Source organism: Haliotis rubra, unplaced genomic scaffold (assembly GCF_003918875.1).
Source record: "Haliotis rubra isolate DU_JTF1 unplaced genomic scaffold, ASM391887v1 Scf1178, whole genome shotgun sequence".
In the NCBI taxonomy this organism is placed as follows: domain Eukaryota; kingdom Metazoa; phylum Mollusca; class Gastropoda; order Lepetellida; family Haliotidae; genus Haliotis; species Haliotis rubra.
Window position 1 is genome coordinate 10503 of NW_025765090.1, and position 60948 is coordinate 71450.

Here is a 60948-nt window from a genome sequence, read left to right on the forward strand (position 1 = left end):
TGGTTATACAGCCATTTATTCCTTCACAAGCAGTTGCTGAACCGTCAAATTTCTTCCCCGTCCGTGAGCGTTTATACAGATGCCCGGAGCAATAGAGTTAGTTTGTTCGTTGTTTAATGCCACACTGATCAATATTCCAGCTATATGGCGGCGGTCTGTAAATAATCGAATCTGGACCCGACATTCCAGTGATCAACATCATGAACATCAATCTACGCAATTAGGATACTAAGACATGTAAGTCAGCGAGCCTGACCACCCATTCCCATTAGTCGCCTCTTACGACAAGCACGGGTTGCTGAAGACCAAATCTCACCCGGACCATAACGGGTCGTCAGTTGATGTGAGAGATTATAAACATTCGTTATATATCCCTCTACATAATTGGGTCTGGCGCAGGGTCGCCTTTGCAGGTTAACAGACATTAGAACTGTGCTGATCACTGATGTTCTGTTCAAAAGCCGTGATTAATTATCTGAATTCATTGTTAAACCAGAATGTACCCATCTCGGTGACGACAGAACTCATCTTTACCTTTAAAATTTAGAAGCCTTTGTCGTCGGCGGGATTCGAACCTGCGAAGTCCGCAGAAAGAAAGCTAGTCTGTCATACAGACCCTGAAGCAAATATATCCAAGAAAGCCCACGCAAGTCTAGAAAATGTGGCAAGTCTAGATTTCCTCAGCTTCTGAAAATGAAGAAAGTCTCAGCAGGCTCCTATTCAGTACATTTTTTTTTTTTACTATAAACTTTTTTCAGTAAAATATGTTCATTTCAGAGATTAGTTGTTAGTCTAAAAGAAAGCCTAAAGTTGCCACTGTCAGGAAACACGTACATCTCACGTACATCACACAGGGCCAACTCTAACAGTATCCCCACTATTCAGCACAGGGTTATTGAATATCCCTTAAATTATGGTCTTTTGAATAAATTATGATATTTTAAGTTCTGTTTCTTAGTTATGATGTAAATAAGGCAAGACCCCACTGCTTCCCAGAAGGGTGCTTAACGCCCCCGAAATAAGTATTAGATATACCCACACTTTCCGAGGTGTGTCGCTCAATGCCCCTACTGTTTGAGTCGTGTGGCCTCCGAGGCGCTAGCCGAGGAGACCACACGACTCAAACAGTAGGGGTATTGAGCGACACACCGAGGAGGTGTGGGTACATCTGACTTATACCTCACTTCTGGTCGAGTTACGAGTTTACTATAACACTTTATATTCTAAGAATGACAAAAAAATGTATTTCTTTTCCATCTGTTTCATTTATTTTTAGCCCACTGGTTAAGACCCTCAAATGTCCAACGTCTATAGTCTGTTTGCAGTGCAGTTATTGGTTTGTATTACAATTTTAAGGGGGTAAGCGCAGTAGTTGGAACAGTGAAACAAATGCCCGTGCGGTACGTAATGAGCGTTAACTTCGACCAAACCTACATGTTCTCGGTGTTTCATTTAATGCGCATACCCCTTGTAATACAAACCAATAACAGCGCTTTGAAACTATGATCATTGATACACCTACACTTTTGACAGGTGTACCGGTCAATACACCTACACTTTTAGCAAAGGAAACAATGGCAACGAGACCGGAAATGGGGTATAATGCTGGAAACGGCGTCAACTCATACTAAGAATACAGCCACTTTGTGCTATTGGCAAATATAATACCCAGTCTTGACTATCCTCAAACATAGATTCCATTTCCTGATGTAGTCATCATTCTGATTCAAAATGGAGCTCCTGCATATCATATCATTTTGTAATAACGGTCCGATACACAATATATAACCGACGTCATTTTGTATTTGTATCATAACCATATATTAATCTAAATATATTTAGTTTATGTATTGAAAGAAAAACCTAATCTGAGTTTGATAATAAATGTCAATAACAGTCATATTTATATCAGCGTATTCATTTTTGAAAGGCCTTCCTGGGTGAACCGTCCACCGTATAGATTAACGGTTTCATTGTATCGCTATTTATGAGGCACTTGAACTGTGTCACCTTGACTACGTTACAATGCGATCTGTTTTTACATAACCACTTGACGGATGATATATCGTTCGTGAATTGCATACAAAGACGATGATATTATGATTTATTGGTTAATACATACATCTATATTTACATGTATGCATCGCGAACAAATTTAATCAGCTTTAAACAACATATAATGTGAAACTTATGGAATATTTTGCTATATATTTGAAAAGAAACCTGCTCGTTTAACGTAATATGAATATTATATCAAGATACCTTAACATTCGTTCTCCTGCCCTTGTGCAAAAGCGTGATCTTAGGTATTGTACTCTTGGCCATGTGGTTTCTGATACCGAATATACGTCTTGTTCTTGTTCTTGTTCTTGTGGTTTGGACTGGTTAATATGGTAATGTTATTTCATAATTATACAAGTTGAAATATCATATATACTCATGCCAATAATGGTTTTAACCCCCCTTCCCACCCCAACCCAACACACACCTCACACCCACACCCACACCCCCACACCCCTCTCCAATTAAAAAATTGGAGGGGTGACAACCATTATTGGCATGAGTATAAAAATATTTTCAAAATTGAAAATTATATATGGTATGTATTTATGGCATGATACGAGTACGGCGACACTACATAATTACAGTTACCTTGATGAACGCAGACATACATATCATTTTCAAATTAAATTCTGGGATTTGGGGGAATAATTACAGTGTTTGAGGATATGCGGTGACAGGAACTGAAATATATCTCTGAGACGTCATCAGTAATTATTTATTCATCTCTACCGTTTCAAAATCATCACATACAATACTCAAAATACTTTCCAATGCAGAAAATATTTGTTTATCAAATTCCGTGACGGGCTGACTGCATAAAATACCTGAGAGAAGTGTGTTAATCTAGGAATGTTATTGCCTACGTGAATGATTGAAAGGTCGGTCCAGGAATCCTGCACGAGATTGATAGATCAGGGAGTCATATCTGATAGGTAGGTCTAGAGTCCATGCAGTAAAGATCAGGACAAAAAAATTGGGTTTAGTAGGGGAATTATGCATAAATTATGCTTTGTTGTTCATATTTTGAGACTTTGTCATGTTTAATAGTGTTAAACAAGTTGATTTATTATTAGCGGTCGTTGTTTTCTGTTGTATAGATAGGAGTTGTCCTACGCTTTATCATACACGGAGATTTGGGGGTATATTTTGCATGATCGAGTACGTGAGTTTAGTATTACGCCGCTTTTAGCAATGTTCCACAATATCACGGGGACACCAGAAATGGGCTTCACACGTTGTACCCATGTGGAGTATCGAACCCGGGTCTTCGGCGTGACACTTTAACCACTAGACCACCCCACCTCCCCATGTATGATCGAGGAGGCGAAACATTTGGTACTTTTTGTATATCTTGGTTCTCATTTGTATCTGGGAAAAGAAGTTCGATTATCTAAAGGCTCAAATTTTGGTCATCCGTAACATAGGTGATGTTATTATATTTTATATTCGCGCCGACAGCAGATAATTTATATTTTATCAACGTATCATCAGCATATTGCTTGTGCGTATCTCAATATATCTGTGCGTGTGATCTTGTCATAGTGCATGTACCTGTCATCAGAGTGTAATCTATTCAGTAATGAGCATGGGACGTCATCAATGAATTAAGGTGTCTTATCGTAACTGCCATACAGAATGTGTCTACAAAGCGTCTTACCTTAGGTGACCGTAACCATACCTTATCCTAGAATTAAGGTAGTCTTACCGCTAAGGTGACCGTAACTGCCATACCTTATCCTAGAATTAAGGTAGTCTTACCGCTAAGGTGACCGTAACTGCCATACCTTATCCTAGAATTAAGGTAGTCTTACCGCTAAGGTGACCGTAACTGCCATACCTTATCCTAGAATTAAGGTAGTCTTACCGCTAAGGTGACCGTAACTGCCATACCTTATCCTAGGAACTAAAGGTAGTCTTACCGAATTAAAGGTAGGTGACCGTAACTGCCATACCTTATCCTAGAATTAAGGTAGTCTTACTGCCAAGGTGACCGTAACTGCCATACCTTATCCTAGAATTAAGGTAGTCTTACCGCTAAGGTGACCGTAACTGCCATACCTTATCCTTGAATTAAGGTAGTCTTACCGCTAAGGTGACCGTAACTGCCATACTAGAATTAAGGTAGTCTTACGCTTCAAGGTTTATCCTAGAATTAAGGTAGTCTTACCGCTAAGGTGACCGTAACTGCCATACCTTATCCTAGAATTAAGGTAGTCTTACCGCTAAGGTGACCGTAACTGCCATACCTTATCCTAGAATTAAGGTAGTCTTACCGCTAAGGTGACCGTAACTGCCATACCTTATCCTAGAATTAAGGTAGTCTTACCGCCAAGGTTGTTTTGACAACAGCGCCCTGCTTGCTTAGCATAAAATCCTGTCATTACAGTGATCGTTTAATCATAGCTTTCTTCAAATATGTAGACGGCATCTTAAGAGTCGATGTTAATATCTAAACTTTAGCATAACAATTTAACCATGTTTAACACATTTTGACATACAGATAACCAGATATACAATGAAAGCTGATGGCACACACTGGTTGGACGAATGTACTTTTTAATAGCTTTTCTCGGAGATGAATAATTCCTGTAACGGCTTGTATTCCCCAATCCACAAGGAGCGTTTTCCTAGAGTGCAATGTCTAATTGGTCTGCGTAGTGGGTGTCATAGTGTTTCCCATTCTAGGAACAGTTACTGCACAATTGACGGAAGTTCATAACACTGTGTCCCAGCTTTAACAGGGCATTGTACAGCACTGAATCTTCAGATCTCGATTAACCATCCTATTGACAATGTTGATTCACATCCGGTGACAGGAACATCTCTCTGACTAATCCAGACATGCCACGTCACTACTTGCCACTCGCGGTTAATAATACTTTGGACGGTATTCCCAGTTTCTATTTCCCGAGATTTTCGTTTTACCATTATGATTGTTATTTATTGTGTTTTTCCGTGTTATCTTGATAGTATTCTCATATTAATAAATAAGTAATTGTTTGAGCTATTGTCATCACCACTATCATGAAAATATAATTGTATATATTGTTTTAATGAAACACAAAGTGTCAACATTCTTACAAACCCAGCTGCTCAAACATATTACATGCCAGTAGATTATAACAACAGCTTTTGTATTGTGTCTGCTGAAGGCTCTATAATGTGTTTATGCATTTCGGAATGACTTTACAACACTATGTTATAACTATGAAAAATTATTTATTATTTCGCTCGAGTATAGAAACACTTGAAGTACTTACAGTCTGCCTCGATGACACCATGGTGTCCAGTGTAACACCACTGATGTCGCTTAGAAAATACAAGCATATACATATTTTCTGAAATATGTTTGCATGTTTGGCCCAAAAGGTTACAGTTTAAGATCGTTCGACGCGATAAACATTAAATTTGATAAGAAAAGACAAAATGCACCCTCTGTGTATATGTAATACAGGTGATGCAAAAAATATATGGTATAAATGTCAGTAGTGGAATGTGTCGGTGTCGGTGTTAATGTATACGTAGGTGTCATTGTATGTGTCAATGTAGTTGCAAGTGTAGGTGTCATGTTAGGTGTCAGTGTCAGTATTCAAGTCAGTATCCTGTTTAAAAAGTATTTGCAACATTTATCTACAAACCAAATATCTAGTCAGACCAATGATTGATAGTAAGAGCACTGATCTGGTCAGTGAACCAAGTTACAGGCTAGGAACAGCCGATATCCATTAGCTGGCCCTGACAAAGTGAGATGTATCCTACTCCAGCAGTATCAGTATCAAGGGAACTATCAGTATCAACGGCAATACCAATAACATTTTGGATGCTGAAGCTATATATAAGTCGCACCTCATAAATTATATATAATTATATAATTATACATGTAGATATCAACATCAATTAATCATCGTTACCGGTAGTTCGTTCCAGTAAATATCCTTTTCATTACCAGCAATATGAATATATCATATGTTGTCAACAAACGACGAAACACAATAAGACACAATCTGTAATAATTATTCAAATCGACGATCATACGTAAACAGAGACGCCTAAGCCACGGCTGTACACAGAGTATTGCGGACATAGACCGCGGCCATAGGTGATGAAGAGTAGGGAAGGTCTGGTGATGCATATACATTTCACAACCAGATCCGATTTTAACAAGCTCCTTTATAATAGTATGGAAAAATGTAATACTAATGCGAAGTATTCGGTAGAGGCCAACAGATGCGTTACTTCCCGAATCCGATCTGGCGTACTTGAATCCGATCTGACATACTTGAAAAATTTCCCATCAGTATAGAATACAATTTCGAAATTCGAATTCCAGTCTAAGTTAATTATAGCTGACATGTTTTAGAACAATTACCTGTTCTGGAGACCTGAGCATGTACTCATGTTTGATGGTCACTTTTGATTTATGCAACACGCGAGGCTCCCAACAATGGGTGAATATTGCTACATGTTTGCTAAAACACCACCTACTCTACATCACTCCTCAATGGGGACATCTGGCCAAGTTGTCTTAAGCGCAAAAACGTTGCCTGCAGAGTATTATTGTGTCAGCATTCGCGGATCGTTGTTTCGAATCCCAAACTCGATTATGAAACTCGTTCCTAGTCATGCTTGAATTTAAGGCCACAGGAAATGTATTTTCCTAAAATACTAGTCATCCTTTAAAGATTTGAAATTTAAACAAACCCAAAGAACTACATGTTTTTGTGTTTTTTCTGCGCATGAACAAACATAACAGGACAATTTGATAAATGAGGCTAACCAATTATTTCTGATGATTGATCAGTTGTAATGAATCAATCATCAATTATGAGATTGTAACCAAGTCCCAACAGTAGTTCCCAGTTATCACCAAACAGACCTGCATCATTTTGATTACAACAAAGAAAAAATACACACACGCACGCGCGCACGCACGAACACAGAAATGCTGTTCATTGTACCTTTTAGTGACGTAACGAGTAAGCTCGTTAACCGTTGGGCTACCTCTCCAACGCGGCAACCCCAGTTAGAATTACCCTGATGCTATTCGTAACGGACCAAGTTCAATGGGGTGATCTGCTAATGTACCCAGATTGCGAGGACCGTTGCTTGAGTTTTCTACCACGAGTTTGCCTGGTCAGTTCAGAGTTTAATAATCAATATTTCAAATTCTAGTTCTGCCCAGCAAATTTCGGAGTTTTTATCAACTATATCATAACGTGTCTGTTTATTTTTATTTCTCATTACAAAAGATTGAAGGGAGAAGACAATTTAAGGCGAGACTGATTACATATAACCATGACATCCTAATTGATATGTATGTATGTTTCAGGTATCAATAGATTCATACAATCACTGTTACTTTTATCTTTCAGTAGATCTGTATGAAACAGCCTACATCGCATAGGATATAAATCAGTTATCATACATGACATTGATCCTATACTTTCCTTAAAGAAATGTATCATGTTAATTAGTCTTGCACTGTATATCAATATATCTTTCGCACTGTATTACTTGCAAGAAGTATGCATCAGAGCTGTTCCAGTCAAAGGATCTTTTAAGAGTGTACTATATACGTAGTTACTACGTTGTTTGAAAGATCATGACAAACTGTTATGCGCGAAGTGTAATGCCTGATCTGTTGAAGATGAATTTCATTTCTGTTATGTCCTTATTATAAGACATGTAGAGAACTGTCTGTACACCATATTATAAAAATCCATCCCATGCCGAATTTGCCTCATCAACGTCAATAACATATTCTGTAAGGATAGAGTATATAATTGTTCCTCAAAAGAAATGTTTTATGTTAAGTGGTCTTGCATTGTATATCGTTGTATCCTGGGCACTGTATGATGAGTGTTGTATCTTAGCACTATGGGCCATGAGGCCTCTAATGCAAATAAAACTTGTCACTTGTCACTTGTCACATTGATCTTTTACCTGTGTTTTCAGGGGCCATCTGCACAAGCACAGGATTGCGACAGTACCAGAACACAGACATGTTGTTCAACGTACACTCAATGTCCAGCCGGGTACTACAAGGTACCACAATGTGACACATTCTCAACGTCGGTCCCCAGTACAGAAATACCCGATGACGACGACAGCTTTAATTCCACAGACTCAAGTAATGACACTTCTACAGATGCCACAACAGAGATGACCTTCAACACCAGTGACAGCGAAGGAACGTCAACTTCGTCCACTTCGACCCCAACAGTTTACTGCAGGAGGTGCACAGACAGCTGCTACAACTGCAGTGCCGCTGGATGTTTTACCTGTATGAAGTCGTTCTCGCTGAAGAATGGCCAGTGCGTTTCATCCAACGCTTCCGAACCATTCCCTGTGGCGGCCGTGGTGGGCGGCGCTGTTGGCGGCGTGGTGCTGATTGTGGTCGTTGTTGTTGTCATCGTTTGTGTGTGTCGAAGAAAACCTGCAGACCCTGTACAGAGCGCGCTGGAAAGGAATGCCGATGACATGTCAAATGTGAGTAAACATGATGGATGTGACATAACGAAGGGAAGATTGTTGTTATGGCGGGAGTGTGCACACGATTGATCCCACTGCAGAGAGTAAACATGACTGGTGCGACATATATGAGTAAACATGACTGATGCGACATATATGAGTAAACATGACTGATGCGACATATATTTGTAAACATGACTGATACGACAGATATGAGTAAACATGACTGATGCGACATATATGAGTAAACATGACTGATATGAGTACACATGACTGATACGACGGAAGAGAGTACATGCTTGATACGACGGGAGTGAGTAAACATGACTGATACGACAGTAAAAAGAGAGTAAACATGACTGATACGACGGAAGAGAGTACAAGCTTGATACGACGGAAGTGAGTAAACATGACTGATACTACATCAGAGAGTAAACATGACTGATACGACAGAAGAGAGTAAACATGACTGATACGACGGAAGAGAGTACAAGCTTGATACGACGGAAGTGAGTAAACATGACTGATAACATCAGAGAGTGACTGAAACATGACTGATAGCTTGATACAACATGACTGAGTGAAGTAAACATGACTGATAATCAGAGTAGTAAACATGACTGATACGACATACGACGGAAGTAGTAACATGACTGATACTACATCAGAGAGTAAACATGACTGATACGACAGAAAGAGAGTAAACATGACTGATGACAGATACATGCTTGACGGAAGTGAGTAAACATGATGATATGAGTAAACATGACTGATACAGACAGAAGAGAGTAAACATGACTGATACGACGGAAGAGAGTACAAGCTTGATACGACGGAAGTGAGTAAACATGACTGATACTACATCAGAGAGTAAACATGTCTGATACGACGGAAGAGAGTACATGCTTGATACGACGGAAGTGAGTAAACATGACAGATAATACATCAGAGAGTAAACATGACTGATACGACAGAAATGAGTACACATGACTGATACGAATTGAGTAACACGCAGTTTGGATTTGTATTACATTATGAATAGGGTATAGCCCCACTTTGAATCTATTCCTGTTATATCAGCTTACGGATGGAGACATGTCCAGATCGTTGCAGGTCTTAGTGAAGCCCACAAACACATGATTGGTGCAGATTAATCAGGGCGATTAGGGATTGGGTATGTTCAGCAAACAACCACTTTCATCCCAGGCCGCCCAGCAAGACTAGCGAATAATGTCCTTGTTTTTGTAAGACCTGAGGCAAAATTGTTTGGGATATGCCATTTATATCCTTACATCCATCCAGGATCGTCCTCTCAAATAATGATATACTATGTGGTGTGTGCTATATTATGTCATACAAATAAACGAAAGGACATTTTAAAGGACTGAGATATAACAGAAGTCCAAACATGCCCAAATGAGTGTGATTTCCGAAAATTGGTGAAACTGGCACCACTCATCATGCATCCTATATGTTGAAACGCCATATAGCCATATAACCCACAACAGAAAAACAGGCCACAGCCTAAAGCCCACAGCTACAAGACCACATCAACAAACTATCGCACACAGCACTCACCCCACACCCCACAGCACACAACACACTCCGCCTCAACTACTCTCACACAACACAGAACATCAAATACCCGGTCTTGTGTACAAAAATAAGTTGGTTTTGAACGGACTTCAATGTTAAGTCCGAATTTAACTTGTATTTTCGACGTTGTGTTTATTAAACATTACTAAAGGAAACGTAAATAGCGCTACCCTAAATTGTAAGTCTCTTCCTTTGTCTTCTTTAACCAGGTCCATTCAAGTCACAAGGTAATCGTTCTACATTAGTTTGCCAGAGTATTTTCTACGACAACGCTATATTTTGCAGACACAAGACTCGTCTTCAGACGCAGAATCGGGGATGTCGGAAAGAGAAGACAAGAATCCTGATTACGAGAACTTGGGGACAAAATGAAGGACATGTCCACCAAGATCCAGCAAGGACAGGACAAGGTGTTGCGGTATACCAGAGATCCAACTATACAAAATAAGGTAAGTGTGTCGATAAACTTGTGAATGCTCAGCAATATTCCTGCTGTATCCAGGCAACCTTTATTTGTGTTTGCACACACTTATCATGGGCAATAATTCATAAGATACACCCAAACCAATAACAACACTAACACCCACATCCACACCCACACCCACACCCACACCCACACCCACACACACACCCACACATCCACATCAACATCCACATCCACATCCAGACTCACATCCACATCCAGACTCACATCCACATCCAGACTCACATCCACATCCATACATCCACACTCACATCCACATCCAGACTCCACATCACTCCACATCCACATCCATACCACATCCATACACATCAACATCAGACACATCCATACCCACACCACACATACCCACACCCACATACCCACACCCACACCACATCCACACCACATACCCACATCCAGACACACATCCACCTCTACATCCACATCCACATCCACATCCAGACCCACATCCACATCCATACCCACACCCACATCCACACCCACATCCAGACCCACATCCACCTCTACATCCACATCCACATCTAGACCCACATCCAGACCCACATCCACATCCATACCCACACCATCATCCCACACCCATACCCACATCCACATCCAGACCCACATCCACCTCTACATCCACATCCACATCTAGACCCACATCCAGACCCACATCCACATTCATACCCACATCCACCTCTACATCCTTATCCAGATCCAGACCCACATCCACATCCACACACACACACATCCACACCCACATCCAGACCCACATCCGCATCCACATCCACATTCGCATCCACATCCACATCAAACAACTGCACTCTTCCCCCTCCTCCCAAACATTTCCTCTGCACCACTCCTCAACTACACCCACAGCATTTCCTCACCAACTACACCAACAACTACACCCACAGCACAACCACCACACTGCACCAACTACTACAACACACCACACTGCACCAAACATCCATCCACACCAACTCACTGACTGATATCCTTTGACTCAGGTGGCTGTGCCAATAGAGATGGAAAGCACATACTCCAACCTAGCTACAATCAACCTGAACCGGATGAACCAGGAGGCCAGAGAGATCCAACAGCTACCAGCAGCTCCAGCGGTTCCTAAAGGTGCCCAGGCGTCAAACAAGCAGAAGAAGAAGAAGAGTCGGAAAGCAAAAGTCGAAGAAGTCGCACAGGACGAGCCAACACCAGAAGCGGAACCCGAGGACATCTATGTCAACACAAAAGCGGTTGTTGGCGGAAGCTGGGAACAAGAAGATGAACAAGTTTATGAAAATGAAGCATCATCACCTTATGTGAACTTAGGCTTCCAGAATTAGATGTCAGGATAGTCCGGTGCGTTTACTATGACATTTGGTTTGATGAACAGACACGTACAAGACAATAACTACCTAGTGTCAGTACGACATTGGTAACAAGCGGGAGATTAAATGTGATATTTGAAGGACCAAGGGTCCAAGAAACCAGGGAGGCAACGTTTTACCACATAGCCTGACGGTGAATGTATTTATGTATATTTGAGTCTGTAATGAAAAAAGTACTAATATATAACCCAGACGTTGATGTTCCAGAAAATTTATGTGACATATTGTAGAAAGGGTTCCAACTTTGGGTGATCACCGATGGGTGCAATGCATCACAAGAACACAAACATGAAACAACGAACTTCACTACGGTACTATATATAAATTATATTTGTCGTTGTTTATTAGTCAACATAAATGTTCAGCTATAGTTTGTACTTCTGTAGCTGATGTTAAGAATGTGCCAAAGAGTTATATGTTGTAGATAAACCTATACCTTTTTATTTAAACGTGGTCAATACCACAGTTAGGGTACACATTTTGTCGTCCAAACATATCCTATGTTGAATCCGTTTTCTCTCAACTGGTTGTAATCTAAGTTCAAATTTAATTCATAAATATGTTTGTCAAAATGTAAGGAACATTTATAATTCATTTGTGATTTGCATTCTGACATTAAAACACTTTTCGTACATTCCGATGCTGCGTGCATGTTAGTGACAGTAAAACAGCGATGCAATGAGGACAGTTTGGGGAGTGTATTAGAAGCAATATTTCATAGAGTGCTAATTTGGATAAAGGCATTTCAGTTTCGAGAACAGACAACATAAGTTTCTATTGACGAGGCGAAAATTCTTTGCTCGGCATTATCACTGTGGGCGTACAGTAAGGAAAATAAATTTTAACAAATTGTAAATATCCTCAGGGTGTCATTAAAATCAGACTAAATATTATTGTAACATTTGCAAGAAAATGTGTTCCAGTGTAGATATTTAAGCAGCTATTCAAGTGTATGGTAGGTTTGTATTTGAACGATGCTTTCATCTGTAAGAAATGTTTGGGGGTTTCCCGAACCATGGTGAACAAATTCATTTTAATGTTTTATGAATGTATGCAAATACGGAGATGAAATGAGTGCTTTAATTTGTATAGTTCTGAGTTGGCCAGGTGATATAGGGCCTTATATTTTCCTACTTTATGTGTTTATACTTTGCATACAACTTGTACCAGTGAATGTGCTCCTGTCGCTGAAATGTTTGGTGCAACATTGCATATCAATCATTTGTTTAGTATTTATTCGTGCACATATCCCGCCCTTAACACATATGGTAAAACACACAGATGTTTTAACATAATTCAACTGCATTGATGATCTACGATTATATCTCAGTTATTTGATAATCATGTTGAACTCGACGGTCAAAAGATATCTACTTATTAATAAATAATCGGAGAATATACGATGTGCTGTATATGTAACTTTCTACATTTTACTTAATCAGACGCATTGTTATCGGTTTGAAATACGTCGTTCCCACAAGCATAGTTTTCTGATGGCAGCGTTTTAAAAACATGCAGTTAACATTAAAACATATCTCAACGAATGTCGCCTCAAATAAAAATGTTTTACAGTTGAAATATATTAAACCTGACATTGAAACGTGGTAAAAACAAACGAGTCCACAAAGACTAAAAACTGAACCAACAATGTATGAAATGCAATGAAGGCTAGTATCCTACAGCTTTCAATGAATCGGGCTTTAGAAGTTTTGAAGATTTTCAGTGGTATTGAAAAACCAATAACGATGTATCGATGCTGAATATAATTCAAGCTGCATGAGTCGTTAAAAGGGGGCGGTGGGATAGTCTAGTGGTTAAAGCGTCCGCTCGTCACGCCGAAGACCCGGGTTCGATTCCCCACATGGGTACAATGTGTGAAACCCATTTCTGGCGTCCCCCGCCGTGATATTGCTGGAATTTTGCTTATAGCCACGTAAAACCATACTCACTCACTCAAGCTGCATGGTATTAGTTACGAAGAATGCAACCCTTGGTGAAAATTACAGCCAGTTTTGTGTTCATTGTAGATATGTAAATGAAATCTGTCTATCTGTCTGTATTGTTGGGGCCACGTGTCTCTGTCGTTGTAATTGTCATTGATAATCGGAATGTCAACCGATTGTAGACTGATCGTTTGAAATACACATCATGTTCATATGTACTTATACTCGCTTTATCATCCCCTGGTCATCATCATCATCATTGTGAGATATTGTCATTACTTCACAAGTCATATCATTTCATTGTAAATTTATTCAACGCATTTCATGTATGTGATTCTATGTATGTATATATGAGTTGACAAGCTCAATAAACTCAAAGTCATGTTATCATCCACATCAGGTTATTCGGTCTTGTTTATCCTTGGTTTTGACGTCATCAATGGAGTTAGTTTGGCGATGTTAGCTGTATTCAATATGAATCGACTCGCTAATGGAAACTAGTGGTTGACTGCATGAGCAACAAGGCACACCGCTGGTACGCTGGTACACACCTCCTCAGTAGCCTACTGGACAAAGCATGTGCCCGGAGAGAGGAATCCAGATGACTGGATCACTGCCTGCGTCAAACCAAAATGCGTTAAAACATGACACTTATTGTTACCCTGCCTGGTGCTAGGCATGTTAGGGGTCGGACAAAGACTGAGTGAGTGAGTTTAGTTTTACGCCGCACTCAGCAATATTCAAGCTATATGGCGGCGGTCTGTAAATAATCGAGTCTGGACCAGACAACCCACTGATCAACAGCATGAGCATCGATCTGCGCAATTGGGAACCGATGACATGTGTCAACCAAGCCAGCGAGCCTGACCAATTCGATCCCGTTAGTCGCCTCTTACGACAAGCATAGTCGCCTTTTGTGGCAAGCATGGGTTGCTGAAGACCTATTCTACCCGGGAACTTCACGGGTCGGATCGGACAAAGACTGACAGGGGTCAGTATATTGTGTCGGAGTGGAATATCTGTGTTAAATTGCAGCATGACACCTCAGTGGGTTAGCGTTGTTATGGCGTTAGACCGACCTACATGCAGATACACGTACGCTCGCACGCACGCACCTGCATGCATATATGAATATAATAATCCCGAAGATGACATTAATCCCGTTTCTTTTCACCTCGCCTTGTGGCATGTGATAACGGAAAACCATTCAGGTCACATTTGTTAACGTCTCGAACCTCCTCTGTCTACCTTTTTCGTAGCACTTGGTTCCTAATTTACCTCGGTAACGCCTGAATGTTTCAATTATGGTTTGAAGTGGACTGCAGGTATCTCCAGAGATTGGACTGTCCTGTTCTGGACGAAAAGTGCCCTGCTCGCCGTTAACGTTTAGTAGTCGTTTAGAAATCAGAAAGAGTTATGCAATATTCTGCTTATGCTTCCAGATGGTACTTCACAAAACAAAACAAAACATGGATAGAATCTATCGGGCAAAATTAATTAATAAGTATTCACTTAAACACTGGATCTGACCCCAAAATTGCAAACGTCATTAAAACGTTACCAGACTTTAACACCTGCCAATAACACTGCAACTATCATACCAGTATCCAACATCCACCACGGTTTAATTCTTGCTTCGTTTGTTTCAATTTTTGCCAAACAAACATTGGTATATGCTTTCCTTTCATTAGCAGTTTAAAACATCTACCATGCTGATGTTGTATAACAGGAAGCTGAATTGTACCCAGGACAACTTAAAAACTCTCAAGTGCTCTTTTCCGCAAGATATTGTTTGGTTGATGTGAATCATTTGTATCATGTCGCGCTCTCAATCACTTTAAGTGTAATTCACATTTGTGATGAACGTTGATCGCCACACTGGCTACACCAAAACGGGTAAATTCAAAAATGAATAATTACTCAGTAAATTCGAAATCGTGACCTATTTGTGCATGCAAAAAAGGTTCAGGACAAGTTAGTTTTGGTCGATGTTGTAGTATGTTTTCCTTAATAAATGTTAAATTTGGTATGAAACATACGCGGACTTGGCGTATTAACAGACCGTCAATACGTTTATCTAGCAATAATTACAAGACACGTGATCAAATAGTGATCTATCCTTGAAAAAGAACTTCAGCTGTGACGGTGTGTGACAAAATTTGCTGCTTTTGCTGCGAGCTCTATCACATCATTACACGCGTGAAGTTTAACAGCATCCATTAGAATGTAATCTTCCCATTATTAAGCAGCCATTGGCTGGCCATTATATGGCTATTAAAGTGTAATAGCCATCTGTCACGTTTCACATATGCTCACGGCGAGTTGACACGCACCCTACATTACGCGACACCTCTACCTTCTTTGAGAGTATTTCGAATAGGAGTGTAAATCTTGCCTGGAGTTACAGTCGGAGCTGCTCCAAGGATGTTCAGAGTTCGACAGTTCAGCGGTTTTGATGTGTTGCATTATGTTTGCATAAGATATGCAATCCACATCAATAGTGTTGTGTGATTTACTATTCGTTCACAGCAGTATCCGGCAATTAAGAATCCAATATCCTATTATGTAATTTGAAAAACGCGGAAACTCGGCGTGTGTATTCCCCGTTAAGATAGACTCTGAGCTATTGACTGGACCGTATATAATCAGTTAGTGTAGGTGCCGTGTTCTTGAGTGTTAATTCTTTGCCATCACACCCCGACAGTGCAGTCGTAGCTCCGGCTGTCACCCATCGGTTTTCTAGATCATTCAGGGTGGAATATAGCACGAGTATAGCAAATAGCGTGAAAGGTGCAAGTTACTACGTTTTCTGAGAACCGATAGCAAATACCTATAATTTTACCTCGCCATTTCAAAATTTAAATCTCAGATTTTTATTCAACTTAGGATAAAAGTTGTTTAACAAACGATCATAGTTTCAAATTTGATATTATTGGTTTGTATTACAAGGGGGTATGCACATTAAATGAAACGCCGAGAACAAGGAGGGTTGGTCTAAGTTAACGCTCATCACGTACCGCACGTGCATTTGTTTCACTGTTCCAACTACTGCGCTTACCCCCTTGTAATACAAACAAATATAAGCAGTTTGAAACAATGATTGTTTGTTAAACAACTTTTTTCCTAAGTTGAATAAAAATCTAAGATTTAATTTTTAAATTGGCAAGGTAGAATTATGAGGATTCGCAATCTTAATTCACTGTATTCGATTTACATTTTTGTTTAAAGTGAAATTCACCGGTAGGTTTTCACTGCAGACAGACTACAATGCTTGTATCCTGTGTGGAGTTTAGGGTAGAATAGAGGCAGATACCTCATATATTCTAAAACTGATGTACTAAAGAAAGTACACACCTGGTGTTTTGGGATTATTTGAAAATGTGTTGTGATTTTGACTGGCAACTTCGCAATTGGGCAGGGTATCTGTGGTGTTTTGGCAACATATTAGGGAAGTCTGTGACTTATATATCACTGTAAAAACTATTTCCAAAACATTTACGTCGCTTTTTGGAAAGTAATCCAAAAGCACCAGCTGTGTACTTTCCTCTGTACGTCAGTTTATGTGGATTCTAGGGTACAATGTATGGATACCTGTTTGTATCCTTGTGAATTTCAGGGTAGTATAAAAGCAGGTACCTCTTTGTATCCTTGTGAATTTCAGGGTAGTATAAAGGCAGGTACCTCTTTGTATCTTTGTAGGTTTTCACTGCAGACAGACTACAATGCTTGTATCCTGTGTGGAGTTTAGGGTAGAATAGAGGCAGATACCTCATATATTCTAAAACTGATGTACTAAAGAAAGTACACACCGGTAGGTTTTCACTGCAGACAGACTACAATGCTTGTATCCTGTGTGGAGTTTAGGGTAGAATAGAGGCAGATACCTCATATATTCTAAAACTGATGTACTAAAGAAAGTACACACCTGGTGTTTTGGGATTATTTGAAAATGTGTTGTGATTTTGACTGGCAACTTCGCAATTGGGCAGGGTATCTGTGGTGTTTTGGCAACATATTAGGGAAGTCTGTGACTTATATATCACTGTAAAAACTATTTCCAAAACATTTACGTCGCTTTTTGGAAAGTAATCCAAAAGCACCAGCTGTGTACTTTCCTTTGTACGTCAGTTTATGTGGATTCTAGGGTACAATGTATGGATACCTGTTTGTATCCTTGTGAATTTCAGGGTAGTATAAAAGCAGGTACCTCTTTGTATCCTTGTGAATTTCAGGGTAGTATAAAGGCAGGTACCTCTTTGTATCCTTGTGAATGTCAGGGTAGTATAAAGGCAGGTACCTCTTTGTATCCTTGTGAATTTCAGGGTAGTATAAAGGCAGGTACCTGTTTGGATCTGTGTGGATATTAGGGTAGTATAAAGACAGGTACCTCTTTGTATCCTTGTGAGTTTCAGGGTAGTATAAAGGCAGGTACCTCTTTGTATCCTTGTGAATTTCAGGGTAGTATAAAGGCAGGTACCTGTTTGGATCCTGTGTGGATATTAGGGTAGTATAAAGACAGGTACCTCTTTGTATCCTTGTGTGAATTTCAGGGTAGTATAAAGGCAGGTACCTGTTTGTATCCTTGTGAATTTCAGGGTAGTATAAAGGCAGGTACCTGTTTGTATCCTGTGTGGATTTCAGGGTAGTATAAAGGCAGGTACCCTGTTTGTATCCTGTGTGGATTTTAGGGTAGTATAAAGGCAGGTACCTGTTTGGATCCTGTGTGGATATTTTAGGGTAGTATAAAGACAGGTACCTGTTTGGATCCTGTGTGGATTTTAGGGTAGTATAAAGACAGGTACCTGTTTGTCGTTTAGTACCTGTTTTGTAGTATAAAAGACAGGTGTTTGGATCCTGTGTGGATATTAGGGTAGTATAAAGGCAGGTACCTGTTTGTATCCAGTGTGGATATTAGGGGTAGTATAAAGGCAGGTACCCTGTTTCTATCCAGTGTGGATATTAGGGTAGTATAAAGACAGGTAATTTTGTATCCTGTGTGGATATTAGGGTAGTATAAAGACAGGTACCTGTTTGGATCCAGTGTGGTAGTATGGATATTAGGGTAGTTTGTATATAAGGACAGGTACCTGTTTGGATCCTGTGTGGATATTTTAGGGTAGTATAAAGACAGGTACCTGTTTGGATCCTGTGTGGATATTAGGGTAGTATAAAGGCAGGTACCTGTTTGTATCCTGTGTGGATATTAGGGTAGTATAAAGGCAGGTACCTGTTTCTATCCAGTGTGGATATTAGGGTAGTATAAAGACAGGTACCTGTTTGTATCCTGTGTGGATATTAGGGTAGTATAAAGACAGGTACCTGTTTGGATCTGTGTGGATTTTAGGGTAGTATAAAGGCAGGTACCTGTTTGTATCCTGTGTGGATATTAGGGTAGTATAAAGACAGGTACCTGTTTGTATCCTGTGTGGATATTAGGGTAGTATAAAGACAGGTACCTGTTTGTATCCTGTGTGGATATTTTAGGGTAGTATAAAGGCAGGTACCTGTTTGGATCCTGTGTGGATATTTTAGGGTAGTATAAAGGCAGGTACCTGTTTGGATCCAGTGTGGATATTAGGGTAGTATAAAGGCAGGTACCTGTTTGGATCCTGTGTGGATATTGGGGTTAGAGATTTTAGGGGTAGTATAAAGACAGGTACCTGTTTGGATCTCCTGTGTGGATATTAGGGTAGTATAAAAAGGCAGGTACCTGTTTGTATCCAGTGTGGATATTAGAGGTAGTATAAAGGCAGGTACCTGTTTGTATCCAGTGTGGATATTAGGGTAGTATAAAGAGACAGGTACCTGTTTGGATCCAGTGTGGATATTAGGGTAGTATAAAGACAGGTACCTGTTTGGATCTGTGTGGATATTTTAGGGTGATATAAAGGCAGGTACCTGTTTGGATCCTGTGTGGATATTTTAGGGTAGTATAAAGACAGGTACCTGTTTGTATCCAGTGTGGATATTAGGGTAGTATAAAGGCAGGTACCTGTTTGTATCCAGTGTGGATATTAGGGTAGTATAAAGGCAGGTACCTGTTTGGATCCAGTGTGGATATTAGGGTAGTATAAAGGCAGGTACCTGTTTGTATCCAGTGTGGATATTAGGGTAGTATAAAGGCAGGTACCTGTTTCTATCGTGTGTGGATATTAGTATAAAGGCAGGTACCTGTTTGTATCCAGTGTGGATATTAGAGGTAGTATAAAGGCAGGTACCTGTTTGGATCTGTGTGGATATTAGGGTAGTATAAAGACAGGTACCTGTTTGTATCCTGTCCTGGATATTAGAAGGTAGTATAAAGACAGGTACCTGTTTGTATCCTGTGTGGATATTAGGGTGAGTATAAAGGCAGGTACCTGTTTGTATCCAGTGTGGATATTAGGTAGAGTACCTGTTTATAAAGGCAGGTACCTGTTTGTATCCTGTGTGGATATTAGGGTGAGTATAAAGGCAGGTACCTGTTTGTATCCTGTGTGGATATTAGGGTGAGTATAAAGACAGGTACCTGTTTGGATCCTGTCATGTGGATATTAGGGTAGTATAAAGCAGGCTGCAGTTTTACCTGTTTGGATCCAGTGTGGATATTTGGGTAGTATAAAGACAGGTACCTGTTTGGATCCTGTGTGATATTAGGGATATTAGGGTAGTATGAAGACAGGTACCTGTTTGGATCCTGTGTGGATATTTTAGGGTAGTATAAAGACAGGTACCTGTTTGGATCCTGTGTGGATATTAGGGTAGTATAAAGACAGGTACCTGTTTGGATCCTGTGTGGATATTTAGGGTAGTATAAAAGACTGGTACCTGTTTGGATCTGTGTGGATTTTAGGATAGTATAAAGAGCAGGTACCTGTTTGGATCCAGTGTGGATATTAGGGTAGTATAAAGACAGGTACCTGTTTGTATCCTCTGTGGATATAAGGGGTAGTATAAAGACAGGTACCTGTTTGTATCCTGTGTGGATATTTTAGGGCAGTATAAAGGCAGGTACCTGTTTGGATCCTGTGTGGATATTTTAGGGTAATATAAAGACAGGTTCCTGTTTGGATCCAGTGTGGATATTAGGGTAGTGTAAAGACAGGTACCTGTTTGGATCCTGTGTGGATATTTTAGGGTAGTATAAAGACAGGTACCTGTTTGGATCTGTGTGGATATTAGGGTAGTATAAAGGCAGGTACCTGTTTGGATCCAGTGTGGATATTAGGGTAGTATAAAGACAGGTACCTGTTTGTATCCTGTGGATATTTTAGGGTAGTATAAAGGCAGGTACCTGTTTGTATCCAGTGTGGATATTTTAGGGTAGTATAAAGACAGGTACCTGTTTGGATCCAGTGTGGATATTAGGGTAGTATAAAGGCAGGTACCTGTTTGGATCCAGTGTGGATATTAGGGTAGTATAAAGACAGGTACCTGTTTGTATCCTGTGGATATTTTAGGGTAGTATAAAGGCAGGTACCTGTTTGTATCCAGTGTGGATATTAGGGTAGTATAAAGGCAGGTACCTGTTTGGATCCTGTGTGGATATTAGGGTAGTATAAAGACAGGTACCTGTTTGGATCCAGTGTGGATATTAGGGTAGTATAAAGACAGGTACCTGTTTGGATCCAGTGTGGATATTAGGGGTAGTATAAAGGCAGGTACCTGTTTGGATCCAGTGTGGATATTAGGGTAGTATAAAGACAGGTACCTGTTTGTATCCTGTGTGGATATTTTAGGGTGATATAAAGGCAGGTACCTGTTTGGATCCTGTGTGGATATTTTAGGGTAGTATAAAGACAGGTACCTGTTTGTATCCAGTGTGGATATTAGGGTAGTATAAAGGCAGGTACCTGTTTGTATCCAGTGTGGATATTAGGGTAGTATAAAGGCAGGTACCTGTTTGGATCCAGTGTGGATATTAGGGTAGTATAAAGGCAGGTACCTGTTTGTATCCAGTGTGGATATTAGGGTAGTATAAAGGCAGGTACCTGTTTCTATCGTGTGTGGATATTAGGGTAGTATAAAGGCAGGTACCTGTTTGTATCCAGTGTGGATATTAGGGTAGTATAAAGGCAGGTACCTGTTTGGATCTGTGTGGATATTAGGGTAGTATAAAGACAGGTACCTGTTTGTATCCTGTCTGGATATTAGGGTAGTATAAAGACAGGTACCTGTTTGTATCCTGTGTGGATATTAGGGTAGTATAAAGGCAGGTACCTGTTTGTATCCAGTGTGGATATTAGGGTAGTATAAAGGCAGGTACCTGTTTGTATCCTGTGTGGATATTAGGGTAGTATAAAGGCAGGTACCTGTTTGTATCCTGTGTGGATATTAGGGTAGTATAAAGACAGGTACCTGTTTGGATCCTGTGTGGATATTAGGGTAGTATAAACGCAGGTACCTGTTTGGATCCAGTGTGGATATTTGGGTAGTATAAAGACAGGTAACTGTTTGGATCCTGTGTGGATATTAGGGTAGTATGAAGACAGGTACCTGTTTGGATCCTGTGTGGATATTTTAGGGTAGTATAAAGACAGGTACCTGTTTGGATCCAGTGTGGATATTAGGGTAGTATAAAGACAGGTACCTGTTTGGATCCTGTGTGGATATTTTAGGGGTAGTATAAAGACTGGTACCTGTTTGGATCTGTGTGGATTTTAGAGAGGATAGTATAAAGACAGGTACCTGTTTGGATCCAGTGTGGATATTAGGGTAGTATAAAGACAGGTAACCTGTTTGTATCCTGTGTGGATATAAAAGGGTAGTATAAAGACAGGTACCTGTTTGTATCCTGTGTGGATATTTTTAGGGCAGTATAAAGGCAGGTACCTGTTTGGATCCTGTGTGGATATTTTAGGGTAATATAAAGACAGGTTCCTGTTTGGATCCAATGTGGATATTAGGGTAGTGTAAAGACAGGTACCTGTTTGGATCCTGTGTGGATATTTTTAGGGTAGTATAAAGACAGGTACCTGTTTGGATCTGTGTGGATATTAAGGGTGAGTATAAAGGCAGGTACCTGTTTGGATCCAGTGTGGATATTAGAGTAGTATAAAGACAGGTACCTGTTTGTATCCTGTGTGAATAATTTTAGGGTAGTATAAAAGGCAGGTACCTGTTTTGGATCCTGTGTGGATATTTTAGGGTAGTATAAAGACAGGTACCTGTTTGGATCCAGTGTGGATATTAGGGTAGTATATAAAGGCAGGTACCTGTTTGGATCCAGTGTGGATATTAGGGTAGTATAAAGACAGGTACCTGTTTGTATCCTGTGGATATTTTAGGGTAGTATAAAGGCAGGTACCTGTTTGTATCCAGTGTGGATATTAGGGTAGTATAAAGGCAGGTACCTGTTTGGATCCTGTGTGTGGATATTAGGGTAGTATAAGACAGGTACCTGTTTGGATCCAGTGTGGATATTAGGGTAGTATAAAGACAGGTACCTGTTTGGATCCAGTGTGGATATTAGGGTAGTATAAAGGCAGGTACCTGTTTGTATCGTGTGTGGATATTAGGGTAGTATAAAGACAGGTACCTGTTTGTATCCAGTGTGGATATTAGGGTAGTATAAAGGCAGGTACCTGTTTGGATCTGTGTGGATATTAGGGTAGTATAAAGACAGGTACCTGTTTGTATCCTGTGTGGAAATTAGGGTAGTATAAAGGCAGGTACCTGTTTGGATCGTGTGTGGATATTAAGGTAGTATAAAGACAGGTACCTGTTTGGATCCAGTGTGGATATTAGGGTAGTATAAAGACAGGTACCTGTTTGGATCCAGTGTGGATATTAGGGTAGTATAAAGGCAGGTACCTGTTTGGATCCAGTGTGGATATTAGGGTAGTATAAAGGCAGGTACCTGTTTCTATCCAGTGTGGATATTAGGGTAGTATAAAGGCAGGTACCTGTTTCTATCGTGTGTGGATATTAGGGTAGTATAAAGGCAGGTACCTGTTTGGATCCAGTGTGGATATTAGGGTAGTATAAAGGCAGGTACCTGTTTGGATCTGTGTGGATATTAGGGTAGTATAAAGACAGGTACCTGTTTGTATCCTGTCTGGATATTAGGGTAGTATAAAGGCAGGTACCTGTTTGTATCCTGTGTGGATATTAGGGTAGTATAAAGGCAGGTACCTGTTTGTATCCAGTGTGGATATTAGGGTAGTATAAAGGCAGGTACCTGTTTGTATCCTGTGTGGATATTAGGGCAGTATAAAGGCAGGTACCTGTTTGTATCCTGTGTGGATATTAGGGTAGTATAAAGACAGGTACCTGTTTGGATCCTGTGTGGATATTAGGGTAGTATAAACGCAGGTACCTGTTTGGATCCAGTGTGGATATTAGGGTAGTATAAAGACAGGTAACTGTTTGGATCCTGTGTGGATATTAGGTTAGTATAAAGACAGGTACCTGTTTGGATCGTGTGTGGATATTTTAGGGTAGTATAAAGACAGGTACCTGTTTGGATCCAATGTGGATATTAGGGTAGTATAAAGACAGGTACCTGTTTGGATCCTGTGTGGATATTTTAGGGTAGTATAAAGACTGGTACCTGTTTGGATCTGTGTGGATTTTAGGGTAGTATAAAGACAGGTACCTGTTTGGATCCAGTGTGGATATTAGGGTAGTATAAAGACAGGTACCTGTTTGTATCCTGTGTGGATATAAGGGTAGTATAAAGACAGGTACCTGTTTGTATCCTGTGTGGATATTTTAGGGTAGTATAAAGGCAGGTACCTGTTTGGATCCTGTGTGGATATTTTAGGGTAATATAAAGACAGGTTCCTGTTTGGATCCAGTGTGGATATTAGGGTAGTATAAAGACAGGTACCTGTTTGGATCCTGTGTGGATATTTTAGGGTAGTATAAAGACAGGTACCTGTTTGGATCTGTGTGGATATTAGGGTAGTATAAAGGCAGGTACCTGTTTGGATCCAGTGTGGATATTAGAGTAGTATAAAGACAGGTACCTGTTTGTATCCTGTGTGAATAATTGAGGGTAGTATAAAGGCAGGTACCTGTTTGGATCCTGTGTGGATATTTTAGGGTAGTATAAAGACAGGTACCTGTTTGGATCCAGTGTGGATATTAGGGTAGTATAAAGGCAGGTACCTGTTTGGATCCAGTGTGGATATTAGGGTAGTATAAAGACAGGTACCTGTTTGTATCCTGTGGATATTTTAGGGTAGTATAAAGGCAGGTACCTGTTTGGATCCTGTGTGGATATTAGGGTAGTATAAAGACAGGTACCTGTTTGGATCCTGTGTGGATATTAGGGTAGTATAAAGGCAGGTACCTGTTTGGATCCAGTGTGGATATTAGGGTAGTATAAAGACAGGTACCTGTTTGTATCCAGTGTGGATATTAGGGTAGTATAAAGGCAGGTACCTGTTTGGATCTGTGTGGATATTAGGGTAGTATAAAGACAGGTACCTTTTTGTATCCTGTGTGGAAATTAGGGTAGTATAAAGGCAGGTACCTGTTTGGATCGTGTGTGGATATTAAGGTAGTATAAAGACAGGTACCTGTTTGGATCCAGTGTGGATATTAGGGTAGTATAAAGACAGGTACCTGTTTGGATCCAGTGTGGATATTAGGGTAGTATAAAGGCAGGTACCTGTTTGGATCCAGTGTGGATATTAGGGTAGTATAAAGGCAGGTACCTGTTTGTATCCTGTGTGGATATTAGGGTAGTATAAAGGCAGGTACCTGTTTGGATCCTGTGTGGATATTAGGGTAGTATAAAGGCAGGTACCTGTTTGGATCCAGTGTGGATATTAGGGTAGTATAAAGACAGGTACCTGTTTGGATCCAGTGTGGATATTAGGGTAGTATAAAGACAGGTACCTGTTTGGATCCAGTGTGGATATTAGGGTAGTATAAAGACAGGTACCTGTTTGTATCCTGTGTGGATGTTAGGGTAGTATAAAGACAGGTACCTGTTTGTATCCTGTGTGGATATTAGGGTAGTATAAAGGCAGGTACCTGTTTGGATCCAGTGTGGATTGCATGAATGCAATGGCGGGTGCCTCGTGCCTGTGCTGTTCTAAACAAACGAATTGTGATAGTTGTGGTTATGCCCGTTTCCAGCTTAAATGGGCATACTTGGTACATTTGTGCAACTTTTAGAAGGTACCGAAACACATTTTATTTTACTTCCAGCTTAAATGGACATACTTGGTACATTTGTGCAACTTTTAGAAGGTACCGGAACACATTTTATTTTACTTCCAGCTTAAATGGGCATACTTGGTACATTTGTGCAACTTTTAGAAGGTACCGAAACACATTTTATTGTACTTACAAGTTTTTGGTGTCTGGTGTAAACTTAGCTTATCACCGGTGCACTGGTTTCGATATCTTTAGCTATATGATATAGGAACTATTCCTGCGTTTCTGGAATATGACTAGTGAAAATACCACTTGATATCCTGTACAAGACAACATATAAATAACAACAACACATCAATTCATTATAATTATAATTGCCACATCATATCCACATCAAGTCGTGTGACTCACGTTCAGAAACAGAAAGTAAACAGAATCCCATGCTTTAGAGAGAAATACGTCCTCTACATACAATGTGAACTTTGTTTATGCAAATCATTTGTGAATATATAATCATTGTGGACACACAATCTACGCCTACAAGAATACAATCCGACAGACAAATTCATCCAATCATTCATTCATTCATTCATTAGTGCATTCATTCGTGCATTCATTTATTCATTCATTCTCCTGTATAAGGAGGATGTGTATTACCATGGTGACAGAATTTTTGTATATGTGAATCAGGACGTATGAGCGAACCACTGTGTGCGAACCAGTTTCCTGATATGCCCTTGCCTCTCAGGTGAAGGATTTATGAGCTCATTATGATCTCGTGTAGGATTATGTGAATCGTTTGTAAAGGCAGATAACGAATCTGTCAGTTTTCCTGCGTTCAGTAGTATGGGAACAAAGACTGAACAGCCTGGCTGTCGCAGCGGCTATAAGACTGTTCTCACCAGAGAAAACTAGTTGAACGAATATATCAATACATTTGATGACTATTTCGAGAATTCAGTTGTCCGGCTGTCTAGACGTCTTTTGATTGACTCTGTTTTGAGTTTTACTTATGCCTCTCCTAAAAGTTCATACATTCTCATATGAACAGATGTAATATGACCTTAATACTATTCTAAGTCTTCTACAATATCTTTATGATTGATGGCTACCCCTCTAATCATGTCCTACCAAAATGTAACCTTGTCCTATGGGTGTCCACATTGACTTATGGCAAGTAGCCTAATGAACTGTTGAACATTTGGTGATCGTGTAACGTAGGTGGACAGTCTGTCGGTGAGCAGGGTCAGTTGGCAGGTGTGACCACACTGGACAAGTCTCGTTGATCTGCATTGCCTTCGCCCTTCCCATATGACTCTGGCATCACATATGATGGGCCTAAGTACGTTTCCATTACATTGGTTGTTTAACGTAACGTTTCCTTTTACAACAGTCTGCACACACTCATCCGCTGAAAACCGATTTGGGTGAGTTTGCGTGTAAATCCGATCTATACACAGCGTCACTGAATCAACATATTACATTAACAGGAAGTTTCTAGCAATGTTGATACACATAATAATAATAACAGAATCCACAGTGTATAACACAGTTGTGTCCATTTTTCACAGCGTTGATCAAATAGTATAACACTTGAAAAAGACAAATTTGATCAGAGCACAACAACCTGCTGCCTCACCGGCGCACAGCATCACATCCAACATGCTAACAATAAATCTAAAGGACATGATGGCATATCTGATTTCGTGATGTGGGCGTGGTGGGCGAGCTGTCTGAGGCATCAGGCGAGTGCTCCAGTGTTGTTACAATCCCTAGTGTACAGTACACAAGGAATACGTTAGTAAATGACCAGATAATGGCCTCAAGAATACGTAAAAACACCTATAACGAGCAGTAAACGTGGACAAAGTACAATGACTGTGTGTCCCAGTCCACCCAGCTGTGAATGGGTACCTGGTAAGGATGGGAAAGCCATATTAACTCGGTGCGCTTAGTGGCTGGTCCCGAGGGTGTTGAGATTGATAATACGATGTACCGTTTGAGATTGACATCCAATGATCGAGGGAAAAACAAAGCGCCTTTGAGCAGGATATTGACGCTATACAAATATTAGCATAATAATTTCCTTTAAAGCACCAAAGTGTTTCATACTTTCTCTTTCACATTGATACTTAATACAATATTTCAAGACGGAATATTTTCTGTTATCTGGGGATAATATCTGTAGGTATAATGTGAAGGATGACCCCACTAATAGAGGGATATCGTATACTCTGTGCAAGATATTTACTTCCATGTTAAATGTCGGATACGAAATTGATGTGATCAAAATACTTTCATTCCTGTGACATAATCTGGATTCAAATTAACCAAGGCTGAGTCATATATTTTCACTCCAAGCAATGGTTCAGAATATGCCTGTGAAAAGAATAGGGGATACTGCCGTTCATTATTTTTATTAGTAATAATATGTTACCATTAACCATAGCAAAGGAACTTATCCAAACCTCAACTTATCGAACTGCACTCTTCAAAAAAAGAAACGCATAGGCGTTTTCTGCAGTTCATTTCAATATACATATGTATATTTTGACAGCAATTCCTGTTTGAATCCCGTTAATTATGTCGTGGTTGTTGTGTATTGCTCGCAAACGCATCCCAAAATGTTTGTAAACGTTTGTCATAAAACATTAAAACATACATGAAAACTGCATGCAGAAAAAAGTGTCCACGTAATGCACGCGCAATGTTTCGGACACATGAGTAGAGACCAAACCATCAGAAATCGTCTAATACATTTCCTTATTTTTGGCATGTGCTTTTCTTTGTTTTAAGAGTGTATCTGGATAAACTGACTAGACATTTACATCATGCATGATGCATGATTAAAGGGCAATTCAAAAAGGACGAAAGCTATAGTTTGTTCACAGAAGCAAACATGACAAAAAGGTGACTCATTTGAAATGCTGATAACTCTGGGCTTATGATGTTTTCAAGCTTCTGGTATACTGACTGACTGACTGACTGAGTTTGGTTTTACGCCGCTTTTAGCAATATTCCAGCAACATCACGGCGGAGGACACCAGAAATGGGCTTCACACATTGTGCCCATGTGGGGATTCGAACCCGGGTCTTCGGCGTGACGAGCCAACGCTTTAACCACTAGGCTATCCCACCGCCCCGCTTCTGGTATACAGTCCTTAAGAAATCACTTAAGTATCAATAACCGAGCACAATGTCAATATCTGGTGTAGCCTCCGCCAAATGGAATAGCATCCCTGGCCCTCCTCCTCTTTGACTGTATCAAACCTTTAACTTGACGTTGAGGTATTGCGTTCATTTCTTGATGGAGAGCTTGTTCTAATACTTCAGCATTTGGTGGTGGATGATTTCTCTGCGACCCATAATGTCCCAAATATTCTCTAGGGGATTAAAACCTTGACTCCTGGTGGGCAAAGTTAGAAAGTACTGCCTCTTGATGTAACAAGTCACCAATGGAACGTGCACGATGTGGTCTTGTGTTCAGAAGATGGTCATGGAAATGAGCTACAACGGTTGTGTCTAGTATGTCCGTGATGTACCGTTGTCCATACAGATTTTGTCTGATCGTCACAAGGTCACGTGAGAGGCACCTCCCACCCATGCCAAACGGTACTTGCTCCAAGATTTCCGTTGTGCATAAGCAGTGTTTCTGCAGCGCCGGCTCGGTCATCAATCATGAACAAGTATATCCTTCCCCATTACGTCAAATTCCAGTGACGCAGAGCCACGCTTCTAGTGCTACTTTGGGCATTTAGGAAAACCTCTGACGCCTGATAGCTGGTCTGGCTCTATACGTGGCCGATTTTAGGCAATTCTGGACCGCTCTGTTGGAGAAACGCCGATATGGAAGTCATTCTGTTCTGAACAGATGAATTCTGGTATTCTGAGAAGGGTTGTATCCTGCCTGAAGGGTTGTATCAAGTTTCTGCCTGTCATGGATGACCAGAAACTTGATACATTGCTTAATTAAAGACGGGTACGCACATCGCACATGACGTTCGCCCTTGTTTAAGCACGAGCATACCTAAAATCATGGGGCGACGAGGGGTCAAAAGAATTATACAAGCAAACGTACGTGGACATGGGGCGGTGGTGTAGCCTAGTGGTTAGAGCGTTCGCTACGTCACGCCGAAAACTCGGGTTCGAGTCCCCACATGGGTACAATGTGTGAAGCCCATTTCTGGTGTCCTCCGCTGTCATATTGCTGGAATATTGCGGCGTAAAACTAAATTCACTCACTCTTCGGATATGGTGGTAAATCAAAGGAACCATCCATCCAAGGTAGCTGGGTCTGCTTCTAAACTTTCATGAGCGTTTCTTATTAAGAGTTAGAGCCTTGCGTATACCTTTTTCATACCCAGGTCATCCCTCAGGCTGTTCTCAGCTCACCAATGAAATCAATATCCCCTATAACCGGCTATGTCACTTGTAGTGAGTCGGTCGTCGATATAGCCTTCTTGATCAACATTTTCCTCGGTGATGGCAGCTAAAGGTCTTACTGATCTTCTCCTATTAAACTGTATGAATGCCAGCCTGCACGAATGCCCCGTGTAGGCATAACCAGTTGTTTGTAATTGCGTCCGTTTAGTTGGAGGTACTTGGAGCAAGCGCGGCAACCAATCTTGTCCATTTACAGAGAATTCCTAGTCACGTTGACGTCTGCAAATATATGCTGTTTCGTTGTGTATTTTCTTTAAAATAAAGCACTTAAGTACGGAAAATGTTGTAATTATTACATACAAACTGTGTTATGGGTGTACTATACATTCTTCAAAGATAATGAAATGCTCTAACCTGTAAGCAGGTGGGTAAATTAAAATATTTGTTGTCGTAAATGTTATCAGTTAGTTTTCACCTGAGTATCGATCACAGTCGCCAAAGGTTTTCCTTCCCATTTGTTTGATGGTTTTATCACCTTTCAGCTACCCAGCGGAAGTAAACTGAAGTACACGTCTACCAATCACCGGCATCCCCGAGTCTACCTCTGGTGCTTAGATTCCATGGATGTGTGATTCGTACCCCCAATCGTTGTATCCTTATCCGCCTAGAGGACTGTAAATCCAGTTTTTAAAAAACGTTACAAGCAAACCTGTAACGAATAGCCTCCGAACCAGAAAATCGCTATGTACACACAAAAAAATGAAGCGTCAAACAGAACAGGCAGCAACACAGTTACGGTAATGCCTATGTGTTGCCACAGCTCGTGTATCCATCCAATACTCGTACAGTGCATATCACTTGAGGTCAGTTCTGTCTTTATGAGCTGGCGCTGACGACACACATGGTTCTGAGATTTCGTGAGGGAACCGTAACCAAAGGATGGCAGATTCGATGGACGAATAATCCTTCCTTTCAGAATCAAATTCATCGAAATTCAAATTCAAAACGTGCACAAACGTGGAGAAATGTGATTTATTCAAGCTGTTTATATACATATTGTGGGAAAATGACTGCTCAAGGGTAGGCAGGGGATAAACTAGAAGATGCACGGTACAGCGTTAGATACTGATAGTGTGGACTGTAGGCTATAGAAACACTTCGAGTCATAGGACACCTCGTACTTGCAGAAGGCGTTAGATACTGATAGTGTGGACTGTAGGCTATAGAAACACTTCGAGTCATAGGACACCTCGTACTTGCAGAAGGCGTTAGATACCAAGGGGGTTGACTGCAGGTTATAAATACACTTCGAGTCATAGGACACCTCGTACTTGCAGAAGGCGTTAGATACCAAGAGGGTTGACTGCAGGTTATAAATACACTTCGAGTCATAGGACACCTCGTACTTGCAGAAGGCGTTAGATACCAAGGGGGTTGATTGCAGGGTATAAATACACTTCGAGTCATAGGACACCTCGTACTTGCAGAAGGCGTTAGATACCAAGGGGGTTGACTGCAGGTTATAAATACACTTCGAGTCATAGGACACCTCGTACTTGCAGAAGGCTTTAGATACCAAGGGGGTTGACTGCAGGTTATAAATACACTTCGAGTCATAGGACACCTCGTACTTGTAGAAGGCGTTAGATACCAAGGGGGTTGACTGCAGGGTATAAATACACTTCGAGTCATAGGACACCTCGTACTTGCAGAAGGCGTTAGATACCAAGGGGGTTGACTGCAGGTTATAAATACACTTTGAGTCATAGGACACCTCGTACTTGCAGAAGGCGTTAGATACCAAGGGGGTTGACTGCAGGTTATAAATACACTTCGAGTCATAGGACACCTCGTACTTGCAGAAGGCTTTAGATACCAAGGGGGTTGACTGCAGGTTATAAATACACTTCGAGTCATAGGACACCTCGTACTTGTAGAAGGCGTTAGATACCAAGGGGGTTGACTGCAGGGTATAAATACACTTCGAGTCATAGGACACCTCGTACTTGCAGAAGGCGTTAGATACCAAGGGGGTTGACTGCAGGTTATAAATACACTTTGAGTCATAGGACACCTCGTACTTGCAGAAGGCGTTAGATACCAAGGGGGTTGACTGCAGGTTATAAATACACTTTGAGTCATAGGACACCTCGTACTTGCAGAAGGCGTTAGATACCAAGGGGGTTGACTGCAGGTTATAAATACACTTTGAGTCATAGGACACCTCGTACTTGCAGAAGGCGTTAGATACCAAAGGGGTTGACTGCAGGGTATAAATACACTTCAAGTTATAGGATAGGACACCTCGTACCTACGCATGGTGACAAATACCAAACAATAGGCCGAGAAATCAAGAATTACAGGTAGAGAGGTACATTTCATTGGGGAGCTAACCAAAGCAATGGAGCAACTAAATCAACTACATTGAGAGATTAAAAGTAACAAGTTTGTAAGACATACAAAAGTGGATAGAAAATCACCGGGTATGGACAATCAGTATAGTGTTACGTAACTAGTCACATGAAGGTTGCAGCTTTCCGATGCGTAAGGTACCATTTGATGACAACCAACTGCATACACTGATACTGCTATCATTTATGCAAAACAGAGTTAGTTTCATACGTCCGAACAAGAGTTTAACCCGTGTCAGACGGAGTTTGTAAAGTAAGCTCAAGAATTAGGCAAACTCAACTGAGCGATTTAACAGCAGACACCCATCCAGCCATTTGCTCTGCAGCAATTCACACGAGCTGACGTTGAATCTGTACAGCAGACGACACGACCCTGTGAAGAGCTAATCTGAGGTTGAGGTTGTGAAGCTCCGCAACAAGAAGGGGTCGAACTTACGTAGGTAGCGGATGAGCAGCACGCGGCGCGGGCAGGCTGGCCCCTGAGCAACAGGTTGTAACCTGGACCTGGGGCTGGGGCTGGGCTGCAGAAGAACAACAAGCTGGTCTCTGTGCCTCGGGGACTCGAAGGGGTTGGGCGGATGAACCACAGCTACTGCAAACCCTTCGTGCGATGAGAGCAAGGCGGTCGGCTTCATGCTGAGCGGCCATAGCAGCTTGCTGTTGGACTTGGAGTTCGGCAGCTTGTTCGGCCTTCAAACAGAATCAATATAGGTCAAAATAGCCAGTCTGTTATATATTCCTAGTTCTAATTATGTGCTTCGATGATAGTTTTTAAAGTATTATACAACTGTAAACTTGATCAAGTCACAATTCGGTTGAATACTGCCAACGTGACTTAAACTAAACTCACTCACTCACTCAAATCGCGGACGCACGCACAGTACTTCATAAATTGGAAAATTAAAAGTTGGTTCAACTAATAACTTGAAAACTATCGGCTGAAAAACAGCTTCTTTGTCTAGAGGAGAAGCGCAGTGCAATTTAGATTATGATATTTTTTTTAAGAATTACAGGAATTTAAACGTTTGAATTTAGAAAGAATTGTTCAACCAATAACTTGAAAAGTATTGGTCAAATAGTTTTCATTTGGAAAACATCTTTGTATCAAGAAGAGGTGCAGCGCAACGTTCATAAACGTTGTTTTAAGTTTTGTTCAAGCAATAACTTGAACACATTTGAATGGATTGTTTTCAAATTTGGGGATCACAAAGTGCAGTGAACAGTTATATTTTTTTTTATGTTTTATTTTGTCGAGTATTATCATAATTAGATCTTTTGAAATCGGGGGAAGACATCTTCACCACTTTTTTTCAACCAATAACTTTACAATCATTCAATGCTTTCAGATTTGGGTAATGACTTCTTTGTTTATAGGAAAGGTGCAGTGCTAAGTTTGATAGAGATCTTGTATTTTTGTCAAGAATAATCATTAATTGTTGTACAGCTGACGTTGGGAGTTAGGGTCAGGGGCCTGTTGATATTTGTTTCTATATATCTACCTGAAGCCTTGCAAGGTTGTCCCGCTCCGCCTGGGCTCTGGCCTCTGCACCTCGAGCTGCCTCCTGTTGGAGCTGAAGCTCAGCAAGACGAGCTGCCTCAGTTTCTGCGGCAACCTGAGCCAAGCGAAGAGCTTCGTGCTGAGCAGCAAGCTCTGCCTCTCTCTGAACTCTGAGAGCAGCCAATCGAGCCTCTGTCGCCCTCATTTCTCGTTCTCGGGCAACTTCAAGAGCGGCAAGACGAGCAGCTTCCCGAGCTTCAGCCTGACGCGCCGCAACCTCCCTCAGAACGGCAATTCTTTCGGCCTCACGTTGTTCAGCCACCCTTTGGGCCCGAATAGCGGCGAGTCGAGCAGCGTCCATGGCAGCTTGCCGAGCCTCAGCTTCTCGCACTGCAGCCTCTCTCAGAGCAGCGATCCTTAGGGCCTCGCGGTGTTCAGCCTCTCTTCGTATCTGAAGAGCGGCCGCTTGCTCAGCCCTCACACGAGCAATACGCTGAGCCTCCATCTGAACAAGGATTTGCTCAGAGGAGGGTATGACTGCACAGCAAGGGGGCCTGGGTGCACCCATGCAGCACAACATACGAACACTTTGGACCTGCTGGCAGCAGGCTTGGGTTTCAGATTGAAAATACTGCTCGTTACGACGACGTCGAATTTGGGGTCTCGGACGAGGAGGTTCTTGGACAGAACACGTCGCTGGACTCTGGAGGCGTTTGCAACAAGAGGAGCACACGCGCTCAGGATGGGTTTGACATTGTTTGTCAGATCTGTAGAAATGCGAACACACAAAACAAAATATGTACGTAAATCTCTAAATATACAACGACAATATTACATAAACAGTCCAGATTACGGATCTTGACATGTAACGAGCTTAAAAATTTATGCGATGACAATGCTTTTTTCAGGTTTGGTTGATTGCATGTTATGTTTAGTATTGTTTACCCAAGTAAAATGATGAACAGGAAAGAGCGATGAGATATTAGAAGTTAAAATTCCCTTTCTAGCATTATAGATGGCACGTAGGTGTTGACATTCAACAAATATGAAATGCATGAAATGCAAATCAAAGACTTGTGATTTACAACCGACAATATAGACCATCGTGATCCAGCAAGGCACTCAGCTAATGCCCCTACCCTGAGTTGTTGGCCTTCCTGACACACACTCCGTTGGACATCTCCAGACACAACTGGTTGGAACACCTGTTCTCTGTCGGTCTGAAATTTGAAACATTGTGACATGAAGGGGACCGCCATGAAAGTGAACATATGACATATGTGACACATAAAATAAGCATCATCCTAGATGTGTGCGGCGACTACATCCAACATTACTGGGTTTAAGACACATAAGGTAAAAACACAATAACAAATATATCTGACATTTTTACGCAAGTTCTGTATATCAGTCCTTCCGTACACAAAGGGCTGAACACATAAAGACTCATTCTGACATTCTGACATCGAGATAGTGTTCTCTAAAACATTTCGTCTACCTTTCAATTCCTTACATTATGAGTTGTTCACTGGTCACGAGGCCCCGAGGGACCAGTGAACAAAGTATTTATCTTACCGAACACCTTAATGTTAATTTTGAATTGTTTGAAGCACGGGTACAAATCTTGTAGCCATCGCTAGATTTTGCTGACAAGAAAAACAGATTTAGTGTTATCTCCCTTCCATCGATTTGCATTCGCAAAACATCGGTAATTTCCGTACATCATACGTGATTCAATGTTATTCGAGATAAAGAATTACTACCATGAAGTACCAAATGAGTTGCCATTGACAACGGGGTACATTGAAATGTTACTCGCTTGTAAGAGGGGTACATTGAAAATAATAGAAGAGCGCTCGGCCAATCAGAAAGCGACATTTATGTGTGAGGTAAGATAAAAAGTAATAAATACCATGATATATCTTCAATAGTTAACACTTGGTCCAACCGTACACGAAGGACTGAACTCATTCTGACACCCAATCGAGATAGTGTTCTATAAAACATTTCGTGTACCTTTCATTCCTTAAATAAAGTAAAAAATGCAATGATATATCTTCAATTAGTTAACTCTTAGTCCAGACGTGATAGCCTAACAAACAGGACGTACATTTATGATTGGGGCATATATGAAAGCTTATTCATAATGGCATGACTGGAACGTACCTATTGGTCCACCTGCAGCAGTAGCACAGCGAGGATGAGGAACAGGGTCCAGAATGTGTGTCCACACCTGTGGGGGCTTGAGTTGGGGCCTGTGTTACAGATACAACCGCGGCGTCAGTTTGGATAGGGATGGGGGGCAGACTGGACACAGGTAAGGAAGGCAGATATTGTTTATTGGTATTCGAAGGTTGGGTTTCTGCACGGAAAGGGCGAAGGACTGGTTGTTTTAATCCTGGGCGAAGGTGGGTGGGGAGGTTATCCTGTAAAGGTGGAAAGGTGGGGTGTCGGCTACCTACTGGCGAATAGGGGTAGTTGGAAGGTGAGTACGGTGGCAAATGAGGGAAGATTGGGCGCTTAAAGTAAGTTCGGAAAGGAGGACGAGTGGTGCGGTTTGGATTGTACTGAAAAGGAGGAAGTGTTCCAGAAGGAAAAGGAGGAAGGGTGGGTTGTTTTCTGCTTACTCGGGGACGGCGGGTTGGGGCTGCTACGTCAGTTCGGAAAGGAGGACGAGTGGTGCGGTTTGGATTGTACTGAAAAGGAGGAAGTGTTCCAGAAGGAAAAGGAGGAAGGGTGGGTTGTTTTCTGCTTACTCGGGGACGGCGGGTTGGGGCTGCTACGTCAGTTCGGAAAGGAGGACGAGTGGTGCGGTTTGGATTGTACTGAAAAGGAGGAAGTGTTCCAGAAGGAAAAGGAGGAAGGGTGGGTTGTTTTCTGCTTACTCGGGGACGGCGGGTTGGGGCTGCTACGTCAGTTCGGAAAGGAGAGCGAGTTGAGAGGTTTGGATTGTACTGAAAAGGAGGAAGTGTTCCAGAAGGAAAAGGAGGAAGGGTGGGTTGTTTTCTGCTTACTCGGGGACGGCGGGTTGGGGCTGCTACGTCAGTTCGGAAAGGAGAGCGAGTTGAGAGGTTTGGATTGTACTGAAAAGGAGGAAGTGTTCCAGAAGGAAAAGGAGGAAGGGTGGGTTGTTTTCTGCTTACTCGGGGACGGCGGGTTGGGGCTGCCACGTCAGTTCGGAAAGGAGGACGAGTGGTGCGGTTTGGATTGTACTGAAAAGGAGGAAGTGTTCCAGAAGGAAAAGGAGGAAGGGTGGGTTGTTTTCTGCTTACTCGGGGACGGCGGGTTTGGGCTGCTACGTCAGTTCGGAAAGGAGGGCGAGTTGAGAGGTTTGGATTGTACTGAAAAGGAGGAAGTGTTCCAGAAGGAAAAGGAGGAAGGGTGGGTTGTTTTCTGCTTACTCGGGGACGGCGGGTTGGGGCTGCTACGTCAGTTCGGAAAAAGGAGGACGAGTTGAGAGGTTTGGATTGTACTGAAAAGGAGGAAGTGTTCCAGAAGGAAAAGGAGGAAGGGTGGGTTGTTTTTCTGCTTACTCGGGGACGGCGGGTTGGGGCTGCTACGTCAGTTCGGAAAGGAGGGCGAGTTGAGAGGTTTGGATTGTACTGAAAAGGAGGAAGTGTTCCAGAAGGAAAAGGAGGAAGGGTGGGTTGTTTTCTGCTTACTCGGGGACGGCGGGTTGGGGCTGCTACGTCAGTTCGGAAAGGAGGACGAGTTGAGAGGTTTGGATTGTACTGAAAAGGAGGAAGTGTTCCAGAAGGAAAAGGAGGAAGGGTGGGTTGTTTTCTGCTTACTCGGGGACGGCGGGTTGGGGCTGCTACGTCAGTTCGGAAAGGAGGGCGAGTTGAGAGGTTTGGATTGTACTGAAAAGGAGGAAGTGTTCCAGAAGGAAAAGGAGGAAGGGTGGGTTGTTTTCTGCTTACTCGGGGACGGCGGGTTGGGGCTGCTACGTCAGTTCGGAAAGGAGGACGAGTGGTGCGGTTTGGATTGTACTGAAAAGGAGGACGAGTGGTGCGGTTTGGATTGTACTGAAAAGGAGGAAGTGTTCCAGAAGGAAAAGGAGGAAGGGTGGGTTGTTTTCTGCTTACTCGGGGACGGCGGGTTGGGGCTGCTACGTCAGTTCGGAAAGGAGGGCGAGTTGAGAGGTTTGGATTGTACTGAAAAGGAGGAAGTGTTCCAGAAGGAAAAGGAGGAAGGGTGGGTTGTTTTCTGCTTACTCGGGGACGGCGGGTTGGGGCTGCTACTTCAGTTCGGAAAGGAGGGCGAGTTGAGAGGTTTGGATTGTACTGAAAAGGAGGAAGTGTTCCAGAAGGAAAAGGAGGAAGTGGGCGTTGGTTCATCTCCATTGCCACGGGAAATGGAGTCGTGTTGTCGGCCGCATATGAACGGTCTGCTTGCGACTGGGTTCGCCTCCTCGGTGAAGGACGACGGGAAGGAACAGGCACATCCATCCGGAAGGGAGGTCTGGTTGGACGGTTTTTGTCATATCGGAAAGGAGGGAGTGTTCTTGAAGGAAGGGGTGAGCGTTTAGGAGCAGCCTCCTCAGGCTGAAAGAAGGAATCACAGTCACGGTGGTAGAAAATGCTCAGACATCAAACGCGTTAATAAGACAGGAGAGTGTTATTGGGATCATGGGTCGATCTTGCATGCAAGTGAAGGTCAAAGCAGAACAACATGCAAGATATATTTTATTCACAGATGCCAAAACAAACCTTAATATGACTGTCCCATAAGTACAAAGTTATGGTGGACAAATATAATTGTGTTGATGATAGAAATGACTGTACAGGTCTATTGTATCTGTTGATGTCAAACTGATGAATCTTACTGAAATGGGCGATCTTATTAAAGGAAACGGGTGACAACTCTCATTTTGCATTGTTGTAAGGGACGGTCCAAGTCGTCGTCTCGAGAGTGCGTTGGTTGCCATAAATCTCTTTTCACGACTACAATCCATTTATTTCGAACAGATTTCTCGAATGGGAAAATAAATCCCCCTCTGTCTGAACACATCGGAACACAACAACATGATCCAGGCATAGTGAATATCGGTGATAAATCTGTGGTGACGATTGACAGTTGCTATGTATTTCCAATGTAAACCGGAAGTGGCGGGGCGGACCGTCCGGCACAGTGCCACCTAGCGGATTAGTTTGGGGAGGTATCTCCATAAAGATCGCCCATTATATCACCCTCCGTTGTTTTTTGTTGTTGTTTTTTTTTAAATATTTTATTCAGTGTTGAAATGGATTGGGCACAAGTTATGTAACTTATTCCCGCCCGCTTCCATGCTTTCATTCACCCGCTACGCCAGAAGTGGTGTTTTTATGTTGAGTAAAGGTTACGAAAAATCTGACAATAACGACGGCAGATAAGAAAAATGATCTCTAACAGTTTAATAGTAAAATTAGGCAATATCATGTTTCTTTTTAATTTCTGCTTATTCTTGTTCCGTCACTCCGTGAACCGGAAGCCGGCAGGCGTAATGGAGGCGAAGAACGATTTGACATGCCCCGAGGCTTAAAATGTTGAATTAAATATATTGTAAGAGAGTAATTATTAAATATGAGGTTGGAAATCTGAGAGCACAACCCTGTGAGGAAATGGGTGTCTACCTTTCATGGTGGCGGTATTTTATTTTTATATCAAACATATTTTTCATATTTTATTTGGCCAAACCAATGCATTGGTAGCTAAAACGGTATGTTCGATTCTGCCAAAGGCCATGCAAGAGTTCTGGCACGATTTTCGTATGATGTGTACAAGGTGAAACTAACCCATTTGTATGTTTAAAATGCAGGTATCATGGGCGGATCCAGGAATTTAGAAAGTGGGGTTCAGGGAGTTCGAACCCCCTGAACCCTCCCTTGGCTCCGCCAACGCAAAAAAATATCTTCAATGTGGTCTTAAGTAGTTTTCAAAAGGGGGGCTTAGAACCCCCTGAAACACACACACACAGAGACACCCCTTGGATACGCCCATGGGTATGAATCTATGTTTGACGTAAAATGCATAAAGTACTTTTTATAGTTTAAACAGTTTCAGCAGGGAGAATAGAAGACGTGCTGTAGATTATCCCTGGTTTCAGGAAGGAAACGTGTCCTCAGATCCACAGATGTTAATATCGTCATTACAATCACTGCTAATGCATTCTTAATACCTCACAATAACTAACAACTCTAACAATGGCTGTGGTATTCTCGGTATTAGTCATGGTTACGGGTTGTAATGCAAGTGGGTGAGTTCGGTTTTGCGCCGCACTCAGCAATATTCCAGCTATATGGCGGCGGTCTGTAAATAATCGAGTCGGGACCAGAGAATTCAGTGATCAGCAGGATGAGCATCGATCTACGCAAATGGGATACGATGGCATGTGTCAACCAAGTCAGCGAGCCAGACCTCCCGATCCCGTTAGTCGCCTCTTACGACAGGCATGGGTTATTGAAGATCAAATCACGGGTGGTTGTAATACAAGTATCAGTAATACAAATAATGTTACTTTAAATGATAGTTAGTGACACCCGATTAATATTGAATTTCACTGTTAACAAAAAGAATGCTAACCGATGAATTCAACAATTTCGTTAAAACATTGGTATCAATTATTTGTGAAATTCCGAAAGTTATTAATGCATCAGTCTTATAATCATCAACCTGTGCCATTCTGTAATGCAACTAACAATGGGACAATGTGTCAACTTGCCTTCTCCAACTGGACTTACCGTTTCCTGGGTGGAGGATACCAATGTTAAACCTGCAACACAAGGGTATACACACCGTCAGCAATCTATAATCACAGACCGCCGGGCGGACAACACGTAGTCACAATACCTGCAGTACTATTCCTTGCCGTCTATATACGTCAGCAATCTATAATCACAGACCGCCGGGCGGACAACACGTAGTCACAATACCTGCAGTACTATTCCGTGCCGTCTATAAACGTCAGCATGGGAAGACAACTGTTGGAAATGACGGTAGTAGCTGACTAAACTTTTCGGGGTATCATTTATATTTGCCTCCATGTGGTTGGTTTTTTTTCTATCAATATCAGTTTATAGGTACTGTATAGTATTGTGTGTTACAGGATCTAGACATAATGTTAGAACGTCTAGACATAATGTTAGAACGTCTAGAAATAATATCAGAACATCCGGAAACGCCTAAAAAAATGTTCGAACGTCTAGAAATACTGTTAGAACGTCTAAAATTAATATTTAAAACATCCAGATATAATGTTAGAACATATTGAGTTAAATCCGGAAATATTGTTCGAACGTCTAGAAATAATGTTAGAACAACCAGAATCGATATTAGAACATCCGGAAATATTGTTCGAACATCTAGAAATAATGTTAGAACAACCCGAATCGATATTAGAACATCTGGAAATATTGTGAGAACGTTCGGAAATGACGTTAGAACTTCTAGAATAATGTTAGAACTTCTACAAATAATGTTAGACAGACAAAATGTTAGAACATCCAGAAATATCAGCAGTTACTGTTCAGCCTTGTTAGTATTTTGTATCAATTTTGAAACGTTCTTCAATATATGGCAAAATAATTGTTACAGATATATAACCAGTTTACGCTAGTTTTCCTTTTACAAGTAGACTAGTGAATATTGCGGTACGTCGAAGCCAGCAAAGGTGAAACTATGAAGGCGCGAGTCAAATAATCGAGCCTTAGCATGACTCCCTTCTGGACGGAAGGTGTGTGCGTGTGTGTGTGTAAAAGATGTTGCGGCCATTGTTGGTAAATAAATCGGATGTGTGGGAATCCAAAACAATCTTGTATTTGATGGTCCACATGAACAAATCTTGGGGCGAGTCATTGCTGCTTGTTTTTGAGCTGTTGCTAAAAATATGTTACAGAAACTATTTTCGTCGATACCAATGGCTCTATTTGTGATATATGTTTATATGCAACGCAGATAGCTGGTAAATCCAGCCAGCGTGCAGGTAAATGAATGATGCATGGCGTTCATGGTTCTGAGACTTCATCATCTTATCTTGAGCGTCAGCTGAAGAAAACCGTATACTCCAGTTTCTGTTTGTCTAGTACCACACATTTGATAATGGATGAAAACCGTGTAATATAACGTTGTTGCTATGTTCAGCTCTAGTGAAAAATATGATATATGTATATAATTTTCACATTCTGGACAAACAATTTAATTCAAATGTTAAAGGGACAGCGAGGAAGACAAAACTGGCCAAAGATTATAGTCTGTTTGCAGTGAAAACGTACCGGTGAATTTCACTTAAAACAAAAATGTAAATCGAATACAGTGAAATTAAGATTGCGAATCCTCATAATTTTACCTTGCCAATTTAAAAATTAAATCTTAGATTTTATTCAACTTAGGAAAAAAGTTGTTTAACAAACGATCATTGTTTCAAATCGCTTATATTGGTTTGTATTACAAGGGGGTAAGCGCAGTAGATGGAACAGTGAAACAAATGCACGTGCGGTACGTGATGAGCGTTAACTTAGACCAACCCTCCTTGTTCTCGGTGTTTCATTTAATGTGCATACCCCCTTGTAATACACACCAATAATAGCGATTTGAAACTATGATCGTTTGTTAAACAACTTTTATCCTAAGTTGAATAAAAATCTGAGATTTAAATTTTGAAATGGCAAGGTAAAATTATGAGGATTCGCAATCTTAATTTCTCTTTATTTTATTTACATTTTTGTTTAAAGTGAAATTCATCGGTACGTTTTCACCGCAAACAGACTATAAGACAAATTAATATCAAATATGGCTCTCGTGATGGCCATTTGTGAAATCGGATTGGAACCTCTTGAACAAGATCAAATGGCATCAGTGTGCTACATGCATGTGATGTTTCAGCTTCCTTGGTTCAAGGGGCGGTGGGGTAGCCTAATGGTTAAAGCGTTGGCTCGTCACGCCGAAGACCCGGGTTCGAATCCCCACATGGGCACAATGTGTGAAGCTCATTTCTGGTGTCCCCCGCCGTGATGTTGCTGGAATATTGCTAAAAGCGGCGTAAAACCAAACTCAGTCAGTCAGTCAGTCCTTGGTTCAACAGTTCGTGTGGTAATGGTTTCAATTCGAGGAAATACCTTTTGAGAGAATTTAATTTTTTGATGAAAGCGGAAAGATAAAACAAGCATGGCTGTGTTAAGTCAACCATTTGTCGGTACTGAAAATTGCATGAACATGTTGAAAAGTATCAAAATATCTGTAATGACGTCATACTGGCTAGGTATGTCCCCTTTTCATAATGAATAAGGTTCAATGACCAGCGAGGAATGCCCATGTTGAGGTGACCGCGTAATAGCAACGTCAGTCTCGCGTTAAGCCATCCACATATCCCGGTCAAGTCCACACCGACACGAGATAGCACGTGACACCTCAAATGTGCCGCATGTGCTGAAAGCAAGCTGCTGCAACAGAATCTCTCAAAGATAAGGGGAGGTCTCAAAAGTTTTATAAATTTTTCCTCTCCTTTCAGTGCCTACACAAATATGCATTTTCTCTTCTAGAATGCCCTTCCACAAATCATCGCAAATTTCAGTATCACATAGGTAGAGATAGACTAACGCTTAGTCTCTGAATATATATAATTTTGATAGTAACAAACAAGCCCATTTATATTGAAAAGGAGCCCTAGGGAGACCAGAGATTCAGAACCTGAGGAAATCTAGACTTGCTTTATTTAGGGCTTTAGCATTGCAGAGAGGGCTTGGCAGTAGGGAAATTAATGTGGTTCAGGGACTGTAAGACAGACTAAGGTAGAGAGTACGGGTCATCTAAAGCAGCGCACTTCGTTGTGAAGTGAGTGAGTGCGCGAGTTTAGTTTTACGCAACGCCCAGCAATATTCCAGCTTTATGGCGGTGGTCTGTAAATAATCGAGCCTGAACCAGACAATCCAGTGATCAACAGCATGAGCATCAATCTACGTAATTAGGATACGATGACATGGGTCAATCAGGTCAGCGAGCCTGATCAACCGATCCCGTTACTCGCCTCTGAAGTCTCGGCTTACTGAAGATCAGTTCTAACCCGGATCTTCACGGGTTCATTGTGAAGAAATCGCGTCCATGTGGGAACACCAGACACCCATGATCATGGTTTCGCCCTATGTTTTTATGTTCTGGGTTTGATCACATCGTATCCGTGCTCGTTCTCTTATGCTCGTACGTTGTATGAGAGTGGTATACGTCAAAGACCTGCATTACTTCGGGTCTTCCTCCCACATCAAGCTGACACGCAGTGATATAACTGGAATACTGTTCAGAGCGGCGTTAACCCCAACTCACTCACCCACTGGTAGGACCCTAGTAGAGAACCCGGGTCAATTTAGGTCCCAAGTACCCTGTGTTAGGGCATCAGTTTTTTAGTTTTTGTGTTTATCACCCGACCGACCCTTCTAATTTTATTGCCGACCACTTACATATCGTTGAACTCCACGCCGCATGCTCTAAGCGCATACAACATTATTACCCCGAATAACCCAAGATGCCCAAGGTTAAAAGTCATATGATTTATCCCACTGGGTACCCATTTTCTGCTGGGTGAACAGGGGCAATTTTGAACAAACTCACTTGCCTTAGTTGAGACCACATGTGTGCTTCGTTGTGGGGCAGGACAGAAGATACTGTGCCTGGTGTTATTGAAAGACTGATAAAACAACCTAGGTTTGTTTTCGTTGTGAAATTAGGCGCCAGAATAAACAAACAACTCTGCAATCTACATTTGTATCATTTTACACTGATGCATAAATGGAATATTTTCTATCTTGCTAATTAAATTAATTGGATTACCATTACAAATGTCGATCAACCAGTTTCATGGTAAACAACTATTAAGAAATGCGTGTTCATATCATTCATAACAACACAATGTAGCAGGTTTACCAAGAACAGATAATACAATCATGTTATCCACGTGACAGGTATCCAGGACATATGGTTACACTTATTTCTTCGACGTTGCCAATTTCATCCCTGACGTCGTCAAGATAACTCAAGGACGTATGATGGCGTAACCCTAGACTGATGTATAACCACAGAGAAAGGTGAGTGACCGATTAGATAAACTGGAAAAGTATGTTTGTTCACTTTTATTTTCAAATGCGTTCAAACTGATATAATGGAGATGAGTGCAATGAAGTGAATTTCAAGGTGCATAACATAAACATTGAGTAGTGCATTCTGAACCATCGCATATCATACATTTATGTTCACATTACGTTAAAATCAATAATCGAAGCAACAAGAAAATAATCAAAATTTCTAGTTTTTTAAAGAAACTTGAAACAACGAGAAAATAATCTAATCAACAAGAAAACATTCGAAGTTTCGAGAAAATAGTTGAAATAACGAGAAAAGATTCGGATAAACTAAAATAGAAGATTCGAGCAAATACTCATTGGCACGTGCAGAATATCCAGATAGGCTATTTATATATGTGTTTGAAAAGAAATAACTTACACTTTAAAGGCTGTATTCCTATTGTTAATTGCCAAAAACACATATAGAATTTGCTGAAAGAGTAAGTATTACGAACCGATGAGCATTTCTACAAATTCAGCTTTCACACATGCTTGATTTGCAGAGTTCATTTGGTTAGTTTGTTTTTCACTGATGTGTAGCGACATTTTGGTTTATCTAAAACTTGGGAGTGTGTAACATAGAGAGAGAGTTATTTCACCTGCTCGTTTTAACCCATTGTCAGTCACATTTTGCGACTTATACATGTTCCTCAATGAAACTAAGACATCTATACCTACTTTTGCTGCATTTACCATGTCCGTTTTGTGTGTGAATACAGTTTTGTTTATTTATTTTTAACGCCGAACTTCATTTAACGCCTAATTTTTCATCTATATCGCGGCGGTCTGTAAATAATCGAGTCTGTACCAGACAGTCCAGTGATAGACATCATGAGCATCGATCTACGCATGTGGGATACGATGACATGTCTCAGCAGAATGAGCGAGCCTGACCACCCTATCCAGTTAGTCGCCACTTACGATAAGTATGGGTTGCTCAAGACCAATTTGTATTCAAACACAGCTTTTCCGCAGTATTTGCCAGACGGTATACTTCTCGTCTGTTGAATATGACATACATATGCCACCTGTCCAGTCAGACTCACCTGACAACAGACACGCGAACAGGAAGACCTTCATGTCCATGTTTCCTGCAGTACTTTCTTCAGCACCTTAGCTCGCTCCGGCAGCACCAGACAAAGAAATCACAACCAGACGACACTTCCCTTCGCGCCCACAATAAGATCCAACTTTTTCCCCAAACCGAACGGCGTTCACTCACTGTTCCTGGAATGTTTCGAACCACATTAACCAGTTGCGAACAGCCTACCAGAGTGGAGGAACTGTCACTGAAGTTTCGACAAAGTTCAATGACAAGCCTCGTTCTGATAAAAGCCATCTCGTATGGCGAGAGTCGAATTTCTTCGACCTCTAACCCTAAACGTTGCTTCGAAGATAACGCAGTGGCGTTACGTAGACGTACAAGAGACGGCTGTCTCGGTGTCCCCCCCTCCTCCCCATGTGCGGCAGTACCTCTGGGATAGTTGGGTCATGGAATCTGGGGATCTGTGTTCGGTTATTGGGTCAAAAGTGCATCAAGTGAGAGACGTTCGCGGTTCACCTCAACGCCCTCTCAACGTAAGCGTTTGATAAGCATGTGAATTAACGTCTGGGAGAATGGTTGTTCTGCACTGGACCAATAATACTCTGGGTGGCGTGTGTGCGTGTGTCTCCTGGAGGAGGCAAGCGGTGAAGACTTCAGACCGAAAAAATCTTTTACGCTGCACTCAGCAATATTCCAGCTATATGGCGGCGGTTTATAAATAATCCAGTCTGGACCAGACAATCCAGTGATCAACAGCATGAGCATCGATCTGCGCAATTGGGAACCGATGACATGTGTCAACCAAGTCAGGGAGCCTGACCACCCGATCCCGTTAGTCGCCTCTTACGACAAGCATGGGTTACTGAAGATCAATTCTAACCCCGGATTATCTAATCTGTTTTAGAAATAAAACACATTATAGTGAAATGTTCACTGAAAGCACGAATTCGCTTCTAGAAAAGTACGGTCAATATACAGTCTGGATATGTTTACAGATCAATACAAGAACGTTTACATAATCGTGACACTGAACTGCAACGTCGACGAATATATGAAATACTGGTAGAGAGAAGGGATATCTTAAAAAGTACTGACAATTGTTTATATTTGTGTCATGGATGGAATAAAAATGTTGATTATGAAGCGCATTCAGTGACATATTCTTCTGATAACACTGACGCCATATTGAATTTGCCATTTCCTGCCAATTGTCCTGCTCACATGAGTATATATAGCTGTATATGGCATCAGAGGTGTGGGTGTCTTAAAATACACAAACTGTGCTTCAATGTTTAATAAGGGTGCGGCTTTTCTGTAAATTTCCCCGTATATATCGACAGGACGAAATCCGCAATCAAAGTCAAAAGCAAAGGGCCGTATTTGACTTCATACTGCCATACAGACACTGAAACAAATATATCCAAGAAAGCCCATGCATGTCTAGAATGTGTGGCACGTCTAGAATACCATCAGTTTCTGAAAATGAAGAAAGTGTCTGGGCTCATTTTCATTATAGTTTATGGTTATAATTAATGAAGTCTTTTTGGTAAAATACCTTCATTTCAGTGCTTAGATGTTGGTCTATCACAAGAGGAGCATGAGGGATTCAGGGCACGCATAACCTTTGGTAACATTACTCCATCAAGTGGTGTCACATTTAGGAACTCGATCCACTGATATGTGGGGCAGGATCACCATACACCGAGAGTCAGCAACCATTGTAATCTGCACATGTTCTCATCAATGATTAGGTCACACATACATTGTGGGCGAATGGCTTGTGTTTCACTCAACATGTCAAGTAAAGAGTGTTCCAATATTAAGACACACGTAATGGGCTTCATGTTTTGTGTGAACACTGAACCTCAATCCTTCGTCGAGACCAATAAACGCTGAAAGAACACACCTGTTTTGATGAAGTGGTTAATACACCGTGTAAACTCAGCAACATCCTCGAAGACTGCACATGGCTCACTGAGGGCGGAGGTCATCCGCCACTTCCTAAACCTATCAGTCACGTTGGGGAATTCCGTGACATTGTTGCTTCTTTGTGGTGCCCATTGTTTTCAAAACTTATATTAGCTTTCTGAAAGGATATTCCCTACTTCTGATGTATTTGTATAGTAGAATGTAATTTGGGTTTCTTTTATATGTATGTAGGGCGGTGGGGTAGCGTAGTGGTCAAAGCGTTTATCTACTGACGGCGTGAATATATAATCTAATAACATCACCTATTTACGGATGACCAAAATTTGAGGTAATCGAACTTCTTTTCTTAGCTACAAATGAGAACCAAGATATACAAAAAGTACCAAATGTTTCGCCGCCTCGATCATACATGGGGCGGTCGGGAAGTCTAGTGGTTAAAGTGTCACGCCGAAGATCAGGGTTCGATACCCCACATGGGTATAAGTTGTGAAGCCCATTTCTGGTGTCCCCCGCCGTGATATTGCTGGAATATTGCTAAAACCGGCGTAAAATATACTCACTCACTCATTTTATATGTATATGGTTGTTCTTTAATATTTGGTTATGTATCAATATCGTGTGAGGGAATAAAACTTCACCTGGTTGAGAAATCTAGTAGATCTATTTGTACTGCTTGTGTCCATTTCAAATGAAATAAATGGAAGAACAAATCATCTCACCGTTCACTATAACAATAACTGTACGTATGTAGGTTATTTTAAAATAAAACAAGCATTGTCACTAAGGTGACATAATCCCCCGCCGCAAATTATCAAATCAAATTAAATAAGTAATGAAAGTGAAGGTCGTAATTTAAGATGAAGTTAAATGTAAACAAAAACACAACGAGTCAACCTCTCTTGATATCTTGCTCTGTAGTTGTTCAAACGCACAAATATTTTCAAGACTCACTTTGACCTTGACATGAATTTCTTAGTGTATGAAATATGCAAAAATAGTAATAAAGAAACTTTTGATTGATAAACATTCAAGGGAAGTCTTGAAAGTCCATGAAGAAAATCCAATGAACTGTTCTTGAGATATCGCGCTGACAATCTTTACATGCAGGTTAACATGCTGAAATCTTTAAAGTGTCGCTGTGACCTTGACAATTAAGGGAAGGTCAACAAAATAGACTGGGCCCTGCGTCTTCCCTCGATGAAGCTTGATGTCGAATATGAAGAAAATCCAGTGAACGGTTCTTGGGATATCTCGCTGACAAAGGTAAAACGTTAAAGTCCCCCTGTGACCTTGAAATGAAGGTCAAGGTCACCAAACCTGACTGGAACCTTTCTTTTACTGTGATGAACCTAGGTACCAAATATGAAAAGAATCCAGTCAACGGTTCTTAAGATATTCCAATTCGTACGTACGCACGGACGGACGGACGGACGGAAGGACGGAGCCTAATACTATAGTATGACGAGAAATTATTGAGAATTTTAGGAATATGTTTAATTGGATTTCTAGTATAAACAACCTTGACCAACTATCAATTGGTTTCATTCAAGAGAGAAAACTCCGTTAATCCTTTTTCATTAGTTTGTGAAGAGTTATCCCCCTTTGTTTACTTGCTAGCAGACGACATTTTCAGTGATCCTCAGTATGGATGATTTAGAGAAGAGGAAGTTGATTTTAGAGTATTATAATAAGGACATCAGATCAGCTAAAGTGATTTCAAGTAGAACAGGCATCCCTTTGTCCACTGTTTATCGTGTTTTGAAAAATATTGCAAATGTATATGGCACTGAGCACCAGGGAGGTGCAGGTAGGCCCAGAAAATTGACTGTCGGTGACAGGAGGCGGTTTGGTATTCTTGTTTCTAAAACCAAACGAAGGAGTTTAGAAAACTTAAGGCTGGATATGATTGATAGAGGAACTGTGGCAATTAGAACTGAGCTGCATGCAATGGGTTGGCAGAAAAGTCGAGGAATTCCATCACCGATCATGAAACCTGAACAAAAGGAGCGAAGGTTGAACTGGTGCTTACATCATAGAAATTTTAACTGGGACAATGTGATTTTCTCAGATGAAAGTTCTGTGTGGCTGTTTCCTAATACACTGAAATTCTGGACCAAACAAACTGAAAAACCTTTGTATCAGCGCCCAAAGTACAGTCCGAAATTTAACGTGTGGGGTGGCATATCTGTGTTAGGGGCAACGCCCCTCTGAGTATTTGAAGGGAATATGAACAGTGAGCGGTACACAGATGTTCTCGAGGGACATTTACTTCCATCTGCTCACTTGTTCTATGGAAATTTTTGATTTTCCAGCAGGACAACGACCCAAAACATCGTTCAAAGCATTCACAGGCCTGGTTTCGGACCCAAAATATGACATTATTAGATTGGCCAAGCTATAGCCCTGACCTAAATCCAATAGAAAATGTTTGGGGACTTATGAAGGAAAGTGTCAATAAGAAAAATCTGACAAATATTGCTGAAAAATGAAAGAAGAGGTGGTCCGATATTGGGACAGCATGGACCACGACTTTCTAACTTCTTTGATCAGTAGTATGCACCGCCGCATTGAAGCCTGCATTGCTGCCCATGGTGACTTGACAAAATACTAACTGTTCACCTGTCGTTGAATCTCGAGTTATGTTCTGCTAATATTCACATTTAATACGTAATAAAAAAATTTTTACAATCTTTAAATTCTCAATAATTTCTGGTTGTACTGTATATCCCCCGCTTCGCGCTAAACGCGCGGCGGGGGATAAGTAACAGACTGGCAATGGTCAAGAACTCAACGCCTCGTCATACTGCCAGGGAAATGATATACCGGATGAGTCAGCGCTATTGACTAACTTCCTATTTCCTGTAGAAATCTATGAATATCTATGGCGACAACCAAGACACACTTTCACCTAGCCTCACTGCATGCTTCAGGGACGTGGCGCTTTCACTCAATTGCCTTGTCATTTTTATCAAACTGAACGGAAACTGAAAGTGACATGGTAAAAGTGGATGGGTTATTTACATTCATGTGTTGCTTTCTTTATTTGTTGCCTGCATCTATTTGTGCACATTTCAACTTAATTGTTTTCTTATTAAAAACAACAACCAATAAACGAAGAGACCGCACCCTAGTTAACAAGACGTTGTTGATATTTGTTCACTAAAACGAGAATTACAAATAGGGGATAAGTTATTTTGAAGATTCAGATCTGAACACATGTGTACTCTACAACAGACCATCCCGACGCTGGCGTAAACGTGCTTCGGTGATATACAGTGTGCGAAATAGCCACTGGCCCGCTAGCCCGTGGCTAGTAAAAATCCAGTCGGGCCTGTAAATCCCCCCAGTCACTGGCCCGACTGGCTAAAGTACTGTCGGAAATGCTAGAAAAATGCTTTTTAGCCTTATAGTCTATTAATATCTTTATAAAGGTGATAAATGTACTATGTTGTCAATATATCAACTCGCCTATAGTGTACCTAATTTGTATTTCAATCGATTTAACATTCCATGCATTTAAAGGGCAGTTTACAGGAGAGAATTTGGTACCAAAACAGCAACTTCAGATTTTTTCAGAGTTCAACAACAGAAATCTGAATTAGTCTTTACATTTATGCTAATAATACAGGTGGTGTAAAAATATAAATTAACGTATTTCCTTAACAAATAAATGTTGAATGTTTGTGTTACGTTACTTAAATATCGTTTCTTTATTGAAGAAATATTAATATAAATGTTAACTCTTGATAAATAAGTTTCCCGTCGTGCATGCACATCTTTATCACAGCGTCCACTATGGCCAACGATTTGCAGTCGATTGTTGCAAAGGTTTATAAGCTTTTTCTGCTTGAAAAAGACAGAGGTAAACCTTTCATTTGTTTAGAAAGGGTTTATTACAGAACTTGTAGAGCTGTTGGTATGTCTTACCAACAAGTTTACAATATTGTAAACAAATCAGACAAGACAGGGACCGTCTCAAAAGCAAAACCGGGACGTAAAACCATCCTTGACAACTTTGACAAAGGAGTGCTTAGACGGGCGGTCTACAAACTTTATGAGAAGAAGAAGATATATATTCTAAAAAAAGCTACACCAGTGACTTCGTTAAATCTTTGGCCAATGTTCACAACTAGATTAAACTGACCGAATTACATCCATATTTTTGCAATGAAATATACTGTTGACATGCAAAACATTTATTAAAACGTTGCACATTTCTACGATCAGTCGATAACACATGTGATATGATTCTTTCCAATGTACAGTAATTCGTATGTTTATTTCAAAACAAACACACATACACAAATGATCCCTTACATAACCAATATATATACTATACGTACACATATTCAACATTTTGCAGAAAACATCTATTGAGATGACCCCTCGCCCGAGCTCCGGTGTCAATTTCACCTGTCGATACCGTGCATGCTGATGACGTAACACAGGCAGTTAATGTTTGTATCAAATAACGTCCCACTACCCCTTATTTTTCTAAGTTTTTTGGTATTGTCATCAGTAAAAACAAATTTTTGAGCATGTCTCAAAATTTATTCCCTCGGTCTACATTAGGTAGATGTTTCTTGAAGTGATATTTGTTATTTAAGTAAGTGTAATACCTCTGAATTTTAAATATAAGTCAAAAAGCATTTTTCTAGCATTTCCGACAGTACTTTAGTGAATTTTCATGAGGTCATTTTGTAAATATATCACTCTCTCCGACTTGTTAAGTTATAATACACTTTTAAATCATGCAAGATCATGGTCTGATAAAAATGTTCACCATATTAGCAGTTTAATGATGGAACCTGTGTCCACATTCAAATTTCGGGCAAGTGAATTATTTTGTGGGCTAGTAACTTTCAAGCGTAGCTTTTTTTTTAACCATTTCGGACACTGGTGATATATACTGGCCACTTATGCATACCTGGCACCTTCAGCGGGTGAGTGAGTTGGGTTTTACCCCGCTTTTAGCAATATTCCAGCAATATCATAGTGGGGACACCAGAAATGGGCTTCACACATTGTGCCCATGTGGGGAATCGAACCCGGGTCTTCAGCATGACGAGTGGACACTTTAACCACTAGGCTACCCCACCGCCCTGGCACCTTCAGAAAAACAGCCCGGTCAAACGTGGCTTTGGAAACAATACCAGAACTAATGTCTCCAGACGCGATCAGCCCAAAGCTAGTCAAGTGATCGGATTTATTCAAAACAAGAACACATTGCAGACGTTTTGGAGGAGGCGTTGGGCATCCAGAAAGACTGGAACATAGTACAGTGACATTTTAACTCACCTTGATTTGTTGGCAGTTCGGATGTCGACAAACACTTAACAAAAAGTGCAGAGGTTTCAGAGGAGACCCTGTACATGCAGTAAAACCGGCAAGTAGTGCCATGGCACAGTAAGCACATCTGGACACATAGTTTACAATGTCAACAGAGACAGGCACTTCAGAACAGTTGCCATCAGCAGTGATATTCAAATATCAACTATATAAAATAATAACATTGACGTGTAATGATTTGACTGTTGACATGATGCCTGTTCATAGGTGGTTTCAGATGTTTTTAAATCATGCCCAAATTGTTTCTTAAACCAAAACAATATCACATTTTACCTTTCACAGCCGAGGTCTGACCGACTCTAGTGTTGTGCAGAGTCAACAGGCTTTATCCTATTTGTGGCTACCTGAAGAGTAAGCTTGAGTTTTTTCTTACCTATGAGGTACAAAATACTAACTTGATTTGATTAGTGTTTATCAAACCTAAATGATAATCGCATATACTTCTGCGGTGTGAAGCCAATCACTCTCCCATCTAGGGTTCCAGAGTTTCTTAGAATATATGAGCAGGATCACTGACTGAGTTTGGTTTTACACCGCTTTTAGCAATATTCCAGCAACATCAGGGCGGGGAACACCAGAAATGGGCTTCACACATTGTACCCATGTGGGGATTCGAACCCGGGTCTTCGGCGTGACGAGCCAACACTTTAACCACTAGGCTACCCCAACGCCCCATGAGCAGGATCAAAACAATTTTGTTTTGTTTTAAATTGCAAAAATGGAACATAGGAGTTGAATCCCACAACTTTCACTTTACCTTGAAAAAACAATGCCTAAGTAATGGCCATATAAAGCCCTTTCAAAATGTCAGCAATGGTTCACAAATGAAAAAAAATTAATACTAAAACCACTGGCTAATAGCATGCCCACCAACCAGTGCTTGATATCATGAGTACAATAAATACCATTAAGGCATAGCCTTTAGCCCTTACAAGCTAAATCAAATAACGACACACACATGCTGTTATCACTGCTATTTATACATAATGTACAAGGTAATATTGACTGGTTTAAGAGCATCATCCTGTGTCTGCATCCTTCAGCCTCTGTTTGAGTGCAGTCTCCAGGGCCTGCTGTAACACTGGGTACAGTCGCTGACATGTCTCCACACAGTCTTTGATAGCCTAGATGTGAAACAACAGAGGTATGCACAATAAGACCTGACAAGATCTACTTTTCATTAACCTGCCCTACATTTTGTAGCAGTAATAGAAATAAACGGTTCAAATGCCAAAATGTTTATCATGATGATATTTTCTGTATTTTCATTGCTGTTTCACTTCGGGAGGATTTTAGCAGGTTAGTGAAGCCAAGAATGGTTAAGGGACATACAAATGCCACATATATGTCTATATCAGAAACAACAGGGCTGCCATTGCCTTAGACAACCAGCCATTGTCTAGACCCCCCCCTCTGTCCAAACCAATATTTAGATTTTAGACCCCATAGGTTGTTATTTGATCCGCATTCTGGAAGTTGGTGAGTCAAAAATCAAGCATACAACTTTATGGATAACAACTTCTTGTTTTCTGCACAGAGCGACATTTTGGTGTAGATTCTTACGCCATTTTCAAGCTAAAACACCCATAGGTTGAGTAATGAGATCATTTTGATGATTGTGTGTGTAACCTTTTGTCTATTCCAGATCTATTCCATTCTTTGTCAGAGCCTAATGCCACTTTAGAAAGAAAATACTTCCCTCATATGGCACTGAATTATCAGTCATCCCAAAACGAATAGTGTATTGTCTGGTCATAAGCATTTCCAAGATATTACATAGGCTGGTATTGTTGCACCAGTGTGCAAAATAGCCACTGGCCCGCTAGCCTGTGGTCGCTGGCCCGACTGGCTAGTGAATTTTCATAGGGTCATTTTGTAAATATATCATTCTCTCCGACCTGTTCAGTTATAATACACTTTATAATCATGCAAGACTATCTCCTGATAAAAATGTTATCATATTATTAGCTTCATGATGAAACCTGTGTCTACATTCAAGTTTCGGGCTAGTGAAGTATTTTGTGGGCTAGCAACTTTCAGGCATAGCTAGCCCAACAGGCTAGCAAAACTTTGAAACTATTTCGCACACTGTGTTGCACATCTAAACATGGATGAACAGTTACTAAGCTAACTAATTTGCTGATGCATGGCAAGTGGCAACATGTTTAGAACAGCCAAACATACAAGGTGGGAATTGGCATTCTCTACATCAATTGGCACACTGTCTAAACTGGCATTTCTTTCTGATACCATCTGAAACTGGTTCTGACACAGCAGAAAGTTCCGCCTATAGACAGTTCCTCCACTAAATGCCCCTCCTCCTCCTCACCTTGGTAGCCAGCTGGAAGTCGATCTCCCCCTTGGAAGTGATGGCCGACACTTGGTTCAGTGATGGCATAAGGCCTACAGTAACAGAGCCATTGTTCTTCTCAGCAGTCAGCTCTGGCTTGTACTCCTCCGACTCTGTGGGATCCAGCAGGATGGTGTCTCCTCGCACACGCTGTCACAAGATGCGATATATAGATATAGACAAATCACATGTACTTTTATTGATATTGATAAAAAAATAAATATATGTCAAGTTTTGCTCAGGCACTGGGATAAAAAATAAAAACACTGTAATAAATCTGTTTAATGGTAAAATTCAATTCCACAGTCCCTTCTCACATCCCCACTACAGTCATTACTTACAGCAGAACACCCAGTGACAAGGTCGTACATCTCTATGCCAGCATCAGCGAGAGCCAGAGCAGCACATGTGATGGATGCTGCCAGAGCTACAAGGAACAAAAGTGAGATTATTGTTGCTCCGAAAAATACAAAGACAATGTTTAGGTAATATACTTCGAATACAGAATCGTTTGAAATACATGTATTACAAGAACGTTTAAGGCACATTATCCATTTTCAAAGCAGAAGTAGGCATTATCAAAGAATTTTCAATTTTGTTTTAAACTCCGAGCAGTAAGGCAAGTATGGACTTACCACTGCCAGCATTCTGTAGCACCATCACATACACATTCACCTGGGACTTGGGGAACTTGTGCTGAAAAAATATCAAAATTATTTTCAATAATTTTAGGGACCTTACATAAAATATGGTTTGGTTTTTGTTGGGTTTTTTGTTGTTGTTGTTGTTGTTTTGTTTTGTTTTTTTTGGGGTGGTTTTGGGGGTTGTTGTTGTTTTGGGGTTTGGGGGTTTTTGTTGTTGTTGGGTTTTGTTTTGTTTTGTTTTGGGGTTTTGTTTGTTTGTTGTTGTTTTGTGTGGGAGTTGTTTTGTTTTGTTTGTTTTGGGGATTTTAGGGGGTCAGCAATTTTGCACACATGTACTTGTGGGGGCAGCAATTTTGTACATCGAAGTATCGAAAATTATGGGAGGGGGGTCATTGATTTTGTACATGACATGCAGGGTGGGTAACTTACTTTGTACATAAATTTTAGGGGGGTCATTCACATTGTAAAAATCATCATCACCCCTCCCTAGCCCTAAATCATGAACGGTCCCTTAATTAAGCAATTATCTAAAGTTTATCAAAAGAAGCACAGCATGTATATTCCAGATAGTTTCTACTTTTTGTAAACAGTTTCAGTTTCAGCTAATTATCACTGCCGCACTGAGATAACATACCGCAGTTGAACATCAATACCCAGCAAAGGCCAACTCAGACATAGCATCCTGACCTCTTGGTTAATTCAAGAACCATCCATAACCCTATTGGTAGTTGGTACAATGCTCTTATCACAAAAGATCACACTGGTTCAGATTGGATTTGTTCATCAAAGGCAGATAATTCCTACCAAGCAGACAGCCGGCTCCAGTGCTTCAAGTAGCTGCACCGAGAAGTCCTTTTCTTCACTATCCTGCTGATGTTTTCGTCTCAGATGACATGAGAATGTAGCAAACTTGAATTCACAAGTCAGCTGACCTTTCATGCTGAAGTCTTCTTTGCGTACCACTTCTCGTGGACCATAGCTGCAACAACATATATAGTATTCTCAGAAATTATTGAGAAAGTTGTTTCGGGCAAATATCTAATACATGTATATTTATATAAACTACAGAAGTTTTACTTAAATGAATATGTTGAGGTATGATTCTTTTAGTCTAAGTGTCTTTTCAGTACTTTGTGAGACCTCCTTGTCCCAACTCCTGACTGAATATTCTTCTAAGTTCTGTATACTGTAGACAGAGGAATGTCATGTCTACCAGCTACCTCTTTTGCATTAGTCACACCCCTTTCAAAATCATCTACAACCAGCTTTCTTCTCTCTTCTGCTGTCAAATATTCCATGTCAACAAAGAAAAGCAGTCTTCTACACCAGGGGAGAAAACTCTTCATGTAGTAGGTTCATGAGTTGCCTCCCATATTTTAAAATTCTATTATCAGTATTAGGAAACAAAGATTTTCTCAATAATTTCAGGGAAAACTATAGTTTCATATGGTATCTGGTCACATGGAAGGACTTTACCAAGGATTCCAAACCAAGTGTCTTCGGCAGGCAAATACATGATACCATTCAAACTTATATTTGTCTTAATGTTCAAATTGAGAATTAAAGGACAGACTAATGAGAGGCAAGACTGTATGACAAATTGCTATTGTTGCAGTGCACAAGTCAAAGAGAATCAGATGATGTACTATCACATCATAGTCAGCAATATCATAACGGCTTGTAACCATGGTAACTAATCATATCTAAGCCAGACAAATAAGACTGACAGCAAGAAAATCACTCCATCCCATCAGGTTCTGATGACACACAAGCCAGGTTACATATTGAAACAACCCAATCCTCACTTTAATCTTTATCTGGGTTAGAAATCGGTTTTTGTTCACATTTGCTCTAAAAATGAACCATATCTCCACATCTTTGAGTGGCATTTTAGAAGTTGTTGCTTGTTGGGAAGTACAATATAGAACAAACTAAGATGTCTCCAGTGGCCACTACCCACATCATTATGCTTGACAATGGTACAAGAATCTGTATCGAAACGTCGCACTCACGAATAAAAAGAAGTTGTTATCCATAAGTTTGTTCTATAACATATCTCCACATATTGACATACTGGAAACCTCCACATCATTGCATGGTAGGATTTATAACAAATGAATCACTTTGAGGACATCAACACTCACACACTGAATTCAGCGTATGTCTCAAATGGAATTATGTTCTTTATCCTACACTGAACTTTTAAAATGCTCCTCCAGTTATTTTAGCTAAATCCTGACACTTACACAGAACAAATCACTTTTGTTTCATTCTGTTCAATGTAAGCTGATCCTCGAGCCTGGGTGATCAGTCCTGCTCGTAAAACTGAAACATAATTACACAACGTAATACACTGATCATGTTGATGATATTCTTTCAGTCTGTGTATCAGTTGATTCATTCATCTGTTACTGTCATATTGGATATACACACTTGGAAAAAGTTAAAGTAACCCTTATATTGTATACTTGATTTCCATACAAAAATAGCTCATTTCAACGTCAGTTTAGAGCATCCATTTTCTGACTAAACACACCTGCTTTGTTCCCATGTTAATATATATATTGAAAGTAATCATCTTTATAATATGGATTGTATCACTTCATTGACAACAGTGGTCTAGACATATTTCAGTTTCGTTTACATGATATATAAACAGTGTCCTTACACATACTTTTCATCAGGTATAACTGGTATCTGGCACATTCGTTGAAATTAGATCCATGTCCTATTCATAATTTTCCAAAATAAAGTTTGGTACATGTGGAAATAAAGAAGGAATTCACATAATGTATAAATTAAGAAATAAATATCTGTGTTGCTCTGAAAATGACGAAGATCATTCTACTCACACAGAGGCCTCACTTTGTCAGGTTTCCTTCCATCAGCTCGCTCAGTTCCATCCGTTACCTGTCACAGAAATGTCAACAGTCCTCACATTCATCAGCTCACTATGTACAGCAGTGTAAAACAATACAGTGAGCAGTAAGCCAAACATCCTGCCAGACATCAGCCCTGATGATCAGGGCTGGTAACTTCAAAAGTTACCAGCCCAAAATGGATTTAACCAGACCACAGGGGCTTGTAACGCTAAAACTGCCATCAAGGCATATACTGTCACTGACGGGGTCTTAGTACTATAGTACTTCTTTAGTATATAGTACTAAGACCCCGTCAGTGACAGTATATGCCTTGATGGCAGTTTTAGCGTTACAAGCCCATGACCTGTGATCTCTTGATTTACTGATTTACCGGTACGTGTGGATCATTCTTGGCAAGAGAGTAAGGACTGATCGTGCCTTCCGGACCGGTCAATCTCCGTGTGTCGGTGGGCATCGTCTGGAACACTCTTTATTTTACTTTATGTACAGATTTGACAATCGCTCGGCATGTTTCACATGGAGGCATCCATGTTGCAAATACCCGGATGCTCAGTGAATTGTCTCCCTTGCATTATAAAAGAAAAGACTGACTGACTGAGTCAGTATGGTTTTACGACGTTTTTAGCAATATTCCAGCAATTTCCCGGCGGGGACACCAGAAATAGGCTTCACAAATTGTACCCATGTGGGTAATTGTAACACAAATTGATAATAATAATTGTAAATCCGGCAAGATAAACACGTTTGAGTCATAATATTTTGACCAAATGAGTAAATAAGAGAGTTATGATTGGAAAGATAGAATATTATTAGTCATCAATAATGCATGATCAAATAGACAGACACATGCAGAAGTAAGAAGCTTGGCGAAGGAAGTGGACATCAGTAATGCAGAGAGATCAAGGAGGAAAACACTAATAATGCAGCAGGGTCATTGGACGCCAATAGTGTAGTCGTGCTAGTGAGGGAAACAAGTGATGTAGCAGGAACGAGGACGGAGATGCCAGTAATGCAGCAGGTTCAACGAGGGACAGGCCTATAATGCAGCAGGTTAAATGAGGGACACGCCAATAATGCAGAAGGTTCAATAAGGGCACGCCAATAATGCAGTTCTCTAAGGTTCAATAAAGGACATGCCAATAATGCAGCAGAGTCAATGAGGGAGACACCAATAATGCAGCAGTATCAATGAGGGAGACACCAATAATGCAGCAGGTTCAGTGAGGGCACACGCCAATAATAATGTAGGGTCAATGAGGGGAGACACCAATAAAGCAGCAGGGTCAATGAGGGCACACGAGAATAATGCAGCAGGGTCCATGAGGGAGACACCAATAAAGCAGAAGGTTCAGTGA

At 40.9% G+C, this 60948-nt stretch overlaps 4 protein-coding genes across 5 annotated transcripts in view; 1 reads left to right on the forward strand and 3 right to left on the reverse strand.

Annotated features, from left to right (window-relative positions):
- Positions 1–14321, forward strand: part of LOC124258859 — a 16656-nt gene extending 2335 nt beyond the window's left edge. For both annotated transcript variants that reach the window (XR_006893700.1, XM_046692956.1), the window contains exons 2-4: positions 8020–8553; positions 10417–10580; positions 11605–14321. Coding sequence is in view for 1 of the 2 variants with exons in the window: in XM_046692956.1 (XP_046548912.1) it covers positions 10500–10580; positions 11605–11937 (414 nt within the window). In the remaining variant the exon portion in view is untranslated. The remainder of the gene's footprint in view (positions 1–8019; positions 8554–10416; positions 10581–11604) is intronic.
- A 17091-nt stretch (positions 14322–31412) lies between these two features.
- On the reverse strand, positions 31413–32993 carry LOC124258920. Its single transcript, XM_046692985.1, has 3 exons — positions 32970–32993; positions 31648–32709; positions 31413–31572 (listed from the first exon to the last, which is right to left on the reverse strand). Exons 1-3 carry the CDS (start codon positions 32991–32993, stop codon positions 31495–31497), a joined length of 1164 nt encoding a protein of 387 aa, XP_046548941.1. The 3' UTR covers positions 31413–31494.
- Positions 32709–46736, reverse strand: LOC124258872 (mediator of RNA polymerase II transcription subunit 15-like). The gene is made up of 6 exons (XM_046692965.1): positions 46441–46736; positions 41027–41058; positions 36474–36562; positions 35447–35527; positions 34309–35074; positions 32709–33499 (listed from the first exon to the last, which is right to left on the reverse strand). The coding sequence occupies exons 1-6, from the start codon at positions 46478–46480 to the stop codon at positions 33242–33244; spliced, it is 1266 nt and encodes a 421-aa protein (XP_046548921.1). The 5' UTR covers positions 46481–46736; the 3' UTR covers positions 32709–33241.
- Positions 46737–54676: 7940 nt separating this feature from the next.
- Positions 54677–60149, reverse strand: LOC124258886 (exosome complex component MTR3-like). The gene is made up of 8 exons (XM_046692966.1): positions 59964–60149; positions 59564–59621; positions 58958–59036; positions 57516–57690; positions 56703–56763; positions 56409–56494; positions 56047–56217; positions 54677–54841 (listed from the first exon to the last, which is right to left on the reverse strand). The coding sequence occupies exons 1-8, from the start codon at positions 60045–60047 to the stop codon at positions 54737–54739; spliced, it is 819 nt and encodes a 272-aa protein (XP_046548922.1). The 5' UTR covers positions 60048–60149; the 3' UTR covers positions 54677–54736.
- Between the last annotated feature and the right edge of the window lie 799 nt (positions 60150–60948).

What these genes read in the sequence shown, in the direction of transcription:
- LOC124258920 (XM_046692985.1), bottom strand. Translation starts at nt 32,993, where the DNA reads ATGATAGCAGTATCAGTGTATGCA. An exon ending in TAGCAGTATCAGTGTATGCA is followed by an intron (nt 32,710 to 32,969) that starts GTTGGTTGTCAT and finishes CACCATGCGTAG; the next exon opens with GTACGAGGTGTCCTATCCTA. An exon ending in ACGCCTTCTGCAAGTACGAG is followed by an intron (nt 31,573 to 31,647) that starts GTGTCCTATGAC and finishes TGCAAGTACGAG; the next exon opens with GTGTCCTATGACTCGAAGTG.
- LOC124258886 (XM_046692966.1), bottom strand. Translation starts at nt 60,047, where the DNA reads ATGCCCACCGACACACGGAGATTGACCGGTCCGGAAGGCACGATCAGT. An exon ending in ACAAAAGTGATTTGTTCTGT is followed by an intron (nt 57,691 to 58,957) that starts GTAAGTGTCAGG and finishes ATGTTGTTGCAG; the next exon opens with CTATGGTCCACGAGAAGTGG. An exon ending in ACTTCCAGCTGGCTACCAAG is followed by an intron (nt 54,842 to 56,046) that starts GTGAGGAGGAGG and finishes TTTCACATCTAG; the next exon opens with GCTATCAAAGACTGTGTGGA.
- LOC124258872 (XM_046692965.1), bottom strand. Translation starts at nt 46,480, where the DNA reads ATGGACATGAAGGTCTTCCTGTTCGCGTGTCTGTTGTCAG. An exon ending in TATCCTCCACCCAGGAAACG is followed by an intron (nt 36,563 to 41,026) that starts GTAAGTCCAGTT and finishes TCTGTAACACAG; the next exon opens with GCCCCAACTCAAGCCCCCAC. An exon ending in AGGAAGGCCAACAACTCAGG is followed by an intron (nt 35,075 to 35,446) that starts GTAGGGGCATTA and finishes GCATTTCTACAG; the next exon opens with ATCTGACAAACAATGTCAAA.